This window comes from Miniopterus natalensis, chromosome 15 (assembly GCF_054644295.1).
Source record: "Miniopterus natalensis isolate mMinNat1 chromosome 15, mMinNat1.hap1, whole genome shotgun sequence".
In the NCBI taxonomy this organism is placed as follows: domain Eukaryota; kingdom Metazoa; phylum Chordata; class Mammalia; order Chiroptera; family Miniopteridae; genus Miniopterus; species Miniopterus natalensis.
The window spans coordinates 16,026,241-16,098,329 of record NC_142095.1 but is presented as its reverse complement, the minus strand read 5'-3'; the positions used below and the strand labels follow the sequence as shown (position 1 = coordinate 16,098,329).

Sequence of the window (72,089 nt, the reverse complement as noted above, 5' to 3'; positions counted from 1 at the left end):
TTATTATGCATCTTCAGGCAGATTCTAATGCCATCCCAGATGATATCGTCCTAAATGGCTGGACAGGAGAGTGTTGACCAGTGAAGAAGGGAGAAAGGAGGGGAAAAGCTAAACTTAAAAATAATTTCAGCCTCTACAGAAACTTACTTCCTAGTCAGAAACGGAATTTCATAAATAACTGATATAGCCGATAGAACATTTTAAATAGCTGAAGGAAAAACATACACATTCAGTGTGAACCCCCAGCTGTTCCTCAGTCCTTCAGGGAAGTTTAGATCTTAGAAGTACTTTGCAGGCATTTGGAAATAATGGATGTCACGGAGGTGTTCTGTTCAAAGACATTAAAAATAATCCACTCTCTTAGAAATAAACACCTAACCTAAGCCATTAAGAATTCTCAGTAAGAGACAGAAATAGCTTCTGTAGTCCCCTTTGCTCTTTAATTTCTATTTCTACCGTTTCATTATTCATCATTTCAGTGCAGCACAGTTCGTCTATTTATTTAAAGTGTGATTCCAGACGACAGGCAACAGTCCCAATGTTCTCTGTCTTGCACAACCCTTTCCGCCCCAAGAAACAGAAATTATATAACTTGTTTTCAATTGTGCAGACTGGGAAGATTCACATGTTCGATTTGGTGAGCTTCCAGGAAATAATTTTAAAATGTTTATCTGAAGTTCATCCAGACTCTCTTGATCTAGAAGTTAGACAGGAAACCTAGCAGAAAATGGAAAGAGACCAGGCTGTGAGGAGAGGGAACTCTAAGTGTAAGAGCAGATTCTGAGCAGTGACAATGTTGGTGTTGATACCCTGGAAAGCAGGAAGCCTGATTCTAGAGCTTATGAGATTTAGAAGCTACATTTATATTAATATTTACTACTGTTTATTGTTCTGGTTACTATTGCTGTGTAATCAACTACCCCAATATGCCATGGTCTAAGACATTTTGTTTTGTTCATGATTTTGTGGGTCAGGAATCTGGAAAAGGCTCAGCTGGGTGGCTCTTATATGGGTTGCCGTCAGATGTTCATCATCTGAAGGCTTTAACTAGGCTAAATATTGAAGCCGGCTCACTCATGTGTCTGGCAGTTTGTTAGCTGTCCACTGAGAGTTTAGCTGGGGTTGTCGCCTGGAGCTTCTACATGTGGCTTCTCCCCCTTGATGAGCTTATGTTAGTCAGGATTTGTACATGGGGGCTAATGTCCCAGAGAAATGTCCCAGGAGAACCAGGCAGAATCTATATGACTTTTTCTGACTTAGCCATAGAGACCATTTCCACTGTATGCTGTTAGTCAAAATGGTCCACAAGTCCATGCAGACTCAGTGGGAGAAGACATATACTTCTCCTCTCAATGGGAGTAGTGGGAAGGAATTTGTTGCCATTAAACACACACAAAACAACACATCACACTCACATAATCCCAGACATTAAATAAAATCTTCACAAAACCCTGTGAGGTAGGTATTATTATTATTATTGTTTTACAGATAAGAAAATTTAAGTTCAAGGAGGTTAAATAATTTGCCCATGGTCATACAGCTAGTGAGTGGTTGAGATAGTATGTGAACCTACAACTAACTGCCTCCAAATGTCTGCTGTCTGTTAAGCTTGCGGTGTTTTAAGGCTCAAACTTTGTCTCAAATGTCAATTATTGCAGCTATTCTAGGCAATTGGATAATTCCACCCAATATAGAATGTTAGTGCATGAAGTGCCAATTTGGGTATTCTGTCCATCAGTTCAAAACAAGGAGCATTCACTTGAAGATGTGGTCCTTTGCCCTTAGGGAAGTGTTTGGGGAAGATTCAACTCCTGGTTTGGAGATGCAATCTGGGTGGTATTACTCAGGTGGCCCAAGACGAAGTTAGAATCTTGTGTAATACTGGGGTGGTGTTGGTGCCACAGTGACTGCTCTGAGGGTGAATAAATGTGAAACAGATGCGATAATTATAGGAGGAGGCCCTGCAGCAAAGGTGTAAACTGGTCATTGGCTTGTCCAATGTGAACTATGCCAAATATCCATGTGGACAGATGTGCCAAGAGAACAGATGGAACCACAGAGTGTTTTTGAGCCTACATGGCTGAGAGCAGATGCCATTCTGTGGAACCCAGAGATAGGGGCCCAGGCAGAGAGGAGAGGAGAGGAGAGCTGGATCCTCAGAGGCAGGCCCTGAGCGGATACCAGGGGAAGGCCCCTAAACCTCCTGGTGAGGGGAAGCACAGAGGCTGGAGGGCTAAGACCTTGGGGAGGAGGTAACTCTCTTTTTCTTCCTCAATCTTTTCCTCTCTTCTTTCCACAAATATTTATGGAATATTTGTAGATAATGTCCTGGATCCTGGAGACAGAGTGATAAACTAGCTAGAGCCGTTAAATGAATAAATTTGCAAATAATTACCTAATTACCATAGCACTAAGTTTTGTCAGAGACTTCTAATTACCTCTTCCCCATCCACCCTCCTGTTTTTTTAGTCATGGAATCTCCTGGAATAGTAGCAGGGCATGTGGCTATAAACTACATTTCCCAGCCTTCCTTACAGCTAGGAGCGGCCATATGGTTCAGTTTAGGCTAATAAAAATCACTTCCATGGCCCATCCTTAAAATGAAAACTAGTTACCCTATATCTCCTCCTCCCCACCTTTCTTACTGGCAGGTAAATGGTAACAATTTGTGCAGATACCTTGAACCTAGAGATGGAAGTTATCCGTTAAAGGTGAACTTGCCAATTTCTTTCCCTTATTTTATTAGCTTTTACCCTAAGACAATGCTAATACTAAAAAGTATGGTGTGAGATGAGGTATCACTACACACCTATTAGAATGGCTGAAATCTAGAACGTTCACAACACCAAATGCTGGTGAGTATGTGGAGCAAAGGGAGCTCTCATTCATTACTGGTGAGAATGCAAAGTGGCACAGCCTCTTTGGAAGATAGTTTGGTGGTTTCTTACAAAATTAAATATACTCTAACCATATGATCAGGAAATCACACCCCTTGGAGTTGAAAACTTATGCCTACATACAAGCTTGCACGTGGATGTTTATAGCAGCTTTATTCATAATTTCCAAAACCTGGGAGCAACCAAGATGCCCTTCAGTAGGGGAATGGGTAAATAAGCTGTGGTACAGCCAGGCAATGGAATATTGTTCAGCGCTGAAAAGGAACCAGCTATCACGCCCTAAGGAGACATGGAGGAAACTTAAATGCACATTCCTAAGTGAAAGGAATCAATCTGAAAGGCTACATACTATGTGGTTCCAGTGATATGATGTTCTGGAAAAGGCAAAACTATGGAGACAGCAAAAAGGTCAGTGGTTGACAGGGGCTAGGGGGAAAGGAGGGATAAATACACAGGCCCAGAGAAATTCTAGGGCGGTGAAACTATTTGGTATGATACCATCATGATGGATGGATGTGATTATACACATGCCAAACTCCACAGAATGTACAGCATCGAGAGTGAACCTTGATGTAAACTAGACTTCGGGTGATAATGATGCGTCAGTGTAGGTCCATCAGTTGTGATAAATGTACCACTCTGGTGGGGGATGCTGATAATAGGGGAGGCCATGCGTGTGTGGGGATAGAGGGCACATGAGAAATCTCGATCCTTTCCGCTCGGTTTTGCTGTAAACCTGAAACTGCTCCAAAAAAATAAAGGACTATCTTTAAAAAGTGTAGTGTGCTATGCAGATATCTGGCTAGGAAGGCTATGTGATTCAGGGTTTGTCAGCATGAGCAGATTCTGTCCTCTGATGGAAGCAAATAAAACAAATTGGCAAAATAAGTAGAGCATAGTTTGTAATTGTTTCTTTTACTGTTTGCTTTTAAACTTTTTTTTTTTTTTTAATATATTGATTTCAGAGAGAGAAAAAGATAGGGAGAGAGAGAAAAAAAAATCAATGATGAAAAAGTCATTGATCGGCTGCCTCCTGCACGCCCCCAACTAGGGATCGAGCCTGCAACCCGGGCTTGTGCCCTGACCGGGAATCGAACCCCAATCGCCTGGACCCTAGGTCAATGCTCAGCCGCTGAGCTGCTGAGCCACACCTGGCTGGGCACTGCTTGCTTTAAAGATGTCTTCTGGCTAAGGCTTGTTTTTTGCAGAACAGAAAAACCTGGGTTAGGGATGCCAGATAAAATACAGGATGCCCAGTTAAGTTTGAATTTCAGACAAACAATGAATACTTTTTTAGTATAAATGTTCCATGCAATATTTGGGCTTACTTATACTTAATTTTTTCCTTTGTTTATCTCAGTTCAAATTTAACTGGGCATCCTATTTTTTATTTGCTAAGCCTGGCAACTCCAGCCTGGACTCAAGACCCTGTGGGACTTGAGGAGCTAAACTCTTCCTTCGTAAGAATTTGTTGTCTTTATATCCACAATGCTTGGCACTTAGTAGGAACTTAATAAATAAGCCTCTGAGATAAGCAATGATAAACCACTAAAGATCATCTGAAATATGAAGCTAATAGAGGATCAAAATGACGTATTCTTTCAATGGTTTTAATTTGCCATGCTCAGTGATGCTTAGCTTTGACTCATCCACACTGTCTGAAATTATCTGTCAGTTCAGATGATTTTGAAAAATGGGTTAAAATGTTAATAATGCTTATATCTTCCAATATTATCTGCAGAATAGAGGATTACACAGTTTTCTAGACAATGAAAGCATAATCCTTTTACCACCTTCAATACACAAGTTGTATACATTAAAAAAATGGAAATCTTTAACAAATATGCCCCTTGATTTTCTGCCTTCTTAAGCAGAATGAATGAAGTATCAGTCAAATTGTTGACTCTAGACCAAAGTTCAAAGTTCCATGATTATTAGGGGAAGTTATTGAGAGAAGATGACTGCCCGTTGACCCTTGAGTTGGACCCGGGCAGTTGGAGGCTACTCACACCCTGCCCTGTCTGTGGGATGTATGTTCCGTCCAACATTCCCACAGTGGTAGCTGTTTTCAAGGACACAAGCCCTGAGAGGGCAATGTGTTACGAAACTACCTGGACAGTGTATGTGATCAAACCCAGGTAAGGCCTCTGTATAAACTTTTAAGATTCTGATGGCAGGTGTGAAGATCTACTCGTCTTGTGGCTGCTGAAGACAAGCCTGTAGTAAGTATCCTTGTTTATTATAACTGCCACCTCCCAATCTGGAGGGGTCTGCCTCTTTCTTCTGACTCTCCTTGCGCTCCATGTGTGAAGGCCAGTTTACAAACCAACAATGATGTGTGGCTCTTTTTCACCCACGAAGCCTCAACTCTAGGTCCTCTGTCCCTGTACTCGCAAGGCCAATGTTATCACTTGAAATGGATTCACCCTCAGGATCTAAAACTTGAAAATTTCCTCTTTATCCTTTCTTTGCATCCTTTGACTCTTTCCTCCTTTACTAGCTCCATTATCTCTGCTACCACTGTGCCAAGTCAGCCATTGTACTGATGTCCCAGTGCCCGGGCCTGGCTACCTCCATGACTGGCTCTGCTGGAAAGAGACATGAGACCACACATATTGGTCACACCACAAAAGGCTGCTTCCTGTTCTCAGCAGAGCTCGCTGGTCCAGCAGTCTCCCATCAACATCTTCTTGATGTTATATTGTTTTATCTCCATTGTCTTTTCCAAACTGTTCCTAATTTGTGTAATCATCAATCAAAACTTTGTCCTGACCCTCTTCTCTTTACCTTCTCCCAGCAAGACCTATGACTCTTCAGCATCAACTATTGCCTCTGAGCAACTGACCCTTAAATTTTCAGCCATTGGCCTCAATCTCTTTCCTAAGAGGCAAACTCACTTCCACCATCTTGTGTCTTACCTCCCAATCAGCAACTTCTCTTTATTTCCCAATTTCTCTTACCGATGTCTTGACTTGTAGAGTACAAACCTAAAACTTATTTTCATCACTTACTGTTTCTTTTAAACACTGCTGAAAGGGTGGTCCTTTTTCTGTCAGGGGTTAGGAGAAGTTGATAGCTCTTTTATTCATGCTTAGATAATAAAAAGCCAAATTACAAAAGGCACTTTTGTACAGAAATTAGAATATCTGGTTATTAGCACACCAGTTTGTATCCAAGCACTTCTTCCGCAGCGAGGGCCAGCTATACGTGGCCATATGCTTTGGGGGTAGAGGTTGTGATCAGCTGCTTTTCTCACACACCTCCTCCTTGACTCACCAGATGCAGCTCCTGAAACCACCAGAATTGAAGGAGCCTGGAAAGGAGAAGAGAACAGGTATATTCTTGCTACATAGGCACTGCCATGAGGTGACTTCATGCTTTCTGCGTGGGCAGATGTTTAAATTTGGACTTTTTCTTGAGGGTACTTCTATGGTGTTTGCAAATCCCATTCTGGGCCTCTCTGTTACTCCGAGATGTGAACAGTGCCTCTCCATCAATTGGCAGCTGCCGGCTCCCTCTTGACTTTGGCCTCCATGGTACATTGTCCACTTTACTAGGCTCCTTTGGCCTAGAAAGCTATCCTCTAGGGCAAGATCCCTTTTATAACAGCCTCAGATCATATGCCTGCTGCTGATTTCACATCTGGTCTCCAGGATTTACTTGTCTTTGATCTGAGGAAGTTCAATCACTCTCCAGTTACAAGTCTACTCTGCAGAATGCTCTAGTTTTCTCAGGTGGAACCTGAAATCTGTGCCCTGTGTCTTTTACCTGCCAGGAACACACATCAAACCCTCCGAGTGATGTCCTTGAAGCCCCTCTCGCTGGGCTTAGCATGAAGGGGAAGCATCTCCTGTACCTTCCCTTAGGTGGGTGTTGGCGTTACTCATGGCAGAGTTGTTTTTCAAAGAAATCCTCACTAATTCTTCTCAAATTTTTATTCTCCCGAGTCTTTTGTATTCTTGATCTGAATGAAGATCACTATGCGCTGTCTAAGTGATTATTCGGTATTTCCTTTGAGAATTTGTATCTAGTGGGTCTGTCTCATACATCTCCCTTTGGCATCTGATATTTCTTATAGTTCAGGGCCTCAGTCAAAACTTCTAATTTAATACCCAGTTTCATATGTTTTCCCTGCCATGCTGGTTGAAATGAGTCATCTTTGAGTCACCCTTCTTTCTTAACTCCCACGTCTAATTACTGAGTAAGTTCTACTGATGTTACCTCTGGATCCCTTTTCCCCCCTTTCATTGCCAACACTCAACGTTGGCTTTCGTTATCTATTGCACATCGGCTAGTGGAGTGGTGGCAGTGTGGCCTGGTGGGTAAGTGTTTGTGTTCTGGGCCCAGGCTAATTGAGTTTGAATTCCAGCTCTACCATTTCTTAGCTGAGTAACCTTGACTATAATTACTGAATTCCTCTAAGCTTCAGTTTTCTCATCTGAAATGGAGATAATAATAACTACTTCATAGGGATGTATGAGAATTATGTGTGATAATAAATGTATAGTGCCTTGAACATAATAAAGGCTCAGTAAATGTTAGGGAATGTGACTTATATCACAATTGTCTTTGAATTGTTGTCTCCATGTTTAGTGTTACTTCTTCAGTTCTACATAGACACTACTATCTGTGGTAGAATGTTTGCAAAATTGCCAGCAAAATTCCCCTCCCTGACTCTAAGCTGTGACTGACTCTGAGGCTGGCTATGTGACCTCCTTTGGCCAATGAGACAATAGCAAATGTACCATAAGCAGAGACTTGAAACGTATTTGCTGATTGGAGCTTGTCCTCTTTTGCTACTGGGAACCCCTTCTGCTTTCATGGGAAAAAGACTGGCTTGCTAGATGGAGACACATAGTTCAGTGGATTCATCTGACTACCAGCACTAACCACCAGAGCTAGGCCATTCTATACCGATCGGCACATATAGCTGATTATAGCCACAGGAGTGACCCTAGGCAAGAAGAGCAGACTTGCTCAAGTACAACCCAAATGGCCAAATCACTGAATTTTGAGTTAATAAATTATTGCTCTTTTAAGCCACTAAATTTTAGGGTGGTTTGTTACATAGCAACTCTGGAACAGGGTTGGCCCTTCAGAGTTATCTGCCACTGAGGCAATGGGAATTTCTAAGTCGATTTCTTTGATGATTTAATTTTAAGGACTCCTTTTAGAATTCTTTGGTCTTTTTCCTTGAAATAAGGCTAACAGTGACCAGCCTTCTGAGGCCAGCGTGCCTAGCTTTAGAATGTCTTTTCCCATAACTTTTTGCTGCTTCCAATCTGCTGTGGTTACAATATATAATTTCTCATCTTCTTAGAATTAGGTCTAGATTAGGAATCAGCAAACTTTTATATAAAGGCCAGATAGTAAGTCTTTATGGGCTATATAGTGTCTGTTGCAACTACTCAACTCTGCTGTTGTAGTGTAACGGCAGCTATCGACGGTATGTGAACAAGTGAGCATGGCTGTGTTTCAATAAAATTTTAGTTACAAAACCAGGTGGCAGGCTGGATTTGTCCATAGGTTCTAGTTTTCTGACTGCTCACTTAAATTAAGACTAAGTTACTTTAAGGTCATTTTCAGACATGCAGAGTCTCAAGCATTTTATTTCTAATGTAGAATTTCTTAGGAAGGTTAATCCCATACCAAAATGTGGATTTCACCAAAAAATGAGATCCAGGAATGTGGGGCTTAATACAGTAGATAAAGAAAGGAATTTCTAGTTTTACAAGTAAGGAGGTTCTGAGACCATAGCTGTGCAATAAACTTAGAGAGCAACCATCCCACTTTGGAACAGGAGGATATGGAAGACCTTAGGAGGGAAGTTTCTGGAGAAAATAAATGGAACTTATAGTTAACCATAGGCATCTGACTATGTAGAAAATATTATTGATAGGGATTCAATAAATTTATTGGGGATCTTGAGGGAGAATTAATGATAAGCATATAGAAATGCAAACATGAAAAATAAGCCAATTATTAACTCCTAGAAAACTATGAAAGGAACTATACTACAAATAATTGGCTCAGTAGAAGTCAATATTCATATAACCCTAATAAAATAAATCCTGAATGTTAATTTAACCACATATTGATTGTAACTGTATTATATCAGAGTACAGAGAGGAATGAGGTCTGTAAGAGAGATTTGCAAGGCAGGAAAGTAGAAAGAGAGCTAAAATCTTATCAACCACAACAGGTAGTCAATCGATAATAACTAAAATGTATGAATTCAGAGATAGCAGCATGAGCATGTCACTTGAGAAAATGGAGGTAAATACCAGAAGGAAGAACTGAAAGTGTTTAAAGTATTTCTTTGGAGTGTAGGGTTAAAGAGTAGACAGGATGGAACAGTTGTCTCCTGCTTTATTTTTACTTTTTATTTTGGAACACATGTCTGATAACTCTGATATCTGGATCATCTGTTGGTCTATTTCTATTGTCTGTTTTTCCCCCTCTGGGGCATGTCTGTTGGCATACATGGATATTTTTTATTAACTGCCACGCATTGTGTATGAAAAATAATAGAAGCTTTGTGGGGTGTTATTTTTGCCAAAGTTTTTTTTTTTTTTTTAAGTTTGATCAGTCAAAGTAGGGATGCATTGCTTTAATTCAGTCATTAGTTGATTTGAGATTGGGTTTTAATTTTTATAAGGCCTGGTCTATTCCAGTTCAACTTTGCTCTTAGGGTGTCACCTTTTAGAAGTCCTGATTAAATGTGGAGGTGTTTACTTGAACCCCTCCACCTTGATAGTTGTGAGTTCCAGGCTTTATCTTCTCAGTTTTGTGAGATTGTGAATAGCTTGTTTTCCTTACTTTCTTACAGGTTTTTTTCCTGGGAGAATTTTCTTAATAAATAACTAATTCTTGGCTCAGGTTCTTCCCCTGGGAGAATCCAAGCTAAGACTACATCTATTAATATAGCAAAATTAGATGGGTAGACAAAAATAAGACTTAGAGATAAGTAAACCCATCTCTCAATTATACGCAGGCCAAAACAGCCCACACATTTCTGTTTTATCCTGGGGACCATGAAAAACTAACCTTTATTTTATTTTACTTTTGTGATTTCTTTCATAGCTGCTCACTTATTTCTGGCTAAGCAGAAGTTGGGGAAGAAATAAAGGAAGAAATGCAGACTTAAAACCACTGTCAGATACTTCGGTTTCTGTTTGGCTCAGCCTAACTCTGTTATGAGACAGCCACAGTTAGGGCCTTCCATCTAGGTGTTCTTCTAAAAAGATCGACTCCAAAACATTTGAACTTCTTATTCACAATCTCTCAACCTACTTTGAACATCTGGAATTTGCTTACACATTGGAGAAATTTTTTCTCCCCCATTGGGGTCTAGCTTATCCGCTAGTGGGCTTCCTGCAAGGTGTGGGACCGGCTGAGCATGATCTTTACACAACATTGGGAATCTTTTAAATTCTGGAATATTTTCTGTATTATCCTTAGAGACAAAGCAATTTTAGTGATAGTTTTACCACTACCTACTTTCATTTTGACCTCAAGACAAGTAAAAGAATTCTCCTGAAGATCCCCTAATCCACATTGAAAGAGATTTATATAGAGTATCAATAAAAAAAGATTTGAAATAGATTTTTGCACAGAAAAATGTAGACTAGTTTACTGTGCAAAAATCTTAAATTTAGATGGGCTTCTACAGTATCAATGATTCACAGTTTATAGGGACTGCTCAGTTATAGTCTTGAGACAAGTTATTTCTGTAACTATTGTGCAGATGAGGAAACTTGGTTCAGAGAATTCCCCAAGCATTTGCATGTGGAAAAGCCAAGTACAGAGCCCAGGGTTGACTGACATTTAATCCAGCTCTTTCTACCACTTCATAAGCTTATATGGAGGCGGTGTTGTAGATGTAGGGGTGAAAATCTGGGCTTTGCAATCAGTCTGCGTGGCTTTAAATGTCACCTCCACTTCTAACTAAACGTGGGACCATGGGGAAATCACCTAGACTTTCTAAATCTAGTTTCTTAACCTTTAAATTAGGATTTATGTAAAATTCATATGTAAGGGAAAGGATGAAAACCAGGCAAGAGATTTCAAAGATGCTGGTGATAGAGAGATATATACCGTACCTGCTAGTAAAACTATTTATGAAGTTACTGTATTAAAGTGGTACAGTATTGGTCTAGGGATAGATGACCAGACTGGAATAGGAGTTTTAAAGACAACTAGGGAAATTGTATTATGGTCTGAGTTAATATCTAAGAGTTGTTGGTAATTTTGTTAGGTGTGATCATGTAAATGTATGTACGAAATGCTTATATTGCTAAAAAAAAAATGTTTATTGCATGAAATATGTAGCAGAGAAATGATATGTTGTATGAAATTTAATTTAAAACACTTCAGCAAAAAAAAAAAAAAAAAAGCTGGTTAAGCAAATGTGGCAAAACCTTGATAATTACAGTAATCATGAATTTACGGGAGTTTGCTGTATTTCTTTCCCTGCTTTTATGTTTGAAAACTTTCACAAGAAAAAGGGATCGATCCAGAATCTGGCCACTTCCTTGCTCCTTGCAATTCTTCTTTTTTTTTTTTTAAATATATCTTTATTGATTTCAGAGAGAGGAAAGGAGAGGGAGAGGGGGAGAGAGAGAGAGAGAGAGAGAAAGAAACCTCAATGATGAGAGAGTCATCGATCGGCTGCAGCCCGCAACCTGGGCATGTGCCCTGACCGGGAATCGAACCCCGATCACCTGGATTTCAGGTCGATGCTCAACCGCTGAGCCACGCCCAGCCAGGCTCCTTGCAATTCTTTATCCTGGTCCAAGCCACCAGCCTCTCTCTTGCAATCATCTCCTGCATGTTTCCCTGCTCTACATCTAATCTCAGCACAGCAGCCAGAGTGATCCTTTAAAATTAAGTCAAACCATGACAGTCCTCTGCACAAAGCCCTCCAGTGGCTCATATCTCAAAGCAACAGCCAAAGTCCTTTGGAAGCCCTACCTGCCCTTCACCCTCTGGCCACATTACTTCTCTGCCCTGGGCCCATCGTCCTCTCCTCCTGGCTCACACTGTTGGGAGCATCCAGCGCGCTCTGACTTCAGGGCCTTTGCACTCCTGTCTCCTTTTTGGGGATAGTTTCCCCACAGGATGTCAGTGTGGCTCCCTCACTCACCTCCCCTGTTCTTCACTAAAGTGTTAACTTCTCCATGAGGCCCACCCAGACCATCATGTCGAAAACTGGATTCTGTCCCCTGCTCCTGGGCATACGCCCCTCCCCTTTTCCTGTGTTAATTTTGTCATAGCACTCCCTGCCTTTGACATGTATACTTTACCTGTTTATTTTTTTATTGACTGTCTTCACCCTCAACAATGAGAACAGAGATGTTTTTGTCTTTTGTTCTTGGCCTTAATCTCAGTGTTTAGAACAGTGCCTGGCACCTCTGAGGTAATATTTTAAAAATCTTGTTGATTGAATCTCATTTATTTTATTTTTCATCATTAATGCAAAATAGTATTGCATAGGGCAAGAGAAGGGGTCTTGATCTAGAGTGGTTTGGTTTGAATTTCAAAGCTGTCGTTTGCTAGCTAGAAATGTGAGCTTGGCTAAGCCATTTATTCTCTCTGAACCTCAGTTTGTTCATCTCTGAGGTGGGGAGAACACTCATTGCCTCTACAGCTCATGATTATTACTAGCATCAAAATGAAAATTACTATCCAGGTCTTAAAAATCATTACTGACAATTTTACGGTGATATTTATCATTTATTGAACACATACTATGTGGCACTGTGCTTTTAGACTTTCATATAGAGCGTATACATATAAAATTTCATTTAGTCACCACAATCACCATATAAATTGAGCTTATTTATTTTCTTTTATTTTTTATTTTACAGATGAGTAAACTGAGACTCCGGGGAGTTAAAGGGGGTTTGTCCAAAGTCACTGAAGCAGTAAGTGGCAGATCAGATATTTTACTTAAAGAGGCTCTAACTTTAAACCTGCTTTTATGTGACTCAGAAGGGATTATTAACTGCAGGTTTCTATGCTTCTGAAAGACAAGCATTTACCCTCTAGCTAGCATGTTGCTGCTATTTATTTCTACTTTTACTAGGGAACAATTCAAGGGTCTTAGACAGCATTAAAGTGACAGGCTGTTCCCTTAGAGCCATAGAACTAGCTCTTACATAGGAACATTTGAAGAAGAGAAAAGGTCACAGATGGAATGGTGACCAAGCCTCTTTTGGGTAATTCTTCTCAGGCTATATTTAAACACACTTTCATAGCAAGGACTGAGAGAAGTTCAGGGCCAGAGCTGCTCTCTAAAAAGAAATGTTCTCTTCTAGAAAATGCCACGATGGTCCTCATTTTGTGAGAACCAGAGTTTAGTTTTAAGCACACAGATACTTTTTGAAGTTTGGGAAATATCAATGGCTTTGTTCTTACATCAGCTGAAGACTATCATTTATAAAAATCAGGTTCCCGCACCGTCTTCACCCTTCCCATTGTACGGCCAAGAGTCAGGCTATTGAAGACAATCAGAAATATGAAAGAGACAGCCAGGCCCAGGGAGGCCTCACGTGTTCCTGTCCAAATACTCTCCCGTGCAGTCTGTGTGCGGTTGTCTTGCTCAGATAAATGAAGCAAATCAAAATCATTCTCTACCAAGAGCAACCTTCTGCTTCCTGGCAGAAGGGTAGGAAAGGGCTGAACAGGCGAAGAGGGGAGCCGTGGATAGAAATGGAAGGAATCTGTGGAAATGGAATTACAGGTTATCTCCATTCAATTCAGACGCAAGGGGAGAATATATTAGAAGGCGCTCATGCCTTGAGGAGGGTGCCTCAGAGTGAGGCCACGGCTCAGAAACCAGACCCAGGGTCATGCAATCAGGCCACGCATTTCTGTGTCTCTTAGACTGACTTCTCCATATAGTGGGACATGGCCACCAGCAGCGCCTCACCACACCTCGTGCCATACCTTCAGCTCCAGGAGGGGGTACATTCCCCCCAGCTTTATTGGGATATAACTGACATGTAATGCAATGCTGTGTACGTCTAAGATATACAATGTGATGATTTGAGACACATTTAGAGCAAAGTGATTACCGCAATAAGGTGGGTTAACACATCCATCACCCCACATAATTACAGGTTTTCTTTTTTTGTGGTGAGACCACTTACGAGCTACTCTTTTAGCAGCTTTCTAGTACGTAATACATGATTGTTAATGACAGTCACCACGCTGTACACTAAACCCCCAGAACTTATTCATGTTATAACTGAGAGTTTGAGGTGCATATGTGTAGGGAGATATTGACAAGAATACAGTTTAAACTATGCATAGTGGCCAACATTTGGGGGTGCAGTGAGAAGGGGAAGGACATTTGGAGGTGCTTCATATTTTACTCTGTATGGTTATGTTTTGCCTGAACCTTTTATAATGGTGTATCTATGTATTTATTGCATACACAATAAAAACAAGCAGAATAAAGTCCAAAGCATCTCCCAAGGGACCGATTGAACTGGGATGAAGTTTCTCTAGGTCTCTGACTGTTTCATTTAAAACTCTGTCCGTCCCTTATGGGCTGAATCTAATCCCATTCAATTTAGAGCGAAGGTTCTTGAACAGAAGGTCCTATAAAATATCCATTCCCCCATCCCTTCTAAGTGTCTACTACATACAAAGATATATATAGCAAATGAGGTACAAGAGTTTAAGTCTGGGGTCTTAGTTCATAAAAAGTGAACAAATTGAAAGGTAAAATATATAATCCAAAGTCAATATTAATATACTCACTGGAGGCCTTAGCAGTGGAACTTTAACAGCCTGCCTTTTCCACTGTGTAAAATGTAAAAATTGGACTAGGTGATCTTTCAGGTGCCTTTAGTTGAGCCAGCATAGAATTCTGTGATTTTGTTCTAGGCTGTTCAAGATAAAAAAAGTCATGAAGGGTTAGGGTTGGTATTAGACTCCAAACCACAGAAGCCCAGGAAAGAATTCAACACTCCTTTGTATCACTTAGAAAATATTTCTGTCCCATGCGTTCTCTTTGAATATAAGATTAAGAAAGGTAGTTGGAAAATTACATTTTTATATAACCCTCAGCTTAAAGCAGGAAGTGCCAAGGGAGAAAGGAAAGGAACAGAAAACCAATCAGTGAACTCTGGAAAGCCTGCACACCGTCAAGGCAATGGATTGCCTGCTCGCAGTGAACTCTCAACCCTTGGCTAAATAGGCACACAAACACTTAAGAGAAACTCAGAACCGGTTTCAAGGTCAATGGTGGAGAAGGCTTTTTGCGCACTCAGTGGGGATAAAAGCTTTTGGACAAGTGCTCAGGGCTTACAGATGAGAGAAAGGCAAGAGAAGGACCTGAGTGGGGGTTGGGGGGTTGGTTAAAAGCAGAGGCAGGGAGTAAACAGCTTTTCAAAAAGACACTCTTTATGTTGAAAAGCCACTCAAAGCAAACCCTGCGTTTCACTTCAAGTTACCGCAGCAGGGAGCTTTAGGAAACGAACAGGACCAGTAAATGTAAACCACTGAACCGCAGCTCCCTTCACCTACAGGGTCCTCCTGCTCCCTTCTTGCCACGATGTTTTAATCTACAGGAGACATGTTAAACAATGAAAACAGTGTAGTACCCCTTCCTCACCATGAAGGAGCACAAACTTGAAGAAATATCTTTGGAAGAGGCAAGATAGCAAAGGAGTTAAGATCTGAAATCACGCAGGCCTATGGTGTACCGTTGGGCATATAACTTAAGCTATCCGAGTCTTAGCTTTCTCACCTGTAAAATGGAGATAATAATGATAACTACCTTGTCAGATTGACAAGAGGATTAAAGATAATTTAAGTGTTTAGTACCAGACCCAGAACAGTGTAAATAAACTCTGAGTCAATAGTAGATTTTATGACCATTATTATTTATTATTTTTATTTTGAGGACTGCTTTGGTGTAGAAATACAAGACAATTCTGCTGCAGCACTGGAAGAGTGCTTTTTGGTTATTTTCCTCTGCAACTTTCGGAGTCTTAAGATGCAGTTAGAAAGTCACCCTTGGAAGGACTAACTGGTGGCGGGCTCTTTCCTGGCCCCCGGGTTTCCTGTAAGTGCGGGCAGGCCCCAGGCCTTTGTTTAAGCACCATTTCCTCCAGGGCCCCTCAGGCCAGAACAGGTCTTTTTTTCTTCACAGCCCTTTGCACAGAGGGAGTTATTTGTGTCATTAGTTTTTGAAGATATAAACAGTATAACTTTTAAAAAGTTAAAAACATGACTCTCATCCAAGTGTTCAGGGAGCGCATATCAGAGGTTTATCTGACTCAGGAAGTTAGCAGGATGGCTGGGCTGGTTTTCCAAAAACATTTGTCAGGTGGGAAAGGCACGCCGGAGCAAGTTTGCTGTGTTGCAGGCTAAATGCCGACGCTGCTGGAGCAAAGAAACGCTAACCTGGTGGTTATCTTTTGTACAAGGCCAAGATCATTTGCATCTGCACTAGACAAAAGTCTAAGCTTACAAGTTAACAAATAACTTCCCGGAGGCTCGGCCTTAATCAGTAGCAAATAATCAGTCAAATAAAGGAACCTTCTGCTAGAGGAAGAAATAGTCCCTGGGGAGGCGCTAGGGGCTATTAAAGCTCTGATGTGACTTTGAAAAGACACGTAGTCCTCTTTAGGCCTTATTTCCAAAATTTGGATTATTTTTGTCACCCAGCGCCTGCCTCCTCCAGTGGAAGGTAAGGTCCATGTTGGGGACCACGTGGTCTTGTACGTCCAGCCATGCACAGTGCCTGCTGGACCTTCTGAACCAAGCCCTCTGGGTATGGGGTGAGGCCTGTGATGTCACTGCTGCAATGTCTCGTTGGCTGTGCCCTCTGGGGTGTGCCTTAGCCCCCTTGCTAGAGCCAGTCCCCCTGGTAGAGTTGGTACTCTAAACTCACAGCTTGGGTCCTAGATTTTGTTTTGGAATTTTGTATTTAAGTTTAAAAGCAAGATTAAGCTATCATTTGATTCTTTTTTTCTTGGTGCCCTGAGGTTTTATGATCAAAACCACATTTACTTCCTAAAAAGAGATTGAGTACATACTGTTTTCTGTATTTTGGGAACGTTTTGGTAACAACAAGGGGGTAAGTTGTGGTTTGGAAATTTAAGAAAGTAACTTTTAGTGATTCTGTTAGTACCATTTATTTTTTGGGAGCATAATTTTCTTTTACAACTGTTTTTGCTTCTTCTGTGATTAGTCTGCCAGTCTATTTATGTTCTCTATTTTGGGACAGCTCAGTTTATTATTTCATACTTCAACAGCTATTAATAGAGGGTTGATAATGATAATTATTAATATATAGTTTAGAATATTATTTTTACTTTACAATAGTTGTTGATGTTTATTGCCAACATCTTCTTTCTCCCCCCACATTTTACTATTTTTAATAAATTTGCAAATTCTCCCTTTTTTGGTTAATTGGGATTTGCTTTTACTTTGTCTTCCTTATTAATATAGAAATAGAAGTGTTCTTTTAAAGCATCCCTTTGGGAACGCTTTATCAATTTTAATATGGAAATGTAATTTCCAAATATTGTTATTAGGGATTTTTTTCTTCGACGTAAGAAGTATTTTTTAAGTGACACAAAATAAACTGCTTTTTATTTTGTATTAAACGGTAAATAGTACTTTTCAGGTCACATCACCTTTCATATTTGAACACTCGACGTGTTTGGAACGAGCAATGCGCAGCCGCGTGAGAGCAGGCGCTTCCCATAAGCATGACCACGGCCCCGTCGGCGCCAGGTTTCGAGGTTCCCATTAGCCGCGCTCTGACTCCCTGCCGTGGGAACGGATGCAGATCGTGCCGAGGAGAGAGCTTCGAGGAAAGAAGGTGCTGGTGGGTGGAAAGCCTCATGGCACCCAGCACGACAGTGCTCTAAACCTCCAAACGCAAAGCTCGAGTCTGCAGACCTTGGACACCCAGAGGGGTTGCTTTCTTTGAACCCCGAATCACTTTAGACTTCCTCGTGACCTCTCTGGATCTTTGGTTTCATCGACGTGCAGCGGGGGCAGCTCCTGTGGAACTTGATCATCGCATTAAGTAAGAAGATACATTCGATTCAGAGAAAACCTCAATCTCTTTTTGAAGGCCCAAATGTTAAAAAGACACTTGGAATTCATGTTAATGTGATTCACTGGAACGATTCTTTCTATTTGAATTCTCTGTTCATACAAAGGGACAAACTCATTACGTTCTCAAATGTCTCCAAGGAGGCTGGTGACAATCAAGTGCTAAGCTGGGGTGCTTCCATGTTTCTAATAAAAGCTGAGGGTAAAAACAATTTTTGACCCTTTTGACATCACTTATCTAAACACATTACTTATCAAAAACAATTATGGTTGTAGACCTTGGAGCAGAGCAATTGTCAGCTCCCAGAAGGCCTAGGGAAAATGTAAGCGTTAAACCTCTTCAACCTGCCCCGTTCCTGCCTCTGCTATTGATCTTATGACTTTATACTCCTTTTGGGTTAACACTAGAGATCTTTGTCTGTAATTGAGTCTACATCGAAAGTTGAAAAAGTGATTAATATGCTTGTGTATCTCTGCATATAAAATTGCCTGTAAGGATGTTGATTCATCCAGATGTTAACCATGGTTGTCCCCTGGGCCACGGGATCACAGGCCATTTTTTTGGTATCCACACCTGAGCTTGGGTTACCTGAGGCGGAGGAGGAATTCTCTCTTCGCCCCTGGCTTTCCCTTGGCCTCACTCTTGGGTTGTTGCCTCCTTTGTGCTTACAGGCAGCACACACTTAGTTCTTCCTTGGTGCTGGTGGGTGGGGATTTGGTGGGGGAGAGGAAGGGGAAGGTGGCATACAAAAGCAATGGTGGGAGGGCCATCTTGGGCAGAATACTTTAAATATATCTTTATTGATTTCAGAGAGAGGAAAGGAGAGGGAGAGAGAGAGACAGAAACATCAATGATGAGAGAGTCATTGATTGAGCCCGCAACCCGGGCACGTGCCCTGACCGGGAATCGAACCCCGATCGTCTGGATCCCAGGTCGATGCTCAACCGCTGAGCCACACCGGGCCGGGCTTGGGCAGAATACTTTAAACTAGACAGTGGGCTCCAACACTTAATGACCTTTTTCATTAGACTTTTCAATATTCTTTGTGGTGAGCTTTAAAATTACCCTTGTAATGAAACTAAAAATTAAAAAAAAATATTCAATAAAAATTTGTTGACTTCTGAGAATAAGTCATCAGAACCCCAAGGGACATTTGAGTTCAAGTTAAGAATATACTTCCTTTGATTCTCTGGGGTCAGTAGTTTTATTTCTATGTGCCAGAGACACCATAATTTTCCGAATTGTGGTGTTGCTCGCTTTCCCTTCCCACCCGTTTTCCTGTAAGTATGAGATATATTAGTGCACTTTTTCAGGGAGAGAGTTTAGTCTCATTTTGGAAAGAAAGAAGCCTGCACTTGGATGTCAAATGAAGGGATTCCTATGGATGATGAAGTTGATTGCAATCAAAATGTTTTTATGATAGGTTGGATGTTATCAGTTCTTGTAAATATGTGATTTGTAATCACATATTTGGAGGAAAAAGTTGCACCAGCACATTTTTAGTCTTGCGTGTAATCCACAGTAATTTAGAGTGGTCAGAATCTAATCATGCCACTTTTGGTAGACATTCAGAATAAGCCATTGTTTTATCTCTAAAGCCTCATGAGGGACGCAAACAGAAGGAGCTGAGAGCTTCCAGCAGAACTCAATACAAACCCCCAGCCCTGACTATTTTAAGGCAACGGTCTGTCCATAGTATGCTTCTCATTCCCCATATACCTTTCCACAATGGACAACCATGCCTTTTGCTAATACCAATTAAATTAAATGATGTAGGAGAGGGGTTAATCCTTTACAATTTTTTTTTTTAAAGTTCTGTTTTTTTCTCTAAGAATTGCTAGTGAAACATGTTAAACTGCTTTCTGGCTGTGTTTTTCGGCTACCTCATTACTCAAGCCAAGCTGATTAAGACTAATTTTGGTCAAAATAAATTCATGTCTGGGCACGCAACCAATGTGCAGGGTCTCAACCAGAGGGAATCAGATCGAGCTTCATGGTGTGACGGACACTCTTAATAATGACCTCAGTATTCAACATAATCTGGTGAATCAGTGGCAATGCAGTGTGTCAGACTCTCCTGGAATTTATTTGCTAATTTTTTTCTCACTTTAGAGTTGCTCTTTGATTCTGGCATGCCATTCTCTCTGGTAATGGTTTCAAATCAGCCTGTCTGATTCATGGCTGCCCAGAGAAGGTTTTCTCAGGAGCTAGTAGGATAATTGTTGGAAAAAAACATGGAGAGACAGATGGTAGACTTTATTTTACTGGCTCATCTGCTTTTGCAGGGACTGATACATTTTAAGTAAGGGGCACCAGAAATTGCATTTAATTGTGTTTGATCTCACATTTCCTTGTGGAGAACCTACATTACAACACCAGCAAGAGCCTAAAACCTGAGCAAGTGCAGGGAGCTGGCCCCTGAGCCCACGACCATGATGTGACCTTGGGCTGGAGCAGATTAGATCTACGAGGCCATTTGCTTTGACACTTCTAGTCTTCTTACTACCTCATTGCCAGATGAGAGTTGAGTCTTTGCTTGGACACCTTGAGTGATGGGGAACTCTCTGTTTCCACGTTAGACAGTTTAACTGTGACATAATTCCTCCTTCTTTTGAGCTGATTATTGACTTCTGAGTAATTTCCATTTATTAATCCGGGCTATGCTCTTTGGAAGCAACACAGAACAAATTGATTTCCTTTTCTACCTGGCAGGTATCTTGGACGTGAGCTAGAATACCATCTCAAGTCTTCCACAGGCTAAAAGTTTCCAAGTCCTTGAATGATTCCCTTGTGAAAGGGACTGGGCCCTGGTTCACAGCCCTCTGAGTTAGAGGCACTCAGAAGAGACAGCAGTAGTTTAAACTCGCTTAACGCACTTACATGGCACAAACAAATTGAATATGTAATACCAGGCTCATAAAAACAAAAGAGCCTTGTTAATTTGGTTTTAAAGGATAAAGCAAGAGTAGTGGCAGCAAAAGACCATCTCTCAGGTTTCCCATTCTTGTCCCAGGCAGCCTACCCTTAGGCCCAGGCCTTGTCTCTCTGTAGACTGTTGACAAATGATTCTATCCTGGCCTTTTAAATAAAGTTGACCCACTCATGCGTCACTCCCAACTTGGCTCATACATGCAAGGATTTCAAGATCAGAGGTTTCCAGAGCTCTGACAGAATTTAAGGATTTGCTCCCGGGACTTTGGGGTCTGGCTGAATGGGCAGATCCATTCATCCAGAGCCTTTTCTCTCCTTTCTTACATATTGGAGTCACATAGAGATATTGTTGATTGGAAAAATAGGTTCTGCAGCTGCAAGACCATTTGTCAACCAGGGCTATTTACCCCTTTCTCTCTTTTTCCCCCTAGTCATCTCCAGGACATCTTTGATTTTACCTCCCTAGTTCTGAGGCCATAGGTTGCATGCCTTACCAGGATTTTGTTATCCAATCATTTACTGCCCCTTATCACATAGGAAATACTGTAACGGGGTGACTCAGGGAAGAGAGAGTAAAGAGATTAAAAGCTGGCAGTTTTTTTGGGGGATCTCTCATTAGCAGGAGGTGATGTCATCATCTTCTAACGATCTTGTTACCACTTGGCATTTTCTGTCTGCTGAATTTGTGAATGTAAAGTGGTGTCTGTGCTCCTATTTCTGATTGCTAGTGAGGGGGGATCTCTTTATATACTTCTTAGCTATTTGGGCTTCTCCTTTATGAATATTCTGTTTTTCTATTACATTTTATGTGTTTTTCTTGTTGACTTGGAAAAGCTACGTACATATTCCTGACATTAATCCGTGGCATTTGAGATACTGCAAAAATTGTAAAAATTTTTTCTCTAATACATCTGGGTTTGGTTACTAATATTTCGTTTAACACTTTTGCTGACTTCTTTTAATTGTGAGCAAGATTAAAACTTGGGGAAGAGAGGCTCTAATTGTTTTCTTGTGGAAAATTCCCCAAGGACCTTCAATTTACTAATTTATCCCAGTCTATGTGCAGTCTTCAGTAAATGTATCTATCAGATGTCAGCTAGAGCCTTCTCTTGAGAGCTAGGTGAGATTGCTTAGAAAAACTCATCTCTCAATTTTCTGATGCCAGATAAAGTAACCCCCAGAATGCTATGAATTCTTGGATACTTATATTATCAAGTTCCCCTTGGCTTTGGGTCTCTTCTTTTCCATATCAACACAATAGCCGAATGGCTCCTTTCATTTGTTTCTATAAGAAATTAACCTGCACTATACATTTGCCAATTTTAAGTTGATATCTAAAGTTGAGGGGGTTCCAGCATGGTGTCACACCTTAAAACTTTGCTTCTGTCACCTTGTTTTCTTGTCATCTCCCCAGTTCCTCAACCCTCATTGCTGTAAATTCTTTCCCTCCATTATGCAATTCTGCTCTCTCCAAACTTAACTACTCAGACCCCCAAATTCTCAGCAAAAGAAAATGTCCTCGTATTAGAGTGACACCTCTAGAAGCCAGCTGGGTTAGAAATAGGTCCTGCAAAGAGAAATTACTCCTTAATATTGCAACACCAATGAGTGGTTTTGCAGTAGATATAGTGAGAGGTGAGTAGCCTATTTTTCAGGATTCACGTATTTTTTTGCATTAGGATAGGTGAGCCTTTTCGGAAGGGGAAATGGTAAGCATTTCCAGAGCAGAGTTGCCTTTTCTCTTTCTTCAGGGGCTAAGGCTTTATGCTGGTTTTATTAGTACAGGTTTAAAAAGAACACGGATCTGGGAACCTGATGTGCTCTGATGTTTCTCATCTGTGTGATGTTGGATAAGTTGCACACTCATCCTCCCCATTGCCAAGTGAGGATACTAACACCTACTTTATAGGTTTGTTCGGAGGGTTAGAGGTAACATGGAGGGCTTAGAACGATTCCTGGCATAGAGCACTTGTTCATACATGGTGGACCATTATCATGAAATCCAGCTTGACAGTGAAGAACTCTAGAAGGCATCTCACACACCTGGCACTTCCTTTGGGATGACTGCTGGGACTCTTGAGTAGCAAGTAATTGATGAGTGGTATTTTTGTCAAAGTGCTGGAGAAAACAAAAGTGAGTTTTCAATCAGATTCTCACAAAGCAACTTACTTACCAGTCAATGATCTTTGATAGTCTTGGGTTCTTCACCTTTGGACATAATTTATTGTTAAAGACTCTATTTGGCTTTGACTTTAGGTAGTGAAAAGAAATCCTAAATTCTCTCTTCAAGGCTAAAAATACACGTAGAGGAAATCATATAATCATTAGATTTCAAATACACCTGAATATCTGCGGCAAATAAGACCGTCGCATTTTTCTAGGACTCAGGGTAGAACTGAAGAGTGTTTTCATACCTCTGTATCCATTAGGATCTGTGGGCACAGAATTTTCAAATTTACTCACTTGAAGATGGTTTATTCTATATGCATCTGCCTCCCACATTGCAATTAGAGTTATGTGAAAAGTAAAGAGAAAATAAAGAGGATGTTATCATTCTTTCCTGAAAGATGTGTGTTCATTACATCACCTGACTTCAGTTTTCATATGCATAAAGTGATTTCTTGGGGAAGGGAAATGTGTTCATTAGGGTGGACTTGAGAAGTACTTAATGTACAAAAAAGATAAATATAAAAGTTATACACAGTCTTTTGAATAGGGAATGGGGGGACTCAGAAAATAGTACTTGGAACTGATCTAGCCCAAGGAAATAATAAATGCTTGCTCCATCTTACCTGGACTTGCCTCTTTCATGAGCCAGGTAAGACGTAATCAGACACTTTCTTTGGAAAGCGTTTATTTGGTTCATGTCCTGGCCAAATCATGCTGAGTATCTTCTGTGTCAAAGAGACTCCATTGCTGTACTAAAAATAAACGTGCTTTCAGACTTAACTTTTGGTGTGGACATTTGTTGCTTTTGCTTGCTTGCTGTTCCCTCTACTTCTTTCAGTAGCAAGACTTAGAGTTTTCTTTGAGGAATTATACCCTCCCCAACTCTTAGTCCTTAGTTTAGATGGGGCTGGTTATCCCTCTTTTTCCCACTTAGTTCCAGGATCAGAGGATTACTGTCAGAGCTAAACAACAAACCTGTCCTCCTTTGCCCAGGGATTGGCTTGGGAATGGGCACATGACTCAGTTTGGGCCAATGAGGATTAGGCCCAGTATTTTTTACTGGAGCTGTGGGGAAAAGAAATTCTCTTTTCACTGGTTTGATGTTGTAAGGGTCATCTTAACGCTACAGGGGGCCACCACAAGATAAAAGGCTATGTGAGTATGAAGTCAACATGAAGAAAATTTCTACAGAGGAAAATCTACATAGAAAGATGACAAGAGGTACCTCCCGACAATACTGAGTGGACGCCCAGATCTAGCCTTGCCTGAAGCTACCTTACCCCTGGATGTTCTAGATATGACAGTCAATAAGTTTTCTTCAGTTTTAAGCCAGTTTGACGTATGTCTTTGTCAATCATTACAGAAAGAGTCCTAACATGTGTTCAAGGCAATGGGAATTGAGATATATGTTGATAGGTGATGTTAACATAATTCCATTAATAATATTTTGAATGTTTTGAGATAAGGAGGTGAATATAGTCTTTGAGCTACAAAAAGTTAAGCCTTCCCTCCTTACTCCATGTCTGTGGCCCTCTCCCATGAGACTTGTATTTCACTCTTTCCTCTCCTGAGGAAATACCCCCCTCCCAAGGAAATATACTTATTTGAGCATATGTTTATCAAACAAATGTCCTTCCATCCCTATTTCCCTCCCTTTGGAAGCAGCTGAGATGAGATGAGCAGGCAATACCACGCCGATTTAGAGAATAACATTTAAAGAAAGAGACAGGAAAGTATATCCATTATAAGCTTTTTCTTTTTTCTTTTTTAGAATTGAAGCTTATGACTTTATCTACGCCCACTATATTCATAATTACAATTTAATATCTGCATACAAAAGCTATGTAAAAATCCGTTTTTCCCAAATATACAAATTTTCTTTGTGGATAGTTTAAAACATTTTGATCACAGATTTCAACAGAGTTTTAGGCTGAAAAAAAATTACCAATCTAGCAATATCACTGAACACTGTTTGTAAAACACAGATCTTCTGAGGACCACCAAATTCTTCCTATCCTATAGCATTTTTCTGATTCTCAGGGCATGAAAACATGATGGGGGGAAAAGTGTTTTCTCTGAAGACAGCATAGAGATCCTGTTTGGCTCTATCATTGAATGAAAATGTGAAGTTAATTGGGAAAACCCAAAGAAAAGTGGGGCAATGTCAGTTCATTCATGCCTTGATATCTTCTGTTTCAACAGTACACGTGTCATTAAATAAAGTGTCTTCCTTTGTCTTACATTGTGCTCCATAATTTACTTGAGTATTATCTGAATCCTGAGAAGGACAGATTTATGTTTGATTGTCTTGTGCATACGGTGGATCAGCTTGAACTGTGCAACAGAAAGCCACAAACAGCGTTTTACCTGCACGATATTGCTCTCGAAGGCAGCATTAATCAATGTGGACACACACTAGAAATGCATACTTTTTGCATTTGCAAACATGTATACAGCACAGTAAAAATTCTGTGATAAGGCCAAACCTTTTTCCCCCCTAGTCCTTTGTGTGTGTGTGTGTGTGTTTAATGTATTTTTTTTTTTTTAAAGATTAAAGTAAAACGTTTCAATTGTAAAAAATACACACCGGGCAAATCCTTACCTGGATAATAAATATCTACATCACAGTACAATAAAATTTCTTCTCTATAAAATTTAAATATGGATTATAGTCTATCACTATCAAAAGAGACACTATGCTACTATTTCCATATTATTCAAATAACAGGAAAAATTATGAGCTTATTTTAGAACCTGATGCCGTAGCCTTTGGAAAGGGCAGAGAGATTCAAATGTCCGTAAGACTCTCCTTTTCGAAGAGGAACTGTGGCTTGGTTATTTACTTAAACTCAGTTTATGAAAAAGGTTTAGCCTTACAAATGCTGGCTACATTTCAAAAACCATAAGACTGATTTCATAATTTATGACTCATGCAGCAAAAGGTCAATATGACACAAATAGGTTAGAGTTCCACAGAGTAAGAATGTATCACCGAGGATGACATGCCTGGAGGGAGCTCAGCGGTTCTGAGGAGGCTGAGTTTGGGGGGGCTTCGTGTTGAGGAGGGGCCGAGGCCTGCACACCTGTACTCGGAAGAGCTGCAAGGATGGCGTTGCTGGAGCAGAGCCAAGCCTGGTGCTCCACCCCGATGACAGCGTTGCAGGCCGGAGAGGTGTCACCCGGACACAGGTGAGGGAGACGTCACTGGGCTGAGGCGTCAACACAGCAAAGCGCATCATTGAGGACAGAGGCTCGTTTGACTAGAAAAAGCTCTGAGGTGGCACATGGTGTATTGAGCAGAATTGTAAAGAGGAAAAGATCTTACTTTTCTATTTCTGAAAATACTGCACATCTAAGTTGAAGAGCAAGTACACTTGAAGGTAACCAACACACACACACACACACACACACACACACACACACACCACTCATCCACAAAAGTTAAGTGATTTATAAGTAAGCATCCCAGTAGTACAGTGTGGTCTCCTCTACTGGGATGTCTCCCCACTGTAAGGGCTTTCGATCAGGTCCACACTTGATTCAACAGTCAGGACAATATAAAAAAATGTTTTACAAAAATCCAGAGCAAATCCCTCCTGATTGAGTTTAATGAGATGGAGTCTTGAGATGCACTAAGTTCCTCAATCAGTTACAGAAGAAACGAGTCACCCTGACCACTAGGGTCATGACCCTTTGAGTTCTCATAGCCTTTCCTTTCAACCTGAAGTACATTAAGGCTTGTCTTCCTTAGCATAGACAAGATTTATAGATCAGCAGTTTGCCTGTTTAAGGCAATCATTTAAGAAGCTGAGGCTCAAACGTAAATTTACTTGGGGCTGGCTGGATTACTGTAGATATACCGGGCCGATTGGCCAATGCCCAATCATGGGTAATACACAAAGCATTCCAATTTCGCTTTAGATGAGGCTCTGTACTTACATTTGAGTCTGGGTGTGTCTAGTGGACAGGGGAATCTCTGTCAAACAAGTTGAGGAGACTTTCCTGGGAAGGCTTGATGCCCAAGGAGCCTGTGAACCGTCCAGTCCCCGCCTGCTGGCCTCCCTCTCATTGCCTTCTCAGGGAAACTTGCCCCACAGCGCACAGCTTCTCAGAATTACCCTGGAGCTAGAAGGTGACTAAGGGGTTACGTTTCAAAGAGTCAACAGAGGTTGCTGAGATGTTAACAAAGCAAAGATTTAAGGAGACTGGCTAGAGGCTGCCTAGGGAGAACAAAACCAAAAAACTCTCTGTAGATAGAGTCAAAGCAGGTGGTCTGCCCATGAACTTCATGTTTATACTTTCAGTCTCTCCACCTACTTCTTTCGTGTGGTTAGCAAGTTCCACAGCGATGCTCTTGCTTCCTTTCCCCTGAAGCCAGTATAATTGCATTAGTGCATAAAACATACACGTTTCTTCTCAGATCATTTCCAGTCCCACTTGGGATTTTCAATGCTGATTCTCTTCTGTTTCCAAGGCCGCCCTGCCTTTCTCTACATAGTTGATAAGTAGTGTGTCAAATTCTTATTTTGAACCAACACCAAATATACTTTCCACACCTGTTAAAAGGGCCATCATTTTTGTCTAACAAAGGAAGAAATTTGAACACGAAGGAAACCATCAAAAGAACCAAATTTTTCTTCTCTGAAATTAGTAGAGTATTAAGGATGGGAAGGAGTTTAGAGTTTATGACTTATCCACAAGGACCCAAGGTGAGAAAGCCAAGATCCAAATCTAATAAGGTCACAAATCTACACCAGTTGACAGAGCACAAACTAGAACTCAGGCACCCTGACTTCCCGATCAGTTAAAAAAAAAATCTGACTTGGTTTTCAAAGTGACTTTCATTACTTTGTGTTTAGGTAAATCTCACTGATATGGCTTAGTGTCCCCAGTATTTCCAGGATAAGGCAGCACAAGGCAGGCTAAGGACTAGTGTTTATCTACCAAGCCCGTGAACAGTGAAATACATTCAGTTGCATGGGTACATTCTTTGCCCATTTTCTGATGCTGAAGTGATGAGGCATCACCATTTGTTTCCTGGATACGAGCTACTCCAATGTTTGCGTTGGGTAGGGAAGGTGAGTGTACATGGTCATGGACATGGCCTGCAGGCGTTTTCTGTTGAATATCTCTCAGGGCAATGTTATAAGAGGGACAGAGAGGGTCAGAGGCTGGACCAGTCTTTGTTTAGTGATAGTCAAGCCACAGAGTCACAGGGAAAGGAGACTAGGAAACATTGGTGAGTAGACCAAAGAGCTTGAGGATCCAGGACCGGAAGGAAGCATCCTCAAACCATCAGTACATGAAGGGGGCTCTCAGATCACTGCGTTTCCTTCAACTTGGAATGTAACTGCACTAGTCTTGCCTCAGAATTCCTCCACAAGACTCAGATTTCAGCTCATGACCTTTCTTTGATCAGCAGATGTAATCCATAGGGAAATCTGTTGTCAGCTCAGCAAAGATGCAATCAGGATAAATAACTTTAGGAGTTTGGGAGATGATGGATCAGATGTCATTGGAAAATGACAACACTCTGTGAATAGGCTTAATTTCTATGGAAATGTTCTCTGAGTTGTAACTGTAAAAAGCCTCCCTACTATGAGGTAACACTATATGAATTTTTGGAAACTCTTGAGTCACTGACATTGATAAAGATTTCTAATTTCTTTGGGCTCAATGAAGAAAATGGTTTTCCTTGTTGGTCTCAATCAGTCAAATACTTGCATGTTGTTGAGTCACACCTTGTGTAACTTGAATTAAATCATAAGATTATAAAAATTCCAGTGGAAAAACAGCTGATTTGGGGGACCAAATATTTCTGTACATTCCAAGTTAGGCTGCTGGGAGAGGAGGAAGAGTGCTGAAGACAGCATGCTCTAGGATTAAAAAAAACTGTTCACACCTTTCCTTAGAGAGCTGAAAGCCACATCTAACCAAAGCTGGTCTGTGTCCTGCCAACTTGAGCCCTGCAAAAATCCGATTGGATCAAGACGACCACATGATCTTGGTTTTAAGGCTTCTTTAGTCTTCTGCTGTGCCATTCTGCTTGCCAGAGTCTCTGACCAGGGACAGATGGGAGCTGGTGATGGCTTGGTGCTGGTGAATTAATGATGGTCCCCACCCCACCTCCACAGCTGTAAAAATGTCAAAGCATTCACATCAAAAGGACTGGAGAAAAAAAATGCAATAGTTACAAGTACCCGCATTCAAGGGGCAATTTCATCCATGTCTACGCCAAGGACTATCTCCCTTTACCCCTAAACAATCCCTCCCAACACGAAGAAACAAAGGAACAAATGAAAAAAGATCTAGGCAATGGAATGAAATGACACCCAGTAGTGCTGTAGGAATCATGAGAATGAAGTCAGCCGTCTAATCCTCGAACACTTCCAAGAAGAGCGGGGGAAAGAGTTCCGTGGGGCATTCCACCTTCATGTGCAGGAAGCGGCTGGCATGACAGGCTCCAATCATCCGCAGGTCCGTCACCTTCATCAGGAGTTTTGGCCAAAAGTGTGTCACGTGGTGTTTTCGGTAATTGATATAGTGTTCAAAGGCCAGCAGGAAACTATCCTGGTATTTTTCTATTCTCTCAACGCAGGCGAGTCCCGGGCGATCTGAGGGGACGCAAGAAGATGGATGTAACTCAGAGGGTGGGGAGGAGATGGTCTGTCTTGCCCGATTCAAGCCCTTTCATGTGAAAGTGGGCAGATCTGGGGACTTTCCAACTCCTAGGAGTGAGCACAGGTGCCATGTGAACTCTAGGGCATTGGGCACCAAGACACCAGGGCGGTGGGGCAGAGCTGATCTGAAGAGGACCCATGCCAGGCAGGCCGAATGGGGAGGAACCCTTCAGTTAGGTGTTGGATAGAGTTTCGAGTCACATTCACATTTTCCCCCATTTCAACATATTCCCTTTATCTACCTTGCTCACATTATTTACTTAATCTGTTAAATTGACTGACTAAAGAGGAAACGTCATATTATTGAGTAAATAAAAATCCATTTACTGGGGGCGATAAATGGTGATGGAAGGGGACTTGACTTGGGGTGGTGAATGCACAATACAATATACAGATGATGTGTTACAGAATTGTACATCTGAAACCTATATTATTTTATTAACCAATGCACCCCAATAAATTCAATTAAAAATCCATTGCCATAAATAGAAGATAACCACAAAAATAAATGCACGGCAAAAACCTTTATTAGCCCAGCCGGGCGTGGCTCAGCGGTTGAGTTTTGGCCTAGGATCCAGGCGATCGGGGTTCGATTCCCGGTCAGGGCACATGCCCGGGTTGCGGGCTCGATCCCCAGTCAGGGGCGTGCAGGAGGCAGCCGATCAATGACTCTCATCATTGATGTTTCTCTCTCTCTCTCTCTCTCTCTCCCCCTCTCCTTTCCTCTCTCTGAAATCAATAAAGATATATTTAAAAAAACAAAAAACCTTTATTACATTTTAGCTAAAGTTTCTTGCCAAAAACTGTCCTTGAGATCTGCTCTCTCTTTTTTAAAAAGGGAGCTTAGCCAGGCCAGAGTGGCTCAGTTGGTTGAGTGCCATCCCGTGCACTGAAAGGTTGCCAGTTCCACTCCTGGTCAGGGCGTGTACCTAGGTTGCAGGTTCGATCCCTGGGCAGGTTGAGTATGGGAGGCAACTGATCAATGTCTCTCACATTGATGTTTCTCTCTCTCTCTCTGTCTCTCTGTCTCTCTCTTTCTCTCTCAGCCCGTCCCCCCTCGGGGGGGGGGGGGAGGATTACAAAAAAAAAAGGGAGGTTGGCAGGTGTTAGAGAGGCGTGAAAGACAAACTAGCATCCAACCGAATCCCTCTCTGTGCTGTATTTAGGAGATATAACCAGAAATAAAACTGTAAGAGAAAAAGCTATCTCACTGTGATTCCCAGTTATTTAAAACTGTCTTTGTACCACTAAAATCTCACATCTCACCTAAAAATTACCTTGAATCTCCCTCTCCCTCCTCCAGAAATATAATTCCATTTACATAGTTCAATTTCTTTCTTTCTTTTAAAAAAATATATCTTCATTGATTTCAGAGAGAGGGAGGGCGAGGGAGAGAGAGAGGTAGAAACAGCAATGATGAGAGAGTCGTCATGGATCGGCTGCCTCCTGCACGAGCCCACAACCCGGGCATGTGCCCCGACCAGGAATCGAACCTCGATCTCCTAGGATCCTAGGTTGATGCTCAACCCCTGAGCCACGACGCTCAGCCGGGCCAATTTCTTTATTTTAAAGGACACTGAAGTCCAGAGAAGCTGGGGGTTCACTCAAGGTCACATAAGGAGTTCTTAGAAAAGTTACAAATTTCTACTGAAGAACTGAGGGCCCTAGTCCCCTGCTGGCTGTTGACTGGAGACTGCCCTCAGCTCTGAGAGGCCACCCACTTAAGTTCAAATTCATAGACAAATTTTAGCCTTCAGTCATGGTTTCCTCACCCAGGACTTAACCCAGGCAAGCTAGTGTCCATTGAAGGTGGACCATGTCATAGAGTCTTGTAAATGGCTCCTTTGGTTTTCCCCACTATGCTGGGAGGCTGCAAAAAGCATAGACATCTGGCGCCCTCCTTTAGTTTCCAGTCTGTTGGCAAACCCCCAATTGCTCCCTGGAGAGTGAGTTATGATTCGGAAGCTAACGAGGGATTAAAATATCACAGGATGATTTGAATTAGCAAAAAAACTTTTGACACCCAGTAATGAGCCTGAGTACACTCACCTGAAGACATCAGCAGGACAGCCTGCAGGAGAGCTACTTCAGTGTCATCCAGGTTGAAAGAAGACAGCGACATGCCCAGGTCAAAGATGGCATCTGACACCACCCCAAGACCCCCATTTTTCAGCTGGCCCCGTGTCACTGCCATCTCCCCATTCAGGGTTAAAGTCTCACTTTCTGGGTCATAGCGCACAGCAGCGCGAAGGGACATGATCTCCATGCAGCAGCCTTTGAGGAGGATTATCTGGTCTTCACATGGCAGCTGGAAAGAACCGGCCCAAATCAGCAAAGAACCAGGGGACAAAGGTCAGTCAGGAGCAACACGTGGCATCATAACGGCTTCCTACGATGTATACCAGTCCCGAACTCTTTGAGTATACACTCTTCGTGGCTTTTCCCTTCCTACTTGGCTCCAGACTTTAAACAATCATTTTTTTTGCTATTCCAAATTGGTTGTAATCTTCACCGACTTTAATCTCATAGTTTGCATTTCTTTTGTGAAAGATAGAGATCTACAACTGGTGTTACACTCACGCGTGAAACTGCTAATAGCCCCTAACTCTGGAGTTTGTATTATAACCCAACTAGCTGCTTGAGAGCTGGGTTTATGTTAAATTTACCAACACCTTTGCCTTACAGCTCCAATAATCAACAGATGACAACTGACAACTGTGCTTCTCTTTGTTTTCTGAAGTCCCTTACAGATGCCCATTACCCATGGGGCCCAGAGATGCCAAAGCTTTGCCCAATGTCGCCCAGTGAGTTAGGGGCAGAGGTGAGACCAGAATTCTGACTTCTGACTCCTAGGGTTTATACGCTCAGTACTTATGGAACCGGAATTACTCTACACTGTATCTTTTTGCCAATGTGGCAATCTCTTTTTTAGCTAATTTGGTTGCTTTATTAATCAGGATTTGTGATCATGTGATAACATTAATACCAAACTTTACAAAGAACTTTGCTAAAAACATAATTAAAAAAAATCAGAGTTATATTTTCTGAATGGGGAGAATGTTTAATTAAATGCCATTATCTAAATAGTTTGAAAGGCTATTAGCTACTGGGTGTTTTTTTATTATTTTTATGAACTGGGCATAGAGCCAAGATTTATGTGCATCACCTTATCCAATTTTCACAGCAGAGCAGTGAGGGACATATCCTGCTTCCAATTTTATTTACAAATGTGGAAATGCAGGCACTGAGAGGTGGAGGAACAGGCTGGGGGGGTGGTCACATGAAAGTTCTGTGAGCGAGGCTAGGATTTGAGCAGCTATAGCTGTTAGAGACCAAGGCTAAAAGGAGAAGAGACACACACTCTTTGAAGTACTCTAGATGGGACTAGGTTTCTATAAACAATGGAAATGCAAAATTACACATAATTTCTATCTCTTCATTAAGCACGTACAAATTCTTTTTGGGAAATACTCTGGGCAACACCCTAAGTTCTATTTAGGTTATTATGTAAAACTAAAAGTAATACTACTAAATTACACTTAAAATACTGGGTATTTCATAGTTTTTACTAACTCAACCTACTCACTTTACCATATAATTTCATATTGCTTAGCTTTACACATATTTATTTGAAAAAGACTAAAATTGGCTCCAAAATGTCAGCAGTTTATCTCTTGGGGGTGTTACCATGAACCTTTACCTTTACTATGCTGTATAAATCTCCAATGAATATGGATTATTTTTGTAAACAGATGTTAATTTAAAAAAAAGATGGTCAGAGGCATGAAATGCTCCACACCAAATACAGATGTAAGTCAGACTCCTCCAGGACTCATGGGCCCCACCACAGTGAAGCCGGGTAAGAGGGAGGCACACTCTCTCTCAGCTGGGTCTGGGCCTCAGACGCCTGTGTCCTGAAGCCACTGCTCTGTCCTTCTGGGTATGGCTTCTGTGGAGGCTCAGAAACAGGCAATGATAAATGTCTCCATCAGTGTCCGAGGTCTGTCAGACTCCACCTGGGTTCCCATGATTATAAACTCAAGAACACAAATGGTCTGGAAGCCAAGGTGGGACAGAGTCATTCCAGGTGAGGAAACTTGGCTTCTTTCTAGGTGGGACTAGATTCATGTATCACTGGGTGGCTTGGTTGAGAGGCTCACCACAGTACGTGGCCTTCTCTATCTGGTGTCCTTCTGGGTCCCCTTGGACATGTGAAGAGCAATAGACTGGCCCCTGATGGGGTTTTTCAAAGGAAAAAATTATCCAGAAGACATAAGCAACCTCACATGATTCAAAAAAGAGGGTAGAGGCAGGACGGTAATGTAATGAATGAAATAATAATAGTATTAACAGCTAAAATTTATGGAATACTTATGACCCAGGCACTATCCAAGCTCTAACTATCCCATTGCAACCTCTAAGAGGTAGATCCTATTATGATTCCCATTAGAGGTGAGGTAACCAAGGTCTGAAGACAGTTAATATCTAGGATTCTTGCCCATACAGCTGAGTGCCCAGCCCATGCTCTCAGCTACCACATGGCAGAACTGCTAATGTTAGAAATGAGTATCCCACAGGGCAAGTCTTTGGCCTCTGGTGGGTGAGCTCCTCACAGTGCCCTGAAGATGTGCCAAGAAAGGGTGACCTTATAAGGAAAGAGGGAGGGTTTAAGGGGATATTAAGATCTTTGCTCCGTGACTAAGACTCAAACCGTGGTCCCATGTATGGAGAAGTTAATCACTTCGACCTCAATGTTCCACATCTGTAAATGAAGTTAATTAAAGCTACCCTGCAGATCTGTTACAAAGATTGGTTTTAACGTGGGCAAACTTGAGCATGTAACTAGGACATCGTAGGTACTGAATAAATGCAAGTATTCCTGTCACCTTTCCCCATGGCTGAAGTTGGGTGGATGGCTAGGACCCTCATCGACCTAATGTGAACAGGCTAATGAATGGTGACTGAGGGCAGGGGGAGGGGACCACAAAAGTGCATTTTCATTTTGTACTGACATTGCTTTTGTAGGACTGTCGCTACTAGTTGATATTCAATTATAAATAATACTCAGCATTCCTGGAACTAGATATGAAAAACAATGCTGAAGAAAAAAATCATTTCCTCACCTCACAAAACATAGGCAACTTTTTGGCAAAATCCACCACTCTGGTAATTGCTGGTGTGATGATTTTTGTAAAATGGCTGAAGGCTTCCAAGTCAACCTTTCCACCTTCTGGGGCGTTTACTATTGGTGCTTGTCCAATATCTTCTGGCTAACGAGGAGAGACAAGATAGGGTTAAATGACGAAGTTGAAGGCATCTTTATTTGTCCTCATTTGGATGTGGAAGGAAAATCTCTTCTGGACTGCCGGCCTGTGCAGTTCCCAGTTTTCACACAGTTTATTAACAAACTAGAGTTTTCCATGTATGTCTCTGAGCAAAGGTAATGTCTTGGCCATTGCTGTAATAGGCCCCCAGTGATACTGTTCACAGGACTGTTGCTGCAGAGAGAGAGGGAGGGAGGGAGAGAGAAACGAGGAATTTGGGTTCTACCTCGGAATGCACAAAAGGAAAGGGTGTCACTCACACCAGGTGACATAAATTCTAGGGCATCTTCAGAGCCTGCACATTCTGATGAGTGCGCGAGGCGGGCTCAGGGTGGGGAGTGAGGGAGAGGGCCCCCTGGAGGGGGAGTCCCGGCAGACAGCAGCCTGTGGATTCACTCTCGCTTCTGATCCAGCCGTTGGGGTTCAACATCCTGTCTGCCGATAGGCTCCAGCTGGAGGAGGTCGCTGTGGGTTGAGGGGACGGTCTAGGCTGTCTATATGAACTGAGCTGTGTAAACCTGGCAAACCTTCCGGCAGGGTGGGGATTTCACTAGTATTCAGTGTCCCAAGGGCCTGCTCTGCTGTCTACTTGCCTAAGAACAACCCAGGGTCTCGCTGCTCAAAGGGTCGAGCAGCAGCGTGGGTGTCAGCTGGGGACTTCTTAGAAATGCAGAGTCTTAGCTCCCTCCTCAGACCTGGTCATGCAGAATTAGCATCGTAGCAGGTCCCCAGGTGGCTGTGCTGACCTTAGGCTCCCAATGCCACTGCAGCTGTCTAGCTCCCTAGCTTGGAATTCAGTGACTGCCATGGTGTGGCCCCCCACGCATCTCCTGCTGTCACCAGTGCTTCCTGCAGGAACGGGCCTCGCCATTGCCCTTTCTTGTCGCTGTGATAATAACTACCATTTATCGGTGGCCTACCAGCGAGCCGGGCCCTTAGGCTCTCGCACAATTCCTATTGACTGAGGAGCAAAGACAGGCTCGGGGGGGGGCTAGAACCATCCTTGAGGCTGGGACTCCACACAGTTGTCTGCCAGGAGCCTCAGATCTCCCCACCCTTTGAGATTTGAGTGGACTGGAGAAAATGGGAAAATTATGTGATGGAAGTGCTTCTGGAAATAGTTGTACAGAGTGGCTTTAGAGTGATGAAAACCTGCATGGCTTTTGCAAAAGTGCCTATTTGACAATGACTCTTATTTCTCAGCACAAATGTGGATTTGAAACCCAGGTCAAAGCACCAGTCTCTATTTCTGACTTGAGTCCTGGTCTTAGGGTAAAAAATGATGAAGCGGCTCCTTTTGGGAGAAAGTTACTTTCCCATTCCAGATAAAGGGATACTTCTAGCTTTTAGGACATATTTTAATCCCTTATGATGTATTACTATACTATTATTAACATAATGCCCTACTCAAATTCTATTTCAGAACAAGATGGGCCATCACCACATAAAAATAAATGAAATAATATTCATAGCAATGTTGCAAGCAAAAAAAAAGGGGTGTGTGTCTCAGCTACATAGGAGACACAAATCCTAATATGTAGAAGCCTAATCAGGACATGGATACCACTTAGCAAAGCTGTCTTTAATGAAGGATTCCTAATGTCCTTGCAGGAATAATTCACCAACCAAAAGAGTGAAATTTTCATTCTGAGCATAAATGCTCAATCAAGGTCATCCTTCTGCAAGGTGTATTTGTAAATATGTATTTGTAACCTGGCTGAGATACAGGGCTTAACTGTACTGTCTCTGAGGGTGGGCTGGTGGAACTGTATGTTCTGTTTAATAAATATTTATTGAGTTCTCTGTTCTGGTTATCTATTGCTGCGTAACAAATTACCCCAAAACTTAGTGGCTTAAAAACAACACATTTGTACTCTCTCTCAGAGTTCTGGGGATTGATTATCTCAGTTGGATGGCTCTCACTTGGGCTCCCTCATATAGTTGTCATCATATGGAACCAGAAGCTGGTGTCATCTGAAGGCTTCTTCACGAGGTCTCTTCACATGGCTAGCTTGGGCTTCCTCACAGCATGGTGGTCTCAGGGCAGTTATCTTCCTTCAGGGAGACCAGATGGCTTCCCCCTCCAAGATAACCAAATGGAAACTACAAGGGTTCTAGTGACTCAGCCCAAGTAGTCACTCTGCCCAAGTTCACTGTTTAAAGGAATCATAGACCAAATTCAAAGGGAGAGAGAAATAGACTCTACCTCTCTATGAGAGAGAATGGGCTGTGTATACACGGAGGAAAGAATCTAATGGCAGCCAGCTTGGAGAAGAGCTACCACAAATTTCAACCACATGTGTGACAGACCCTGGGACAATGCTAAATGGAACATGATCCCTTCCCTAAGGAGATGTAAGGGTGATCCCAGGCACAGAAAGGGATTGGCTGATAGAAATGGAGTTCACTGTAGAGACAGATGGGACAGTGGAAGCATTCCAATCCCTCCCAGCACCCCCCTCAGAAAAACATGGCCTGAAGAGTGGTTATTTGTGTTTGGATCAAGAGGGGCAATTTCTTGAGTAGATCAAGCATCTGCAAAAGATACAGTCCATGCCAGCTCCACAGAGGGAACGCGAGATTGATGGGTAACACAGCTGCTCTGTAAATGTTACCCTCCTGAAGAAAACTCTTGTGCCTTGATAACCTCATGGCCCTGACAAAAAGATAATGCAAATCATTCTTGCCACTAAATCATTCTTTGGTTCTTTCAATAGATGATCAGACTGATGAAGACTGTTAAGAGACTTTGGATTAAAGGTGCAGACCTCACTGGTTTTAATGACTAGAAATTGTGTTATCTTTGCTGAAGAGACCATGAGACATGAAGGGGTCTGATTATATTTTACCTTATAGAACTGGCTTCCGAGCTTTCAGATGCAGCTCAAATATTACCTCCTCAAAGAGATCCTTCTGATCAACCTGTTTAAAGAAGTGAAGTCTTTCCCAATTCCGACTCACGATCACTCTGTCCCATCACAATGTTTACTTCCCTCATTGCACTTACCACTACCTGCATTTACCTTGCTCCTTTAACCCTTACTGTCTGTCTCCAGAGTGGTGCTGAGAAAGCAAGATCAAGGCACTAAGAGGCTGCCCCTCCAGAGTCATGTCTTTTGAAGGCTCTTTGGGTTTGTGCAGGTGGCCAAGTTGCATAGTGTAGGGGTTTAGAGCACGGATCCTCAACTTACTAGTTGAGAGAGCTCAGGTAAGTTTCCTTAACTTCTCTGACTTGGTTCCTTCCTCTGTAAAATGGAAATATTAACCACATCTACCTACAGGGTTGGGGTAGGGAGTTAATGTATAGAAAGCACTTAAAATAGTACCTGCCATTGGTAAGGGCCATGGAGCATGTTTGCTAACATTATTGTTGGTGGAAGCCATCAACAAAGTGTGTTAGAACCTGCTCATTACAACAGTGGAAGTGATTATTTGGAGGCAGGTGGATTATGGGTAAGCTTCTCCCCCCCTGCCAAATTTCCTTTCAGGTTGTTACACTGTTTTCATCACCCCCCTCCCCCCCCAATCCCATTGCAATGGCGATGTTGAGGTACAAGGACAGTTATACCACTGCACCTTCTTGTTTGGGTGGAAATGTGCTCTAATGTACCCTGGAGATACAAATAAACCCACAGAATGTCTGATGCCGGCTCAGTGAGACACTCATAGAGGGTTCGTGTCATAAACCATGAGCAGGGTCAGTCTCTGCGATGGTCAAACACCAGCTGGTGGTGGGATGGGTGGCCCACCTGATGAGGTGGTGGAGGGCCTGGACTTGGAACCAGAAGGCCTGAGTTGGCTCGTGGGCCTGGCTTAGCCACTTTTTAGTAGCATTAGCCACTTAAGGCCTTGGGCTTGGTTTGCATATCTGTAAAATGGGGACAGTAATTCCAGCCTCAAAGCATTGTGAAGTCCAAGGTAGAAATGAATGGGAAGGACTTTCACAATGGCTAGTTTTTATAAAAACATCAATATTACAAGGGTCTAGAAAGGCCCATTTTCTCTACATGCTCCCTCTCTGCCCCCATCCCTACTGCGTCTTCCCATTGTCTTCCTGGACTTGAGATAACTTATTTTAAGCTAAACATTTTGACTTCTACTGACATAAAAATGTATTTGAGATATGGGACACTTTGTTCTAGGGGTAAAGGAAATATTTTGCATGAGTTTAGTGGACTAAGTATGCATGTAAATGGGCATCTGAGGGGAGAAATGAGTGTAAAAGGGAAAGCTGGCAGGTAAATAATTTTACTAATGAATCGATAGCTGGCTTCACTAATACAATCAGATAATGTGGCCTTAGGAACTGCTTTAGAATTTAGTGACCTGTAAACAGTAGCAATAGGAGGGGCCTTTGTTCTCAGAGAGACCTGGATTCCAACCCTGGCTCTGCCATCACCTGACTTCTCAGAGCTGCAGTGTCCTTATCAATAAGATGGGCTGGTCACCTCACACCCCAGGGCCGTGGGGACTAAGTGAGCTGAGGTAGCTGAGCTGGGAGCCTCACCAGGAATTTCCGCTTCTGCTTCCAGTGGCTGCCTTGGGCATTGGTGGCCACGTGGGCTTCGGTGACGGTCTTGATGAGCTCCCACTCCTCGTCGGTGGGCTCCGGCTTGTGCCCGATGGATTTCTGCAGCTCCTCCCGCCGTCTCTTCTCCCGGTTCTCCTCAATCAGCTTCCGCTTTGCCAGCCGCTTGCTGTCATCCAGCACCACTGGGAGAGGGCGAGAGGGAGACAAGGCACAGCTACTCCCAGGCACATGGCCCACTGACGGCCCAGGGCCGCTGGGACCCAGGTGGCTCGGTGGGGCCCTCGGGGTGGGTCACACTGGGGCGTTTCCTCCCTTGGCAGCAAACTGCCATTGACTAGCCATGGTCCACCATGAGCCCAGGTGCCAAGCTCCCAGTGCCTAGCCAGCTTTTCCAATCAAAGCCCTGGTGGGTGGACACCGGGCATCCCAATTCCACAGAAGGTGGCCCTAAGAACGAAGAGAGGTCCAATCTATCCTACCCACACGTTCCCAGATGACTCTGTCTAGCCAATCATCTGAATTCACTCTTCTGGTTTCTGTAACTCCTCTGCTTCCTCCAAACGGCTCTCAGTAAGAACTTCCTTGCTAAGAGAACTTGGGACGTTCAAGAGAAGTTCTGAGCAGTGACGGGACACTGACGATCCCTTCCTCCATCTCTCCACTAGCTCCCGTAAGGAATAACTGGAATGTGGGGGGCTGCTCTTGGGTTTCACAGGTGCTCACTTTGCATTACTCTCTACCTGGTCAACCCTTATTGATGGCAAAGGAGCCCAGGCTTTGTGATTTAGAAAAATCCAGGTTTGAATCCTGACACTACCACATTCTAGCTGTGTGACCTCTGGCAAGTTACTTAGTCTCTCTGAGCTTACATTTCTTCCTGTATAAAATGGGATCAATAATACCCACGTCACAGGATAGCTAATGTGACAATGTACTAAAAGTGCTCAGTAAATGTAGCCATGACGTTATCATTTACGCAGAAGGGAAATAAGAAGGGCAGGTAACAAGAAACCTATACTTCTGTGGTTAATTTCCCAAACCAAACCATTTTGCCAAACTCTGAGTAACTGTCAGTGGAATGGAAAGGCCAAGGTTTTACACTACAGAGTCGTAGTCTTTTAGGACTAAAAGGGACCGTGGATGTCATCTAGTCCAATGCTCTCTGTTCACAGAGGAGGACATTGGTCCAGAGAGATCATGACTTGCCTAAAGTCACACAGCAAGTTCATGGCAGAGCCAAGGCAAGACCCCAGGACTCCTGACTCCAGTCCTACAACATCATTGTCCTAGGGCCATTTCTTGATGAAGGTGTGACCCGGTAGGGAAAGAAAAGCAGCAACATAGCAGGAGGAAGAAAGCCAAAGGTGCTCAGTGAGTCGGCAAACAGAATGATCACCTTGATTTGATTAGATCATCAAGGTCAGGTGAGCACTGACCGGTGTGGGAAACCGGAATGAGCCCTGTTTGGTTACTGCAGTTCACTCATTGACGTGAGAAGAGGGAGGGAGCTTAATCATAACCCCATTTACCAAAAGCACCCACCGTGAGGGGGGATGGTTGCCCCTGACGTGCACGATCTAATTTAATCCTGAAAACAACCTGCGAAGTAGGTGATCGTTTCACAGAAGGGAAACCAGAGACAAACAACTCTGATGGTCACACAGCTAGTGAGTGGCAGATCTGGGACTCCAACAGTTTTTCAGTTTTCTAAAGCCTGAGCTCTTAAAATAATACCTCACCAGCAAATACGGTGCACTCAGAATGAATCCCCACCCAGCCTGCATTCACACTGACCTTTTAAACCTCATAAACATTCATGTTTTTAAGTTCTCAATAAAACAATGAAATGGATACTTAATAAGAGTGACACATCTAAGTATTCGGTTCTAGGTTAGTCATTGCCACACATCTTTATCAGGCATATTGTTCATGGCTAAAAGCCTTTCAAAGATAAAGACAAAGAACACACTCAGCTGGAGGTGGGATTAACCTGAGATTTCCAGCCTAACACCCAAACACAACCCTACCCCTTTTCAAGACTCCCCATTCTGTCTTCTTTAATGGGCAAACCAGGACATTCCACAGATATTTTTGTTCTAGCCAGAGAACCTTGTTAAACACAGGGAAAAAAATTCCTTGTGCATTCCTTTTCTCTTTTTCTTCTTTTAAAACTAAAGGTTAGAATCCTTCATTGGTGTGCACAAAGCTTATGCCAGGAGAGATCATTAACCCCGATGCCTGGCAAAAGACAGGCCACAGGTTAAGAATGACATGGTTCTTATTTTATTAGTAGATTAATTAAAGTGGCTGGCGTAAATCCCCTCCACAGTGTGGGGAGAAGAGACCCGAATGGCTGCTAATCTCGCCACCATATGCTGCGGTGCTTTGAAAACTGGGTAGGAAGACTTCAAGTTGGAATGTTTTTAAGGCTAAAAATATAGCAACCAACCAACAGCAGGGTGACTCATGCAGTAGCACTCAGCTTCACATTCTTCAGAAATTTCTGATCATGATGTTTTCTGCCAGTGCCCTGTCTCCAAAAATGGCCACAAACTAAATTCCTGTCTCTGCTTTTGAAAAAAGAGTAGGACTCACCCATGAGGCTCTTGTCACCTGAACGTTGTGTGTAAAATTAGACCTGACCAAGGTGAATGGACAAGACCTCTCATTTTTAATCTCCGTTGCAGACCGAGTATTGCTAACAGTCTTGCAAACATGATACGGGTAATTTAACTGCTTTCTCTCCATCAGCTGGATACCTTCAGAATTAGGAGCTGATAAAGGAGGGGTAAGGTGGAAACCACCCAGCAATGACTGTGGGAATGCTGGGTGCCTTCCTCTGTCCACACGGGTTCCTGTTTGCTTTTCTGCCTGGCTGATCTCCTTGAACCAAACCTTTCCCCAATCAACACCCCTTGAATATAAAGCAAAGGAAGAACATTACTTACAATCTGTTGCCATGCCAACATAGATGCATTTTTTAAAGCGACATTCCTGGCACTGGTTTCGTGTAACTTTGTCTATGACACATTTCCCTTCATATTTACAGGAATAGGATGGATGGAGATTTTTCTGAATGGTTCTTCTAAAGAAACCCTACATGAAAAAGAAAGATCCAAGACAATAGTTTCATATTTTCTAGAAATACATGACTCCAGAATCTTGTGTCCACATAGCTGTGATGGATTGTTTTGGATCTTACCTGTGTATGGGCCTGTAGATCTACTTATTCAAATACAGGGCAATCGGATCGAAGTGAATCTAAAGAATTCTAAACCTGAGCTGAAGAAGATGTCACAGGACTACAGAGTTAACATCTTTTTGGCATTTATTCAAGGAAAAGAGGCTAATGGAAAAACCTAGTGTTCGCTTTTATTTTTCTAAATGTTGAGTAATATAAATAAATTATATTATTTAATTTCATAGAGAGCCATAATTATGCTGCTCAGTTAAGCTATGAAGAGATTTGCCGTACTTTATACTGGATAATAAAAGAGCTGGATACTTGCAATACATTGCTGTCATAATTTAATCATTTAGAATTTAAATGGCTATAACTGCCTGTAGAGATTTAGTTTAATTCTTATTTTTGACCTTTGAGATGGCCAGCCAGCTCAGATCATCTTTGAAACAACAGTACTTGGGGAGCAGAACATGTCAGGTTCCCTACCAAATATGTCCCATAGCTCATTGCGTTGGGGTTTTCCCCTGCATCACACTCCTTTATTCACTATCTGTAGACATGCACCCGGCCTTCAATGCTTCTTCCTTTCTTTTGGCATGGGAGGGCGCCACTGCTAAGCTTTCTGAGGATACCATTTAGTTCCAGGCTTAGGTGGCTTATGTAACACTCTCAAAGGTATATTCTACTAGAACCTGATATTTAAGTCTTGGCAAACATACTTCCACATTGCAGGAATTGACAATGGAGAAGCACTTATTGTGAGGGGCACGTTGCAAATTGCTGCACACAGGTCTTCTGTCTCTTCTACAACCTCATGAAGTAGGTATTTGACATCTCCATTGGGGTTAAAACACTAAGCCTCAGACAAGATAAATCACTTGTGCAAAGTCACGTGGAAAGTACGTGCTGGACCTTGGCCTGGAACCCTGGAGTTGGACTCCAAATCTTATTTACTTAATTACCTATATGATATAAACGGAATCCAATTTTACTGTATTATTTAAATGTTTTAGATGAATAGATTATAACAGTCCCCTCCCACCCACCCCTCAAAAACACAAAACCCTTCACTTCAGTAGAATAGCAAGATAAAACACCTGTCAAAGGATGTTGTCAACTAAAGCTTAAGGGGGACCTCTAACTTGGTTACATAAATGAGGGGACTGAAGTACCAGTTGACCTAGATTTCAACGAATCTGTTTAACTTTTCTCGGCTTTGGTTATGTACATATGCCACTTGCACATTTCTCACTCAGACACAAGAGCTCTTCCTCATAAAGGAAAGGTCGAAGGTAGGATTTGATACTGGGCAAAGGGCACTAGAGTGGAAAAATGAGAGTGATAACTGAAACGAGTGCACTTGATTTTGGGACATGTGAGCAAAAACACTTATCATTTCTATTGTTCCAGTTCTAACAGAAAAATGGTCATATTGTATTTGGGTTTTGCATCCTTAAACACTTGAGTCCATTAGTTTGAGTGATGTTGATTCACTGAATCCACGTGGGGCAGCTGTTTGGCAGGTCGGCAGTGCTTCCCTGGGTCTTCAAGGTGGGTCAATCCTGCCGAAGCATGACCGCCTGGGCAGAAAGATAAGCTTCCCTGGGAACCTCCCTCCTCGACTTCTGTGACCCTCTGTCCAATCCACCCTTCAAGGGTTACCCCTGCCTGGAGGGGAAAGAAACCAGGAGATTCCAGGCAAGATGTATGTCAGAGACAGGAAGGAGGGGATGGGTGGCATACTTCCTTCTGGAGGAGGCAAACTGTCCCTGGAGGTGCAGATGCCAAAGCCCAGGGCAGCCAGTGAGAATGTGGACGTGCTGCTGTGAGCACAGGACAGTCGCTGCTCTAGCTGAAGTGAGCGAGACCCTTTTCTCACCCATACTCGGACGCTGACTCATTCTGGGGGGCCGAGAGAATACTCTTGTGTCTGGTATACAACACCTCTCGACAACACTAAGGAGAGGTGTGATATACCAGACACAGAGTAACGTTCGTTTTTCCAAAAAGGATACTCTGTGAATTTTTAAATGGAACAATGCAAGAATTTACACTTTGCTTATTTAAAAAAAAGTGTTGAGGTAGCAGGCTCTGCTAGTCACTGTGCCACCTTCTCTGTGGCTTATTCTGATGGCTTTTCTTGGCGACTTCCTAGACCAAATCCTTTTTAAGATGCTGGCCTCTCCTAAGCTATAAGAAAAGTCTATTTTGACACGTGATGAGGGGCCACTTCATTTGACCAAATGTAAAGATGCTAGGTTTCTTAACTCTAAAAAGTGACAAAATTAAGTTCCAGAAGTGAATTGGGATAGAAAATATTTCACACAGTTGACTTATAAAAAAATCTTTTTGAGGTGAGCTGCCAAAAGGGATGTTCCTGCTACTGAATAAAGACACGTTATACGTCAGCATCAGACGTGTTTCTTGCATTTTGAGAAGACCTGGATCCATTGCTTAGCGGCCTGAGACCATGCTAAGTGTCACCATCTGAGTTCAATATTTGGGCAATGGTTAAAAAAGCTTTCGTTCTTGCTTAAAAACATGACTTATTGCCCTGGCGGGTGTTGCTCAGTGGTTAGAGCGTCAGGTTCAATTCTAGGTCAAGGGTATGTACTTGGGTTGCAGGTTTGAACCCCAGCTTCTTTTGGGGTACCAATCGATGTGTCTCTCTCACATAGATGTTTCTCTCTCACTCTCTCTCCTCCTCCCTCCCTTCCACTCTCTCTAAAAATCAATGGTAAAAATATCCTCGGGTGAAGATTAACCAAAAAAAAAAAAAAAAAAAAAAGACTTATTGTGGGGCACTGCCAACATTTGCTCTACAAAAGATGCATAAAAACTGGCCCATCAAAACAGATAAAACATCTCCAGATGATTTCCACTGTCTTCAGGGCAAAAATGGGCAAAAACGATTCTCCCTATACACATTGCTAGTATGGGGTAGAAATATTTTCAAATGGTAGGTTTGAATAAACAAACTTGTGAAGGGTAATCTTTCTTTAAAAAACATCTTTAGCTACACTTAAAAACTGTGTTTTATTGGAAAAACTCTTGTCTTTTTCCAAGATACTTTGTCCTCACATTAAATAATCTTCTAGCCACCCTATGGAGGCTTCTTTCTGATTTTGGAATTGAGGCAATCCTAGAAACAGGACTCTGATCTGAGACGAAGGCAGAGGCTGAGAAATCTAGCTGTATGCTAGACAGTTTCTTCTCTTAAGTAAACCTCGGTTGAATCAGGCCCCACATATCCTGTGATTTGGGGGAAAGAGCCTAGTGGATTTCTCGATCATCACGAAGACATATGTGAGGCAGGAGCACAGGTTAATACGCTTGATTCTGCCTTCCTTAAGTCAGTTGCTAGTGAGCAGCAAGTCCTCTGTGTAAGGCATGTTCAGTCTTTAGAGTCATTTTGGGAGTTGATTATTAAATGGAATTTTCATTAGAGTCTCTTCCAGAATTGAAAATTTCCCATTAGAAATGGATTTGAAAGAATCTCGATGCTGCATAATCAGGTCAGTAAAGCCTTATGAATTGGGCTAATTTAGAAAAAAGGTCCATTTGTATTACTGAGCTTTTCAAATAAGAGAATGTATCTGAAACAATGCAGTTTTATTATTTTCAAATCAAGTAGAAAAAAACTGTCTTTCAAGAGACAGTCTGCAAGTCCCCCCAATTAATAAACAGCCAGGACTTATTTATAATTAGTTCTATTGAACTCCTTAAGAGGTTATTTTCATGGATGTAACAGCAACCTTTAGCCCCATCTTTGTTAAAAGGTTACAGCTTCCAGATCAAAGGGGTCAGGAGGAATGGGAACACATGACATCACAATCCAAATTGCAGATATAAGGCTCTGGAACCTTAGAAATGACTTCTTTCCAACGGATGTGTCAGCTTTCAGCAGGCTTCTGCTGTGTTTCTTAACTTCAGGCACAAAAAGCAGGGAATTTGTGTGGAAAATAATTCTACTGGGGAAGTGGGGCACCTTAGCCTGAAACTGAGCTAACATGTTGATTTGGGGGGTTTAGGGTCAAAGATGAAGAGGAAATGGGGTAGCTGGAGGAGGGGAGGAGAGGAGGGAAGGTGGGTGAGGGAGGAGGGAAGACTGAACTGTTTTATACGTTTTAATACAATTTTTGTTTTAGGAATTGCATCTTGTGACAATTTTGTTTAAATGTACAAGGTAAATCAAACATTTAAAAAGTCTCTTACGACTTAATATATTCCTCATTTATAAAACGGTAGTTGAACACTGGCTATAGCACTGGGTTAAGCTTTATTCACCTTTATAGTAGACTTTATTTTCTAGGCTGGGTTGTTGGACCAAAAGATGTTTGTCAGAAAGCTTATCTTAGTTTCAGTGACAGAGACTGGAAGTAGGCAAACTTAGGCTCACTTTTGGAAAGTGAACTGACTCTTGATTACTGGTGTAGCCTTGTCAAGTATGCCTTAAAGATGGGTCTGCCGAGCATGAAATTAGCTGATGGACGAACAGAATTTACTTACTGACTGCAGGCTGAGCAGAAAGCGAATTTGGGTAATTTCAGAACAGAACTGAATTTAAGCAGTTTCAAAAATATTCCCTAATGGAGCCCTTACAAGTGAGCATATTCACTCAGATTAACTGCAGCCAACAGCCTGTGGTAGAGCACAAACTCTGTCTCCTTAAAGCACTGGAGATAAAACAGGAGAAGTGATGATTTTTTGAGATGATAACATGTTATATCTATGCATTTTAAAACTCAAAGTGAGAATTTTGTTAATTTCTTTTAATTTTATCATCTCCCTGTCTAAAAAACCAGACATCACTCTCTCTCAAAAATTCATTTAGTTATTTTTGATGGAAAAAAAAGTAGTTCTTGAACATGCCAAAAAATAAAGAGACAACCAGACACCTAGAAATTCAGAAATGCTGGAATTTGGTTCTGTTTTGAACTGAAACTTAATGTTGCATTGTGGTGCGAGGGGCCTGGGGCTGGGCCCCAGGGCAGTTACCTTGCAGCCTTCACACGTGATGCAGCGGTAGTGATACCCCGTGGCTTTGTCACCACACACCACGCATAGCTCGTCTTTGTCTAAGTAACTGGGGATGTACCCTGTGGAGGAAGAAAAAAGAGGAATGTGAGAAAATAATATCGTGTTAAAGTCAAAGACACACTATAGCCAGGAGGAGGAGAGGACAGGAGGTAAGGTGGGTGACAGGAGGCAGGACAACTGTATGAAAGGACTGTAGGAAATACAAGTTTTGCTTTAGGATCTATAGCTCCTGATTATTGAGTTTTATATATAAAAGGTCAATAAAACACATAACAAGAAAACATTTAAAAAGTATTTCCTTGACTTCATATACTTCCCTAGTATCTTATACTTCCCTAGCATCTTATCTCACACTAATAGAGCTAATATGAGGCTCAGGACTTCAGGATGCCTTAGAAATAGGTGGGATCACGCTTGTTGTACAAGTGGGAACAGACCCAAAGGCTACTGGAGCCAATGAGTCATGAAGAGAGGCCAGGATCTGAGACACCCAGAGTGCTCTGGATTCTGGACAACACACTCCCTTTCACAAGGCTTATTTTAGACCTTGTTCTTAGAAGACTTGATCCACTTTGAAATCAAGGCATCATGGAAATCAATTCAGCACACGGTGTAGCTGGGAAGGTCCTGGGAGATCACCAAGTCCTTCTGAGGTGAACAGGCCTTCAGAAGTTTGACCTTCCTTAGGGTCACCCTAGAAATTAACAGCAGAGACTAAAACCCAGATCGACTAACTTGCAGTCCTCCCGTATAAGTTCTGCTGGTCTTTCTCTAAAACTAGACAGTTAACTTTAAGTGGAATAAATAAGGCCATCTAAAAATAAATTTGGTAAACTTGTGATACTATGATACACAACCCAACAATGTTGGGTAGTGTGAAATAATAGAGGTTCTATTTACTAAGGGAAAAAATCCAACCATGAAAACTCTCTTTTTAGTGTACTATTAGTTTATATCCTTTGACTCAGGAAGCTAAAGTTTAAAAATAAAAACAGAAGCAGTCCACTTCCCACCTGTCTTTGCCTCTTTCCCTTCACTTGTAGATCATGTCCAAACACAAGAAACTGATTCAGAAGGGTAAATTCAGTTTCATGTGTATAAAAACTTACCACAGGAGTACATAGCTTTTTTTTTTTTTAAAAAAAAAATATTTTTATTGATTTCAGAGAGAGGAAGGGAGAGGGAGAGATAGAAACATCAGTGATGAGAGTCATTGACCGGCTGCCTCCCGCACGCTCCCTGCTGGGGATCGAGCCCGCAACCCAGGCATGTGCCCTGACCGGGAGCCAAACCGTCATCTCCTGGATCCTAGGTGGATGCTCAACCCCTGAGCCATGCCAGCTGGGCAGAGCACAGAGCTTTAATAAGATGAAAATATCAAAACAAGGTCTGATTTGTTGGGATGTGGAGAAGGGAGAAGCTGAGAAAACAGAATCATTCTTTCTCCTGATCATGGTCCCTTGTGAAGCTCATGGTCCCTTAGGAAACTATTGATGGTTTCAGTGAAGATTAGCGAGGCCGAAATGACAGAAGACTTACACTGTTTTACCACGATGCGTCTGTAGACCCTTGGTTAAACTAGGTCACTGAGGAATAACTTTTCAGAACAAAGCCATAAAGAAAACAGGAGAATATGAAGCCTTTTCACAACTTCTTAGAAATTTCTTTGCTCAGACTTTATTTTTAAAAAATGTCCCATCTTGGGAGAGAGATAAATGACTTCAAAGTGAGATTTGGTAATGTATAGGATTATCTTTTTAAACATCACAGCTTTTCTTAGTTTATTCTGCATCATGGAAACTATGATGAGTTCAACTATGATGAACTCAACTTACCTGTTGAGTTCACTTCAGGGTTTAAAAACTCTTATCAGACATTTCAATAAAGAGAGTTCTGGGAGGGATTTGGTACTTCTCTGTGTGGTTATTTAACGCACGATGACTTAATTAAAGGCTATTTCTCACTAAATCATCGTCTCCACAAGAGCAGGGATTCTGTCTAGTTGTTGCCATTGTATGACCAGTATGTAGCCCAGTCACTGGCACTCATTTTGTGACCAGTAAATATTTGTTGAATAAATAAATCAGTTTTTACTGATGGAAAAAAAAAGACTTCCTGAAACTAAAATATATTAATTTTTAGGGCTAGGCTTGGACCTGATGCACTTTTATGCCCAAGAAGAACCTTCCTTCCTCCTATCCCTGTAGACTCAGATTTTTCGTAGCTGACATAACCTTTCACTCCACAATTAGAGTTAAATCACTTGAAGATACAAATTGGTAGGAAAGGGAATAGATTGCTATAATGAGTTTCAGTCACAAATTTTAATCACAAAATTTTAATACACATCCTGGCAGTCTACAGTGTTTGGCTTGCACAGTGTTTGAAAATCTCAGCCAATTTTTAAACCAGGAGATTTCATATAAAACCTGGATTTCTTGCTTCATGTGAAAAATGGGGAGATCTGGCAATACTGAGCCCACATTTTCACAGGGCAGCAATCAATTGAACTGAGAAAGGGCAGCTTACCTCCTAAGAGAGACATACTTACTAGTTCCCCACAGTCAGCACCAGTCCCTATTCTGCCCCAACTCTGAGGCGAAAGGTAGGCGAAAGGCCAGTTGCCACTTACATTTATTCTTGCATTGTGTCTTTTTATAAGTAAAGAAATATTTCACAGAATGTTTACCTTTGTCAAAAGTGAGAAGACAAAAGTGATTCAAGAAAAGGAAAGAATATATTTTCTTAAGGAAGTAGAAAATACTCTAAAAATTTTTTTTAATTGATTTTAGAAAGAGAGGAAGGGAGAGGGAGAGAGAGATAGAAACCTTGATGAGAGAGAAACATCGATCTGCTGTCTTCTGCACCCCACCCCTTACTGGGGGTTGAGCCTACAACCTGGGCATGTGCCCTGACCAGGAATCAAACTGGCGACCTCTCGGTGCCTGAGACGCTCAAGCAACTGAGCCACATCAGCCAGGGTGTGAAAAAGACTCTTACAACACATAAACAATGTGTGTGTGGGTTGAAAAATTTAAATTAAGCAGTCCTTATGAAACAACTGTGCCTCTTTCTCATTAATACCAGCTCTTTGGTGCTTGTAGGCATTAGAGTTTTAGAACTCTGGTACTAACGAGATCATTTCCTGTTTGAAAAGTGGGGATGGGTTAAAAAGCAGGATGGTAGAGTTTAGAAAAGTAGGCAAGGGGAGGGGAGTGGAAAGGGTTACTGGCAGTGGGCACCAGATGCTTCTGATTTTGCTTTAAGAGTCAACTATGGCACTGGGCTTACACAGAACACCCATGGTTATTTCATGTCCTGAATACTTGAGAAAAATATTTGCCTTTTCTTGATCTGAAAATCCATTCAGAATGACATTCAAGGTTATATCTCTAAAAATGTGGGCTATCAGCTCTTCAGCCTGGTGTTACACGAAGGAGGAGGAGTGGGTGCGTCATTGTCAGGATAACATCATTGCTGCTCTAAGCTGTGCTGGTCTCCCTGCAGGCACACCCTGCAGTCATGGTAGGTGTGCACTTCACAGAGTGTGCAGAAAAGGAGGTTACTGACTTCATGGTGCTAATGATCTTGACGGCGTTGACATAAACAAGCATCTATGACAAAGAGAACCCAAATTCAGGCTATGGGAATGACCTAGAACACATATATGTAGGTAGCATGTTGCAGGTATATATGTCTATGTTCAAGTGTACTATTCCATTTTGAAACAGCTCAATCTCAAAAGCTAAGCTTTTCTATATGAAAACACAGAATGGATTTTCACATTACAAAAAATCCATTACTACAGATGGTCCCTAAATATTAAGTTCTTTTAATGTGGTGGTTCCCAGTGAGGGGTGATTTTGACCCCAATGGGCCATTTGGCAATATCTGGAGACATTGTTGGTTGTGTATTACTGGCATCTAGTGCACAGAGGCCAGGGAGGCTGCTAGACATCCTACAAGGCTCAGGACAGCTCCCACAATGAAGAATATCAGGCCCCAAATGTCAATAGTGCCAAGGCTCAGAAACTCTGGTCTAATATGCATTATATACAATTTATTTTCTTTTTAAAAAAACGACATGCACACATGCTTTAGTGCCATTGTATTAAACACGGGACACCTGCATTTGAATGTGGTGCTGATTAAATGGAAGTGGCTGATGGGCTGGGAGCTGAGGTAGTGACCTAAAGTGAGGCTGTGGCTGGAAGTGGGTGGGTGGTTGGAGAAGAAGCATCTTTGGTTCAGGGATGGGGGGGGGGGTGCAGTATGGCAGAGAGAGGAACACGTGGAAAAACTGGCCAAGGCTTCTCTACAGAGAGTGTGGACCGATGCACAAAGCCACAAACAAAATGGAACTCTTTAGGGAAGGGAAGAGCTGGTGGAGCTAGTGTTTGATCTAACAGGTCATGGAAAAGGGTCTGAATGTTGAGGAGGGGCCTGTGGTGGGTGCAGGGGGCAGGAGAGGACTGCTGCTGAGTGGCTGGAAGCAGGTCTTTGAGGGAGATGAGGAGTGAACATGGGGAGAAGAGGGCAGGGCGACGTGGTGGGAAGGAAAGGGGGCAGGGTGGGGTGACTGCTCGAAAGCATATTCTGGGAGTGTCCAGGAGAACTGAGGAAATTCGTAAAGCAGCTGGTACAGAGAGGGCTGAGGTTACGGTGGTACCAAGGACAGCGCACGGAGGCTCAGCAGCCAGGAGGACCTGGAAAGGACTGCAGATGCCGCGTTACTCAGTATCGGGACGAAAAGGTGGGTCACAGAAGCTGGGCCAGAGCCGGTGGCAGAGGGGGAAGCAACCGGACCTCAGGCTGAGCGCACCTGCATGCTGGGAGCTGAGAACAAAGCGTCGAGTTTGTGGGAAGCATTCACAGAGGGTGCGGGGTGGTGGGCCTGAACCCCGAGTGCAGGAATGAGCCGCGCCGGCACCTCCCCAAGCCCGCCAGGCCTCTGCCGCCAGCCTCTCCTCGCACCCTGGACTCCTGCTCTAGCTTTCATGGCGAGGCGTGGCGCCGAGTGCTCTAGGGCGAGGCTAGGGTGCCCAGCGAAGCCTTGAAGGACGTGCCTTTGACAAGACAGGAGAGAAAAGAGAGCCAGCTCATGCTTTGTCTGCACCTGGACTTGGTTTGGAAACGGCTGCTGTTTCTTACTTTGCTTCCATTTCTGGGAGCTGAGTCTCTTTCATTTAACCTTTTGCATAGCATGTTATGGATTCTAAAAAATGGCTCTATTATTTTCTGGAGTGGGTTGTCTCTTAGTAGCATATGGTGGCAGCGCCTAATTTGAGCCCTAACTTTATATCAGCTTCCTTACAATTACATAAGCATTGTAGGAAAATCTGCAGTTGCCTTAACCTCGTAAGCATTGTTACATTTTAAAGTCATCGTGTCTGCAACAGGTCACTGGGTGGACTGATTGTGTATGTGTTTAAATTAAAGAAATTCAACTAGAGAGGTAGAGTAGAGATGGGAGGGGGGAGCAAGAGGAAGACTGAGGGAGAAAGAGACTGAAGGACAGTGGTGGTGGGGAGAGTCAAAGGGAGACAAAGAGGGGAAGGGAGAGGAAGGGAGGTTGAGAAAGAGAAATGGAAATAGTGTTCGATCGCCTCAGATTCGAGCTCATGGTTGGGAGAGATTAGGTAATGGGACTTGTAAATCTTCCCATTGTTTGGTTTCCTTTCCTGCCTGCCCCTCAGACCGAGTATGATTCTAGCATTTAAGGGCCCCCGTTTTTCATGCAAAAATTTTTTTCTAGGCCGACTCTGAAACCTCCCTATCCCCAACTCTATGGTATAGCAACCCTTCTCTAAAGGGGGCATCTGTAATACGTTCAACAATGCAGATAAATTAAAAAAAAATAAAAAAGAGGCCAAGGAAATTTTAATTAGAGATCATGTTTCTTTGGGCTTAACTCCTCTTTTTAATGCAAGCCTCTTGATGTGGGTCACTTCAAACATCCCCGACCTTACCATTTAATTTCCATTTCTAATGTCCACACAAGTACTCACACAAAGTCAACAGTGCTACAGAACAGAGAAACAGACTTAGATTCCTGTCCCCAGGACGGAGGGGCAATGAAAGCGACTCAGAAAGAAGTTTCACGTGCACTTTCTGCTTCAGTTACCTTCTCTCTGCAACACAGTAAATGGCTACAGAACAGAGCACGTGTAATCAAACCCAAACCCAAACCCAAACCCAAACCCAAACCGAATGGGACAAGCACACCTGGTCTCCTCCAGCCTGGCTCCAAAACAGGAAATTCTTTTTCTCTTGGCCACGATCACAACTGATGCAAACACGCCAGCCACTGTGGGACATGAATTTCCTAAAGATGGCACACAGTGAAGCAGAGTCCTGTGCCCAGGGCTGCACGGGACAGACGCTCCGGGCCAGAGCTCCGTGTCGACAGGCCCAGAGGCTGATGGCCACGCCGCCCGACGAACAGCCACACTCAAGCTGTTTGGGGACTTGGAAATGTCACTGGAATTTCTGGTGGAAACAGCCAGCTCCCTTCCCCCGCCAAACAAAGACATGCTGAAACCACTGCTGCAAACAAGACACAACACCCTGGCTGCCAGTTCCCCTCCCCTTCGTCTGATTTCCAAACTTGTTCCCTTTCCTCCAGAGCCGGGGGCCAGGGAGAAGTGTGCGATCAGAACTGGCTGCGATGACCGATTTTAACTTAATAGGTCATGGCTAAGTTACTGGAAAGGCAAAAAATAAAATGAAATATAAAATAAAATAAGGAGCTCATATCTTCTGAGTGATGGCTATGGTGCTTTTAATTTGTCTCTAATTTTTACAAATTAAATATGTGTTTTCTCATATTCTATATTGAGAACTAAGACACACAATTTATTCTGCATTTCAGCCCTCCTTAATGTGAAAATTACGTGGGCTCCCTCGTCAATTCTTGAAGGCTTATTTCAAATTTGATTCAATGAACTGAATTCTGACTCTTCCTTAGTTTGTGTTTTCAATGTTTCAGAAGTTTGGTAACTTTTTTCCCTCTTGGCTATAAACATGAAAACAGGAAAAAAAAACCCAGAGAGAGTTAAAAGTCATTCTAAAGCCAGCCATTAAGATAACCACTCTTAACATTGGGTTCTGTATGTAGCTTTCCCCTTATTTCATCTATGTGTACACTTTTTACATTTTTATGCTATTTTATTTTATTTTATTTTCCCCTTTTTATTGAATTTATTGGAGTGACACTGGCTAACCAAATTAGACAGGTTTCAGGTGCACAATTCCACAATACATCATCTGTACACTGCATTGTGTGCTCACCACCCCGAGTCAAGTCCCCTTCCATCACCACTTACTCCCCAATATCCTCCCTCGTCTGCTTCCACCCAATCTCCCCCTGGCAATTACCACACTGTTGTCCATAAATAAATTTAAAAACCCCCCACCAAGGCCGTGATCACTCTCTACATACTAGAAAACTCCAGTAAAGGCTAGAGAATAAGCCATGCCTAAGAAATGATAAAAAGTTAGGACAGCTGCCTTAGCGAAGAGTTTATAGAGCTGTAGTGACAGCAATAAACACAGATGAAGCAATTATGAATTTCATGAAAATAGATGCAAACCCAATTGGAATAACGAGGCCTAGCCCACTGAACACCTGCTTACAGTCCTAATTTTGCCTTAAGGAGGTACATCTGATGTCCTTCAGCAACAACAAAAATCAATAATGGATCAATATGGATAAACATGTTGGGCACGACCTTTTGTCCTAAGAGACAGTTAACAGCTGGGTTTAGTTTTACTGGGATTTACTCAAAGACTTGTAACAGTAAATAATGGCGCATTTAAAAATATTTGCTGGCTTCGATTTAGTGAGTTTGGCAGGAGGCAGTGGCCTCTCCATGGCATATGGCTTTGAGAAATTACATCAATATATGCATACAATGTGTCTTAACCTCTAGTTCATGCGTCAAATTAATTAGTAAAGAATCCCTGGTTGAACGTTTTATAAGCCAATATTCTCTAGTGCTGGGGTTGAAGAAAATACAGCAGAAAGACAAAAAGAGTAAAAAAGCATAAAAAGTTTTGCAGGAATTTTCAAGAATAGTGGAAGGCCCAGGTAGAGAGACAGACACCAATATTTTCTTATAAACAAAATTAAGAAAGACATCATTAAAAAAGGCATATCCAGACATGTCTAATCAGGCAATGTTGACTTCTTTTCAAAGATAGACTACTTATGAGTATATTAAATGAAGTAAAAAGCATGCACTCAATCTACCTCACTTAGATGGTGTGCTCCTTGCAATAAATAAGAAATTCAGATGCCCTTCAAAAGGATGTAGAACTAAATGAAAATGCAGATGAACAAGCCTGAATATGTTTTATGCTCTAATCCCCTTTCTATGTCATATTTGGAAATTATAGAATAGCACAGAAAACATGAACACAGTATATGGTAAAAAATAAAACAGGGATTTTAGATTTAGTTTGTATTTTTTTTGTTTTTGGATTTGGTTTATTTGTTTTCAAAAAAGGCTACTGTGAATTATAGTCACATTAAAAAAAAAGCAAATGATAATTTTTATAGGAACCACATCAAATAAGCCGCATTCTGTTTTTAGATAATTTCACAGAGAAATTCACATTTGAAGATCAATGAGCATCATATTCTTGCAAACTACAGAAACCTGTGAATTTCGTTTCCTATGCAACATCCTGTGGGTCGCACACAGAAAAAACAAGTTGCTGGTGTATTTGCACTAGAATTTAAGCTATTTAAGAAAGCATTTTCTATCTGGCAGTTGCCCCTGAGGACTACCTGTTTGCCTCTTTTATTTTTCTTTTTGGTAATACAAGTGATGTTCTATTAAGCACCGTTGTAAAACCACAGCGTCTGTTAAAATAAATGGATGTGCACTTGTTTCAACGTTGGCTATTTTGAAAGATACTTCACTCACTTTCATATAGAGAGTTCATTTGACATGATTGCAGACATGTCAAACTTTAAAAACACAATGGCAATATAAAACGTACCCGTTTCCTTTTGAGTTTTACCTTTTTACAGCTTGGTATGGTTACAAGTAGAGTCTTCACAGTTTGCACGGATAAGTAAATATATTAAAATGGACATTTACAAATCCTAACATATCAACATTATAGTAGTATCAAGATCACTAAAATATTTGTCTAGTTAACTAAAATAAACTTTTAATATGAGTGACAAGAAAAAGTCAAATGAGTTTTTAATCTGAACCTGAACTGGGGAGATTTATCCCACTTCAAATGCCACAGTACGTATTCACCAAGGGAAAGCTTTTTACAGGTTTTCTATAGCAAAGAAGCCAACACTAATCACTTTGAGCAACACACACACACTATATATATACATATATATACACATATACATACACACTCTCTCATACACACACACATACACACATACACATACAGTCTAAAAGTCAACTCAATCCAGTTTCATACATAAAAAAAAAAGTGCTTGGAAATCTTTGTTGCTCATGGACCCCCTTCAAACACCCAGCAGCTTCTCTTTACTGCTGTTTTTTAATTTCAGACCTTCAGCATCCCAAGTCAGATATTTGACAAAGCTGATGCAAACTGTAACTTGAACACACAACGGAAACTTTTAATAAATTTAGGTAAAATGGTCCGCCCCTACCTTTTTTTTGAGAGTAAGATGGAGACTGCCCTTGAGAAAAAGTAGGCTTTTCTTCAGGGAAATATTCAGGTTGGCTGTATTGATTCAGGGCCATGTCCAAGTCAGAGTCCTTGTTTTTCAGCATGTTTCCAGGGTAACTACAGGTAGAAGGCTGATTCACTGCCCAGGCCTGTTCCATATATATGTTGTTACTGGGCACAGCCTGAGCGCTGCACCCACTGTAACCCGGACTGTCTTCAAAATACGCGTAATAATCAGCGGCCTGCATGTAGCAGTTGCTGCCGGCGGCCGGGGGCACTTCGCAGAGCTCTTGCACACAGTAGTTCATGGTGCCACCCGGCTGGGTTTCTGCTTTACATATACACACACTCTATGCATGCATTCACCAGCCCCATACACCCAGAGCCGGGCATATACGCTCGGGAGCCTCCATCCATACACATGAAGTGAGAAAGGGAGATAAATAAACACCAACACAGCCACCGGCCGGCTTTACTTTGGAAGAGCACCTGATGTGCTAAAATCCTATTTAGATGGAGGTGTCTTTGGAGCTCTCCTGCCACTCGAACATGTTGGAAAGCAGATTTCTAACTAGTCGAGGTCTTAAGCTGTGGATGGAGCTAATTGCTGGGGAAGATGGCAGGCAGGTAGGGATGGCCTCCGCCCAGCTACAGGACTGAGAGCAAGAATTCCTGTTGCTCTGAAGCTGGGCAGATTCATTTTATAGGCTGTTTTTAACCCCTTTAGACATGATTCGAAACTGATTACCCATTGTTATGTCATTTTGGTTGACAACTTAAGCATGGAACGGTATAAAGACATCTTAGAGGCTATCCTTGGATTCACAGAAAATCCTAAAATCAATAATCTAGTTTATTAGCATGAACCAGAGAAAAGCCAGTTGTCACGAGCCTGATGACTGACTCCAAAACATTAATCCGGTCATACAAACGTCGGTGGTAAAACCTGTTGTTGAATGTTGCTGACCGGATTTCAATACCAGGGTCCAGCCATTTCCTAATGACACTCAGGTCCCACAGGTTTTTAAAACAAGCCAAGGAAAGCCACCTTTGAAAATGCCACTGGTGGCTGTGAGTCCTATTGCGTTCTTTGCACCTGATAATTTCCTACATCATTAGCACTAATCTACACGTGACCTAAAGCTTAACTTAACTGCTCAATCTGTCTTCACGTTTTCTTTATCAGCACATGAGGGAGAGCCTGTGGGAACCCCTGAAATGGAGAGTACCCCTGGACTACAGCATTTCCCCGTCTCTCATGCTGAACAGCACTCTTAACAGCAGTACGTGGAAAACTCTGCACGCCATCATTTTATTCCCCTTCTAATCTGCTCTGGAGACTATTCTGAAGCGTAATTGGATTTAATTAGTATTCACGCACTTGACATTTAAAGACAGTGATCCAAACGGGAACAGCGTTTTCTCTAAGAATCGCCATATCTTTGGACTAAAATGCAAACAAATATCACATTAGACCGTAACTGCCGGCTGAGATGGTCCCTGATGGCGTTCTCTCCACGTGGAGAGTGGTTAGCATATGTATGTCCGCACATAGAGTGTTCGAGGTGATGCTGTTCAGGAGAGGCGGGAGCTACTTTCTTTGAAGCCAGGGGTTCTTCCTCTATTTTCTGGAGACTTCGTTTGCAGGGCTGGGCTTCAGGGATGAGGTTTATGTTTGGGCTCCTGCTGGTCCATGAATGTGTGACTTTGTCGGTATTTCCCTCTCAAGGGACCAGAGCAATGTAATATTGTAATACTCAATAGTGAGGCCTCTGCTTTGGACCTGAAGCTCCAGTTAACTGCAGCCTGGACCTCTGGGACAGGGACATATGATAGGAGAAAGGAGGGTATTTCCATCATTCAACAAACATCTACAGGGTGTCTGCTAAGTACAAAGCAGGAGGTGGTAGGAGCAGAAGCCGTTCAAAAATCCAATCACGGTCCCTGCCACCAAGTGGCTTAACAGCAAGTGTATTCAATATACAGAGTGAAGCAGACCATTGTCTTGCAAGACAGCTTTTTAAGTGCTGACGATTTTTATAAATGTAGTAAGGGAGCTATCGATTCCAGGGAAGGTGAAGAATTAAAACACAAGCTGCAGATGAGACAAACTGAGAGCAGAAACCCAGGCAGACCCTTTGGACGTTTAATAATAAGACTTTTTGAAAACCTGCAACTCTAAAACAAGCAAAACAGCTATAAAAACTAAACAGCTATAAAAACTAAACAACTATAAAACAACTATAAAAATGAAAAGTGGAGCTATAAAACAAGTAAAGGAATTTTCTTCAAATTGGTACAATTTAACCGGAAAAGAAATTGCAACATCCTAGAAAGCATGAAAGTTACCAAAAGAATGAAGAATGCAGCTAACATTTTAATGTTTTTACTCTTTGATTCCTCTTAAAACAAATAAAAGATTTATTCACAGGGGTTTTTAAGAACACATACACATAACATTATAATTAGCATGTTCTCCCTACTAAAATGTCAAAACATTTCTTTGGAAGCAATGATTATTTTCTGAAAACCCCAGGAAAAAGGATCCAGGCCTTATGGTTTTTTGTTTTTTTGTGTGTGTCTGATTTCATTTATTTATCTCAAATTTCCCAAAACTAATCTGAAAATTAACCTTTCAACAAAGTGGTTTTCTTTCCTGGCAAACACACTTGTTCCAAGGCTTCTTTCTGGTGAGGAGCTGCATTTGAATCCATCCAATTCTGTAACTTTGCTCAGCACATTTCCTGGCTCCCTTCTGTTTCACTGAGGGCACAAATCCAAGCAATTTCTTGCTTTTCACCAGAAACAATATCAACTAAAACCAGAGCTTCAACTTTCATTCCAAAAAAACACATACACATTTTTTCAGAATTTGCTAAATGTGCTTGAAAAATCATAGTGTTATTCTGCCCCAGAACTGGATATAAATACTGCAGTGAAAAAGGAAAGAACATCTCCCAAAAAACGTTTTCTCTCAATTTCTATGAAAAGTAGGAAATGCTGAGAATCCACAACATTTTTTTTTTTTAATCCTCAGCTGAGGATACTCTTTCCGTAGCTTTTTCAGAGACAGTGGAAGGGAGGGAGGGAGGGGAGAGGAGAGAGAGAGACAGAGACAGAGAGAGAGACAGAGAGAGAGATGAGAGAGACACGTTGGTTGGTTGCCTCTGCACGAGCCCTGACTGGGGATGGAGCCTGTAACCAAGGTGGTACGTGCCCTTGGCTGGAATCGAACCCTGGACCCTTTAGTCCACGGGCCAAAGCTCTAACCACTGAGCCAAACAGGTTAGGGCTCTACAGCATTTTTTATTGAATTAAACCCACCCTGAATTCCTTCAGAAATCACTGAATAGGAAAAAAGTTTCAAAACGTATTTAAGAGAACCCAGTTCCTCACTGACTTTTGTTTTTTGGAGAAAACAGTGCAAAGCTTTCTGAAACTCACGCCTTATACCAAGTGGAGCTATCCTTTACTTGCAGTGAATGCCTGAAACTCTCATTACTGTTAGCTGGAAATGGGTTCAGCGCTCACACTGAATTTGAACTACGGCCCCTCCCGCCCCGATAGAAGCAATCACAGCGTTGTCACTCGTGATCGATCTGGCAGGCTTCTTTGCGAAGTCGATAAAGCAATTTAAACATATTATGTGTCACAAATGAGGTGAGCTTCAGTAAGATTGTTTTCTTACTTCCCTGGCTGACAATTCTAATTTAGTCACTTAAAGAGAAGCTTGAGAGTTATTTGACCCATAGTGCATCGAACTGCCTGAAATAAACTCAGAGGGCTTTCATAACTTTCATTAGAAGTGTTACAATCAATAATTATTTATTATAGAAATACACGTTTGTCCGTGGCCAGAAGGAAATAACTTAAAAGGATAAGAATAACAGTCTTGCTTGGAAAACCTCAGAGGTTAAACGACAAACTCTCAAGGTCTCTGAAGGAGGCAATGGTTCCTCTCTTCCCCTCCCTCTATTTTTCAAATGTGTTGATTCTCAAATAAGACTCCACACAGGAACCTCCCACAAACTCTAAAGAACCTAGTGTCACCCTCAGAAATTCTGATTCAGTCAACATGGGGTAACACCCGAGTAGCAAGATTTTTAAAAGTTCCTCAGGTTATTTTCATAGGCAGCAAAATTTGAGAACTGCTGTTCTACTGGGTGTCCAACTGCAGTCCCTTCACCAGGGCCAGGGCACTCCCTTTTCTTCATTCTCAGTTTCACTGTATATTTCCCTTAGTTCTTAAACATTTGCCTCCCACACCTCAGTCTGGCTTCACCTGCCCTTGAGTTACCTAGTCAAGTGGAGGAGACAGGTCAAGGAGACAGACTAGGAAAGTACTAAACGCAATTTATTCTAGAATAGTAGAGCCATACTATTCTAGACTATCAACCTCTGGACTTTTTTTTTTTTTTTCCTCTAGAGAGAAAAACAATTTCATTTAGGAGCCTGGGAATCTGCTGAAGGGGATGTCCTTATGGCCTTTACCAAGGAGAGCTGCTGGGGGAAGCAGGCCAGGCGCGTGGAAATGCAAATCCCCAGGTGGCCGGGAACAAGACCGGGCCTCTGGGCTCTGGGGCTGAGTCTGTTTTGGTGGGAATAGAAATTCAAAGGCCCCTCCTTTAAAACATCTGTACTCTGAATTTGTTTTCCTCACTTCTCCCCTAGTATTTAATAAAAGCTTTTAGACAGCTCTAGCCTATTACAGCTCTACTAAAAAATATTCAGGGGTGGCTTTTGTTCACAATCCATCACCAAGCAGAATTTGCTTTTACAAAAATGTGCCTGAAAAAGTGACAAGATTGTTGTGATGCTTAAATAATCGAATCTAATGGAAAGTAGTTCACAGTGCTCGCATCCCTGTATGGAAAAGAGGTTAAGGTTGGAAAAGGGAACAGTGTGTGACTAAGGCACGGAGACACTGTTCAGCACAACAAACGGCCTGAGTTGAGGTTATATAAGTGGTGAGAGATTGGAATAAAAACAGTCCAACACCACATTATGAAGGACCTGTAAGTCTTTTAAACTTTATCTTGAAACCAAGGGTGATTTCAAGCTGGGATGGGGGTTGTGTGAGAGGGAACAGGTGACATGTGTTTGAGTCTTTAAAATCAGTCCCCTGGCTGCTATGTAGAAGATAAATTGAAAGAATCAGAGGCATAGAAATCTTGTAGGGAGGTATTATGGTTTCTGTTTTAGTGATGAGGAAAGTGAGACCTGGAGTAAGTAAGACCAAGGTTAAGTAACTTGCCCAAGGTCCTAAGGCTGACCAGTGATGATATGAATGCAGGTTTATTTGGCTGCAAACCCCTTGCTTATTTCCAAAATACTGTGCTTCCACTAAGAATATCAGCTTTCCATATAGTAAAGCTGAAACAGTTATTGATATTTATATCTATATTCTCTTAAAATCAATGCATAAATTATAGATAAAGTATAGTGCTTATTTCCTGCATATTTAAGTTAATTTAGCATATATTAGTTGCATATATTAGTTGCTTACTAAATGAATGAATGAATGAGCGTGGACAATGGCTGAATGACCTAAAATTATAATCTTCAGGTTATGAATTAATATGTATTTTCTCCCTCCATGTAAACAAGGTGATCAGTTAGAATCCAGGATGTGGCTATAAAATATGCCTCCAGTTCGCTGCCCTTATGCCATTACCAGGTTACACTGGGGGCCAGGATACTGCAGGGCTATGATGACCTGACATGCGGTGATGCTTCATGGTTTGTCAGTTGTCCTTAAGGGTTCCAGAAACTTAACCATGTCAGACAAGGACATTTATATGCTCAAGATATTTCTAAACATCCTTGCTGGATATTTAGTCCATGAAACTCTCTCTAGTATATTGAAAATAATATATATATATATATATATATATATATATATATATATGTGTTTGTGTGTGTGTGTGTATATGTATATATATATACACATTAAAATATACCATACATGCATCAGTATATATATTTGTGAGGTGATTCAAGTTGCATCTCTTAGCAAATTTCAATTATACAATACAGTGGTGTCAATCTTGCAAAATCCTGATAGCCCACAATCCATACGCACTCACACCTTTGGCTAAATTTGACTAGAAGTTCTTTGTAGTTTTATCCTGTGTTAGGGTCAGCCCTTGGCAGGCAGCAAGGGAGGTGACATTTGTCTTCAGGGCACTGTGTCAGGGCCTCAACTAGGCGGTGACCACTGACCCTATCGCACAGCACACAACCTGACAATGTGCACAGTGGTACGTGGCAGTCCTGCTCCTTGCTTCCTCTCTCGTCCATTTGCCTGCTGTCATGACGCCTTTCACGGTGTCCTTCCCCTCCCTTCCCTTCCCTTCCCTTCCCTTCCCTTCCCTTCCCTTCCCTTCCCTTCCCTTCCCTTCCCTTCCCTTCCCTTCCCTTCCCTTCCCTCCCCTCCCCTCCCCTCCCCTCCCCTCCCCTCCCCTCCCCTCCCCTCCCCTCCCCTCCCCTCCCCTCCCTTCCCTTCCCTTTTTTAGACACTGTTTAAACTCAGCCACTTGGAGATGCTAAGGACTTGACAAAATACCCACCCCGGAGGTTTGCATTTTGAAAAACCACAAAGGGCAACGATGGAATCACAGGCATTCAGGGCCACCTATGGGAGATGGCCGGGGAAGGGAAAGGCTTTGAACTCCAGTGGTCACCTGCGATTCTCTATAAAGCTCTCTCCCAACGATTCCTTTCCATCTGCAGCGCAATGTCGGTAAGTTAGCCATCCACACTGTACTGGATTTCGTCTGAATTTTGGTGGAGGGGGCACAAAGCTAAGAGATTGTTACTATTATAAGTTACCATTTAGTCTTTACTAAAGTTGCAGGCACTATGCTGAGTGCTTTACACATATTATCTTTCATTTTTACAACAAATCTAAAAATTGGACGTTATCATCCCATTTAGAATGAAGTAGATGGAGAGTCAGAGAGGTTAAAAAATTTGCCCGGAGCTGGTAAATTAAAGGAAAGAAGTCAACACAAGCTTGTCTGAATGTAAAGCACAATCTTAACATTTAAAAAAATTACACAAGTTATTCATAAATGTATTCTCATTATAGAAAAATTTTCAATGCAATTTTATGTAGGTAATATTAGCATTCCCTTTATTCCACTCTTTCCTTGTTAAGGTGTCCAGTGTCACAAGGCTAATGTGCATTAGGAACTTTTCCTTGACACATTTGTGCACACACGACTTTAAACACTAAAAACTGTAAATGGGGTTACACTGTACTTAACGCGTGGTTGCTTCTCCGTGAAGTATTCCTAAAACCACCTCTTTTTCAAAAAACTGTTTATTTTTCTAGCAGGTGCTTGGTTATACCATGATCTGTTCGAACATTCCCCTAAGGACGGACATTTGGATTATTTCCAAACTTTCAGGAACAAAAATAAAGATGCAAAGAAAACTGTTGAGCACAGATCTTTGCGTCCTTGTGCGAGCATTCCCACGGGACAGACGTTACGGGGGGACGGCTGAGTGGAAGCACGCTGTGACAGACACTGCCCAGGCGGCCCTGCCCGGCTGGCGTCCACCCCCGACACCGCCTTGTCCCCGGCGCTTCCCTGCCCTGCACCCGGCGGGCAGCTTCTCTTGCCCTTTCCCTGGGTCCGCCCGGTCCCCTTCCCTGCCTTTGAGGCACCAGATCCCAGGGCTCCCCAGCACGTGCCAGGCGCTGGGAGAGGGCGCTGACCTCACCCGATGGCCCAGGCTCCCGTGCCCTGGACGGGTCTGAGTCACCTGCGCCCCCGCGGGGGCCGCGCACCCCATGCGTGGCGAGTTCGGGCTGCGGGAGGCCGCGGCGCAGCAGGGGGTCGTACTGGCGAAAGGGTTCAGGCTTCTTAAATCCTGCTTCTTCTAAAGTGTTCATCTGCCTGGAGATGTCCTTGTATTTTACTTAAGGGCAAAGATAGCGATCAGCCGCTGGAGATGCGAATGTGTAACCTGAAGGGTTATAATGCAGACGATGACTTGGCTCTGTGTCTCCCGTCCTCGGGACACTTTGCTAGTTTGGAAAATGAGAATTGTACGTCATTTAAAGTTGTCATCACTGGTCTGATTCATTCTCTCCTCCTCATGAAGAGCACGAGTTAATAGTCTGCCCCTTTGCTGGCATAAGATATTGTTTTAAAAATTATTTTAACTTGTCTAAATCTTGGCAATTGGTTTAATAAATTATAGTATATCTCCAAGCAAGGATAATCTATTGCCAATAAAAGTCAGGATTCAAGGAGTATTTAACGACAAGGGAGGATGTTCATGATATATTGTTTAAGCATTACAAGCTGGTGAAAAATGGTATGCCTAATAGGATTCCAAGTTTGTAAAAAATAGATACGCACAGAAAAAAGGCTAAACTGTAACACATATTTTAACCCTGCTTGTCCTTGCAGGATGGAATTACAAATAATTTTTAAAAATTATTTTTTGTTAAGCCTTTGGGATGTTTTCACTTTTGGTACAGTGAACATGGGAGGCTTTTATAATGAGAGAAAAATCACTTGTTAGTAAAGTTATTTGCACTATTTTTCTTGCCTTCCTGGGGACCTGAGACTCAGTTTATCCTGATACTCAACACAGAGCAGATCTACAGAGAAAATTCAATGAAATCAACAGATTGCTGCTATCCTTTTGTCTGATGCAAGCAGGGAGGTGGGTCAGTCTTGCATTGGATCTCCCACCGACTTACAGTGTTTCAGGAAGGTACCTGATTGACATCAGAGGTCAAACATCGAAGTGTGGAGGTCTGTTCATCTGGGTTCAGCAGAGCTGGCTAGATTCAGCTACAAGGGTGCCTACATTTGCTAGGACCCATCCTGTGGGACTGGGGGACGCTGTGGTTTCCAGAGAAGAGTTCAGGAGGCTGGAGAGGGCCAAGTAGAGAAGCCTTGTACAGTATAAAAACTCAGAGGAGTTTCAGGGCACCAGGCAAACAGAGTGGGACTCTCAGAAGGGCTCAAGCCCCACAGGGAGGTGTGACCAGGCAGAGTGATTAAACAGAACATCTAGTTGGCACTTAAGGTAATAAGCCAGGCCTACAGGAAGGCCCAGTCAAGAATGGGTAAGACTCAGTGGCTCCCCAGGTGAGTTAAGGACTGGGAAAAAAATACACATTTTCCAAGTGTCCACTAGGTGGCAGACCCTTTCCTATACTAAGAATCTAAGCGTCCTAGTCTAAGGGACTTCCTGATGCTCAGGTTTTAAAAATCAGAGGGCCGGTTAAGCACAGGTTCCTGGGTCCCTTTCCAGAGCTTTCAGATCAGTAGTCTGGGGTGGGGCTTGAGATTCTGCATTTCTAAGAAGCTCCAGGTGCTGCCAGTGCCACTGGCTGGTGAACTGTGAGCACCGCCGAATACATCATCTCAGACGCTGGGCAGGGAGGAGGTGGGCAGGGGGATGTGGTCCTCACGGCCAAGCTACCAGTTCCAACCGGGACCAAAACTCCAGGGAGTGTAGTGTGGAGATGGAGGGTGGCTTGGGGAAGGGAATGGGGCCACTTGCTTCTGGCTGGAAATAGCCTCTGGCTGGAAATAGCCTCTAAAGTAGATTTGAATTGTGGGCTTTGCAGCAGAATGTAAGGTCTTCAGAGATCTCATTCTAGTTAAATATGTTATCAACTAATTTCATTAGAACAACTGTAGCAGATAGGAGCACAGGTATATGCAGATTAACATGAAAGCAGAATTCAGATCAAAACGAAAAACAAAACATTAGATACATAACAAAAACAAACCTAAAGAAAAACATTAAGAATAGTATAAAGCACAAATCAATCAGTGATTCTCAACTTATTTAAAAACAGGATTGTTCATTATGGCTCAACATACGGTTCTAGTGCACAAGGCTCTAGGTAGCTCTGGCCTCGTATGACTGGCAGGCAGATTTGACAATACCCAACTGGTCTCTCTACCTTGTTCAAGGAGGCGAATGCACTGATCATGCATCTGAAGGTCAGTGGCAATGTCAAATGGCTATACAAAATTTTAAAGCTTATTCTTAGTTTCTGTACTTGCATCAATAGAGTAGTAAAAGTCATAGTCTGCAGAAAGCTCCCCGTCCACAAATCACACTTACAGGTGCACCGGTCTAGACTGGCTAGATTACTGGTTTGGGAGATGGGCTTATTACACAACGTTAAGCAGTCAATTTGTTCTTTTGGCTCCTGCACTGCAGATCCTTAACTTTTTGTATCCCGAAGGCCACTTAGTTCTTACAGTTCCATTTGGGGTCCTTGAAATGGGGCTACTTAGATGTTCTTTTAGCCCCACTGCTATTTCTTCGTGCTCGGACATCAAGGACAATGTCCCACACGTAGCAGGCACTCAATAAACCCTTGTGGGATGAACGAATGGGATGATAGCCTCGGACTGAGAGACCAAGCATGCTTGGGGACTAGACAGAGATACCCAGGAGATAAACAGCCAGTATAGACGGGCGTCAAAACAGAACTCTCCTCACAGTGACTACACCGAGGTGGCAGGCGAGCAGAGTAGATGGGGAAGAACCAAGTCCAAAAAGGAAAGAGCGACTAATCACATTGTTCCCCTGGCCTCACTGGTAAATACAGGTGCTCACTGTGAACAAGTGAAATTCAGTTAATAAGGTTCTTGGGCCATGACAACGTAGGCTTCCTGGTGGCATTTTCATACTAAACCAAGGCACTGGCTCACGTTCATGCCAAGGTGAACTCTGGTTAGTCTGGAAACTACAAGAGAGTTTACCTTAGCTGTTTTCCTTTTAGGAAAACACTAGAATCTTGAGGAAGGACTCTAATAATTTATTGATAATGTCTTATTAAATAAGTCTCTGACTTCCAGCAGTAGAGAGCTAAATGAATGCAAAATCAGCTCTAACCTCCCTGAAAGGTCACGTCCCACACCACAGTCATTGGCCCTGCCACCCTCCCCCATCCTTACCAGGCACACAGCGCAGTCCAAGAAATTGCTGTGATTTAATGATGCAGAACTACTAATAATGATCACAGTAATAATGATAGCTGCTATTTAGAGAGCACTATAGGAGAGGTATTAGGCTAATTGCTTAAAAACATTATCTTATTTAATTTTGTCAACAATCACATAAGTTTGCTCAAGGATAGAAATTTGGAAGGGCTAGGATTCTAGCCCAAATATGTCAGACTCAAAAGTGTGGTCTTAACCACTGTATTATACTTAGGGTCTTGGATCCAAATAAAGACTCTTTCCTTTTGCTTTTAAGGTATATGAACAAATTGAAAAGTGTGCAGTGTAGGGAACTCTAGATGCCCAAGGTCAATATTTCTCATAAAAGATCGAGACAAAGATGGTCCCTCTGATTAAATAAATAAACGAATGAATGAATAAATGAATGACTATGGGTACCAATTGTGAATAAATCAGATTTAGTTAGTGAGGTCCTCAGATTATGAGAACACTGCATTTTCTGTTGACACTTCATTTTATACCAAGGACTGACATGGTTTTGACGCCAGCTCAAAAAATTCAAAGATATAATCTGGTTATAAATTCTAAGACTAAATCCCAATTGTATTTCAAACAAATGTGTACATAGACACACACACACACACACACACACACACACACACACACACACCTGTCCTATATCCTGACTCCTTTGAAAAACATTTTGCTCTTTTTCTAAACATCCCTCTCAATTTCTCAGATCTCCTAAATAACAAAGATAAGGGACAGACACAAATCTTCCCAAACAGAACCTGGATGGTTTTGACTGTTCTCCAATGAGACCGTATATCACTATTTTATTCTTCTTCTTAGATGATCCTATTTTCATCCGAGGATGTGCACATTCAACTTCCCAGGCCAACTGGTAGTTGCAAGGAGCTTCTGAAGTGTTTCCAGAAAAGCTAAAGGACTAGCAGTTCTTTTTCGAGGGAGATAAATATAATCATGTGCTTATGTTTCAGTTAGAAGGGGTTGCAAAAGTCTTTCAGGGTTCATATATAGGAGTCTTTGCAACTTTCATTAATATATCTTGGATGTGATTGCCAAATTTTCAAAGATCCAATTTCAAGTTTTGTCATGAGGCAAAATATTTAAAGAAAAAACAAAAGCCTTTGTAAAAAGAAAATGCTAAATTGAAAAAGAATGGGAAGTCACATGAACTTGGACATTTTGAGACATAAGTTGATTTCTTGGACATTTAAAGACTAACTTAAGAAGGTATTTTGGGGAGCCCTAAGACAATAAAGCGATCAGCACAAAGACATCTGTCAGGGTGGAGGTGACCTGAGGTAAAGACCAGCTAAATCTAATGCAATCAGGAACTTAGGCCAGTTTAACATATTTTTTATGAGGTGACAACCTCCTAAAACCATAATCTCACCTTTCAGGATGATCACACAAGGATTTAATGAGTTAAAAAAACAACTTAAAATCTCTCTTTTGAACATGAATTGTCTATTTGGTTTATAAGTAGACTTTGAGATCCCATTAGCTGCTGGCACAACTGGGGAAGAAACGTACACACACACACGTACACACATTTCAAAGCAAGTACTTATATGATGATAGCAATGCCTGTTTCTACTCAGATTCAAAAATAGAATTAAAGCCAAAACTAACAACCTTTCTGCTAATTAGAGAAACGCAAACATCTTCTCCCCAAGTGCCCTAACGCTACATGAAACTGAAATGAACTGCTTTCCTTGGGAACCCACTTACTTAATTATGTTTAGAAGAGGAGTTGGAGATAAAGAAACTCATAACAGAATTGTTGGGGGAAGCACATGGACACTGTACACTGGAATACACTAAGACTGAGCACACGGTTACAACAGAGAATTCCCCCCCTTGTTGAAACACTTGCTACGGTCTAATAAAAACCTGCTCACCTTTACATTTCTTCTCCTCTGTCTGGAAGGTCTGGGCACTTGGGGCACTCTGGTCATTCACATCGTCATGGTCCAGGTGGAATATGGAGCTAGTCCACGTGGCCTGGATGAGATGTGGCGATGACTGTTCATTTTTCAATGTGTCGTGCCTCTCCGCATGGCTCTTCCTATGGAGGCAGGCTTCAGACATTCCTACTAGCTTCCAGTTGTGGTCTTGGTCTGGACAGTGCTTCGGTTTGTCCCAGGCTGTAAGGCCATTTTCTGGAGGGTTGAAAAATACGAGATGATGAGCTGTTGGCATTGTCAGGATTTGGTTGAGATGCGGTTCTGGAAGGCAAGTTGTTTCTCAATTCTTTGGGGCTGACGGTATTCACATGCATCTCCATTTGACGGCAGTGTTAAGATGCAGGATTTGTCAGCCTTGGGCATGTAGCCACCACAGTTGGATCGCCTGTCAGAGTAATCAACACATTCCCCTTGACTTTTAGCGCCTACAGAGACATTAGCTCCTCCCTGGGAAGGCTGTACTTTCACCAGTCTTGCTTCCACACCAATGTCCCAAGAGCCAGTTTACACCAATTTATGTCACTGCTTAGGTGACCATTTGAGGTCAGGAGGGTCAGGGCTGGTCGTGAACACTTTTTAGATCCTTAGGACATGGCACATCCAGGGTTCGGCCTTGTTTGACTTGGGTTTTATCACAGGCTGACCTGAGGGGCACCCTGTTACTTAAGTGGGGCATGTTCACGTGGCTACCCTGAGTGACAAGTCCATTCTCCTTCTACCTCTGATGGCCTAAAAGAAGGAGGCTGGATCTTGTAAATGGTTTCAATGTAGTCTCAAATCGGCAGTGAGATCCAGTGATGGATATAGCAGGTGGTACTTTAGTTGTGGGGTGAATTAAGAGCCCCAATGATAGATTAATAAACCCCAGATCTCTTTGGTTGAGGTACAAGCAGTTAATTATTGATGTATATTATGTTGTTGTTTTTTCTAGTCAATTACTAGGGACTTGAAGGTCAGTCCTCTATAAAAATGGGGAAGAATGGAAATATATAATGAAAACTTTCTCACACTAGTAGCGAATTTTACCTCCTTAGAATCTTTCCTGCACATGGATATGAAGTAGAAAGTAAAAGTGAGCAAGCTAATACACATATTTGTATATGCATACACATTAAAAACCTAATCCCTCTGGTCATTCATATTTCCAAAAATTCTTAGGTGATTGTCTGTGAAAATGAGAAAAAATATAACATAAACACAGTTCTGTTTTTAAAGTGATCACATACAGTGATTGAAAGACTATAACTTGTAAGTGAATTTTTTTGTGCTGAATTTACCAAAGGACCATAGATATTTATATTAGAAAGACAAGTCCATTCTGATCTGTGCATTGGACTGGGAATTTTAAGCTGTTTTCAGACATTTAAAATGATTTTTAAATGTTTAGCACAAGAGTTAAAAATAGTTTCGGTTTTCGTAAGCACCTAAAGCTACTAGATGTCTTCAGCGGATGTTGGTTAGGATGGTTTCTCTAAGGGTGCAATCTATTCTCAGGTTACTATGTGAAAATTCTGGTACTTGCACACTCCGTTTCTACTCCAGGACAAGAGTGTGAACAACTACAGCAATAAAGTCGTACACGTGATTTCTTTGTCACAGTAAATGGAAATGCTGTGGCTCAAAATACCCTACC

At 42.1% G+C, this 72,089-nt stretch overlaps 1 protein-coding gene across 2 annotated transcripts; it reads right to left on the bottom strand.

Annotated features, from left to right (window-relative positions):
• Positions 1 to 27,140: 27,140 nt before the first annotated feature.
• On the bottom strand, positions 27,141 to 70,608 carry THRB (thyroid hormone receptor beta). 2 transcript variants are annotated; one of them, XM_087824917.1, is made up of 7 exons: positions 70,391 to 70,608; positions 47,800 to 47,900; positions 42,566 to 42,713; positions 39,594 to 39,799; positions 34,886 to 35,032; positions 31,983 to 32,070; positions 27,141 to 29,696 (listed from the first exon to the last, which is right to left on the bottom strand). In XM_087824917.1, the coding sequence occupies exons 1-7, from the start codon at positions 70,578 to 70,580 to the stop codon at positions 29,455 to 29,457; spliced, it is 1,122 nt and encodes a 373-aa protein (XP_087681043.1). In that variant the 5' UTR covers positions 70,581 to 70,608; the 3' UTR covers positions 27,141 to 29,454. The 2 variants fall into 2 exon arrangements, with proteins under 2 accessions (XP_087681043.1, XP_016054275.2); XM_016198789.2 differs by having other exon boundaries at positions 31,812 to 32,070; positions 70,391 to 70,606.
• Between the last annotated feature and the right edge of the window lie 1,481 nt (positions 70,609 to 72,089).

Excerpts from the sequence above, each read along its gene's own strand:
- THRB (XM_016198789.2), bottom strand. The coding sequence starts at position 70,580 with ATGTCTGAAGCCTGCCTCCATAGGAAGAGCCATGCGGAGAGGCACGAC. Across the intron at positions 47,901-70,390 it reads AGAGGAGAAGAAATGTAAAG|GGTACATCCCCAGTTACTTA; the intron begins GTGAGCAGGTTT and ends CTTCCTCCACAG. Across the intron at positions 39,800-42,565 it reads TGTTGGCATGGCAACAGATT|TGGTGCTGGATGACAGCAAG; the intron begins GTAAGTAATGTT and ends GCCCTCTCCCAG.